Source organism: Citrus sinensis, chromosome 8 (assembly GCF_022201045.2).
Source record: "Citrus sinensis cultivar Valencia sweet orange chromosome 8, DVS_A1.0, whole genome shotgun sequence".
Lineage (NCBI taxonomy): Eukaryota > Viridiplantae > Streptophyta > Magnoliopsida > Sapindales > Rutaceae > Citrus > Citrus sinensis.
In genome coordinates, this window is record NC_068563.1 from 22940694 (window position 1) to 23012782 (window position 72089).

The window sequence follows — 72089 nt, forward strand, 5'->3', positions numbered from 1 at the left end:
TATTAAACTGTTATAAGAATATAAATAACTGAATTAAATATAATGTTAAATAAAATTTATTTAAATACACACACATACTAATTGATGACTAAACTAATTTTTTATATTATTAATTTCATTTTTTTTTGTTATCTCAATATAATTGGTAATAATAATAATCTATTTAAAGTTAATGATTTATCTCCTAATTAATGCAGATAATTTTAAACTTTTATAATATATATTAAAATATATATGGAATTACATTAAGTATAAAAATGGTTCTCAAAATTATATTTTTAAAAGTTACTCCTTCCCTAGTTTTCAAAACCTACTGTAGGATGAGGGTGATTTTACAAAAATTGATTTCTAAAAAAATTTATCAAACATTAAAATTAACTTTTAACTTTTTAAAATTACATTTAAACCTTCCAAAATAATCCCAAACAAGCCCATAGTATGTTAGGAGTAACTTAAAAGAAATTGCGTAACTTATGTTACTATAATTGATGTCTGATTGAGATTTTTTAGAGAGATTTTAGAGTATTTTTGTCATACCTACACCTACTTTATGCATATATGATATACGCGTGTGTATGAATTAAATATAACTTCTAATTGCATGATGATTTTTTAAAATAAATATATATATGTCATACATGTATTAAATAAGTATATTACAATACAAATATTCGATAATCTCTCAACTTTTTTATGCAACTTTGATAAATTGGTCAAATTTTCTCTGGCTATGGCTGTGGGGTCCATTGTATTTTCGCCTAATTCTGCTTCTTTAGGAACCAAAAAACGTTAGATGTTATTTCCTTAAACTACGCGAAAACTTGTTCTATTTTATACTTTTCTAGAAATCCGGCTTTAAGCTTTCGTTTTACATGTTTTATTTATTTTCATTTCATTATTTTATTAGGCAAATAATCAAAATCTAGCTAGAATTCCTTTATATGTGAGAAATTAATTTCATTTTGGGGGATTTAAAAATTAAGTAACATTAAGTTTTTCTATAATATAAAAAGGATTTAAAGCCCTCAATCTCGTGAACTTTTATCAATAACAGATTTTTATTTAGTACTTTATTCTTTCATGGCTTCATTAAATTAATATTTACTTGATTGTTGCACTGTCTACTCTGTTATATCCTCTATCATAATTAATGGTTGTTTGTATTATTAATTTAACTTGAATTTGATGTGTCTTATTTACTTCACACCATTTACTTTCAAAATTGGATCTCTGACGGTTCTACCGGATACTTTTAACTTATTTTTCGACTCATGCTAACATCAAATAATTAAATTACTAAAATTGGAAACAAAGACTGGAATTAAAAAATATAAAGATATTCTTCAAGTTTATTCTTCTTTAATCTTTAAATATGGTAACTAAAGTGATCGTTCAACTCTAGCTCCATGCATAGAAACTAAATATACCTTGTTGCCGGAAAACAATGTTTCTTGAAAGACTCACGATGATCATTTTAGAGATACTTAACACTTCAATATTCTTTGTACAGTTATTATCAATTAATCAACCGTGAGTTCCAAAGTCTTGATCATTCCCACTTGCTTACTTAGCTTGTGTTTATTATAAATTGATCCTGCAACATTTTCTTTGTGAAGATTAAATGAATCCGACTGTCTTGCCTGCTGTAATAAGATGATTGAATCGCCTATAATCCTTGCAGGTATAGCCATTTTGTGTTCATCCTTGGCCGGTTTTCTAATTTGGGTAGCTGCAAATTTGATGAAACGTGCTTATTCTGCTCACCATTCATTCGATGACCATGCTATGATAATTGCTATTCTTGAGGGTTTCTTAAGCATTATCACTGCATTTTGCTTCTTACTATTTGCAGTAATAGCCTGCTCCATGATGATATATCAGAACGGGACTGTTCCTCCATCAGCACCGGCTAATGGTAAGGTTGTGCCGTCTATGACTTTGCCAACTGATGAGGAAGGTCCATCCTTGGAATAAATGCAGATCAATAGAATTTCAGAATTCAGTTGTTTTTTTTAATGTAAATTTTCTTATTCTATTAAGGTGAATTTTAGGATTTGGATTCATTTCATATGAATTTTTGTTTTGAATTTTGTGATTAATATTTTTGGATAAGAATATGTTTGTGATTAAATTTTGATTACTTTAGAGGCATCGATTGGTTTTCTTGTAATTATTTTTAATTGGCCACGTGTATTCAAAACCTGGGAGATGAGGAACTACAAAATCAAATTGAGCTTCGCCCATTTCCTAGCTAGTCCCTATCTTTTTTTTTTTTTCTTTAAATAACCATACATTATTATTATATATGCACATGTTACTAAATCTTTAAGAAAGATTAGCACGACTTTCAGTTAAATTCAATTTTATGCGATGGAAACACAGATTTTGATTCAGAAATGTAATAATTTGTATTATTGGTTTTTCAACATTGTGGTTCGTAATAATTAATTGAATAAAAATGTAAATGTAATTAAATCTCAACCATCCATCGTTATAAATTAACGCACACATGGCACATGGGTGGCTTAATTTACTTCTAATTATTATTTTATGTCGATTCCCCTCTTGCGCTTCTACTTGAGTTTGAAACCACAACCTCACAAGTAGCAGGCTATTTTTTGTAGGTTTTTTAGCACCAAATGTTACTTAGAGAACAAATCTTTATTCCTCACTTCATATTTACATTTGGGGTGTAGTTAAGCTATTTTTTGTTTTTTTTTTATTTGAAGTCCGAATGAATTTGAATTTTTATGAAGTCTTAATGTATCTGAATACGAATATTTGATTGAGATATTTTTTTTTTCTTAAAATCTGAATATAAGTGGCATTTTATTTTTTATTTTATAAATAAAAAAATCTCAAACATGGTTATTTGACATTTATATCCTTATAAATCAAAACAAAAAAGGGAATTAGCTTTTATAGTTTCGGAAATAAGTATATTTTATAGAGATATTTTTTTAAATATAATATTTACTTTTCATTAAGATCTTTTTCCATTCATACAAAAGTCATAAAAATTCATTTTTTTTATTTAGATGTAAATGTCTAACAAAAAAATAAACAAACGTTTTTTAATTCAGATGTAAATATCTAACAAAAGAATAAACAAGCATATTTTAAAAAAAAGACTGAAATTAATAAAATTTTAAACTTTAAATATTTAACAAACAAATCCTATAATGTAACTTACATTAGAGTTGTGCTAATATCTAGTGAGTGATTCTATCTATTCAATAATGGTTGTAACGTTACATTGTACGTAACTTAGCCGTGCCCTTAAAGCATATTGTGCAACTACGTACCTCAATATAGAACATACCCTAAGTCTCTTCCATTTAAGCTTTAGTTCAATAATATATGTTTGTTATTATTAGTCAAACATACCCCGGTTTATGTGTATATTAATTCTACCTAAATTCTAGAATTACTAAACTAATTCTAAGAAAAATATTTATTATCCAAAATATTCATTTTGTTTAACTCCTTTTTAAGCAAAATATGTATTATTATTTATTATCCAAGTTACAAACAAAAGGGAGTGTTGCCACTTTATTGACTTCCAAAGACTTTACATATGTGTGATGCATATGATTGTTGTGAAAATAATAAGAATTGATTTTTTTTTATAATTTTATTAACAAGGTATTTAGTAATATTTATTAGGGGTGTTCATAATCCAATCTGATCGACTTAATCTGTTTGATCCGCAGAAATTCGATCCGTGGATTGGTGGATTGGATTGAATTGAAAATTTGAAATTCCACAATTGGTGGATTGGATATGGATTTACTTCTGTGAATCTGTAAAAATTCGCGAATCCAAAAATAAAAATAAAAAATATTATTTAATAAAAAATAAACTTGTAAATAAGGCATTATACTTACTAATAAATAAATAAGTTAAAATATAGTTACATTAACATCATATTATGTCTTATTCGATAATGATATAAAATAAAAATAATTAAATAAAAAAATATAACTTTCTAAGCAGTTAATTTTCATGTACTGATCTAAACAAATGAGTTTTTTTTTGTGTGTTATATTTTGAAACTTTGAATATTGTCTAGTTTTATTTAAACAATTAATTTATTAAATCTTATTTAATTTTGAAGTAAAATCATTTTAGATTAATTTTTTTATTTAGTTAGTTTGTGGATAGGATATGATTAAAAAAATTTAGGCTGCAAAATGGTGGATTGAATCAAATCCTCATCCTATCCATCGACGTATAGATTGGATTTGAATTGAATTTCACCAATTTGTGGATTAAAAATTTATAATATGTAAAATCATAGATTGGATATGGATTGATGTCCAATGCGCAAAATTCGATCCGCGAACACCCTAATATTTATAACTATCTCGTTAATAGACTCATCAGAAGCCAATTCTTATTATTTTCAAAATCATCATATACATCACACAAGTATATAGCCATGGAGGATGCTACATTTTCGACGTGGGATTTGAGCTTTACACTAAAGTGGTGGGGCAGTACTTCACAACAAGAAGGAGATAATCAATTAGATATGAGAGTATGATAGTTCCTATCAATAATTCCAAATAATATACCACAGCTAGCTTGTAAGTTCCAAGAAATTATTTCTTGTCCTTTCTAAAGAAACAAGCCGTGTAAAAATATCTTGCCGTATATACACATGTATAGAGCTTGTTCATCACACAAGGATACATATATATTCACTCACAGTTTCTTCTTGTTTTCACCTTTCTTCAACAGGCAACTCTCCTAAATACTCACAGATTGAGCAGCAACAATTACGATGAAAGCATCACCTATATACTTTGCACTGATATCTATTCTCTTTGTAGCCTTTGCCTGTTTGGTAAGTGCCTTAATTTTGAAAGAGATAGCCCATCCTCATTCTCATCAAGTGTTTTACATAATATCACTAAGCTTACGAGCCTTTTTGGCTACTATTGCTTCACTTGGTTTCCTTTTCTTTGCTCTTTTGGCTTGCTTCGAGGGCTTTGGAGAACGTAGTAGCGGCAACACTATTGAATCTGCATCACAACCAGCAGTAAAGCCTAGCAAGAACAAGATTGTGCCAACATCAACATTACCACCTGAATATAGTCTGCAGAGTCCAAATATTGTATAGATCAGTAATTATATATATATATATATATATAGAGAGAGAGAGAGAGAGAGAGAGAGAGAGAGTACTGATATATATGTATATAGGCAAGTTAGGTTTTGCTTTTCTTCTTTCTTTTCTTGTTCATTTTGAGTGATAATAAGAATTAATATCAGAACTTAATTTTTCATTAGGTCCTTTAACATGGAAATAAACATTAGTTAAGACTTTGTCTAGACTTCATCTTTGCCCACTTCTATATGAATATCATATATATAGGTTTCCCTTTTATATTATGTCTTCGATCCATTTATTTCTTTAAATTTTTTTATGGCAAACCTAGTAACCTATTTTTTTAAAAAATAAAAATTGTCACAAATAGATACATACAATTTGTAAATCTAATAGGAACTAAATAGTTATAATTTGTAGTCAAACTCAGAAGTTTACCGACCATAAACTCGAAAATACACTCCCACAAATAGACAAGGAGATAACTATCCCTATAAAATTTAGAGAAATCAAAACTCGAAACCTGATCTACTGCGCGATTTCAAGTGTGTCATGCTCCTATTGGGGGATTAAGGAGCCCACCCTAATAGAAGTTGCACACCATGGATCATAATTCTCTCCTGATCTGATCATGTCCTGAGCAAATAACTCAATTGCTAATTGATTGTTAATAAATAAATAAATAAAAGAAGTCAAATCTTACCCATACACTACCACTAAAAGACACATGACAGAAGATTTTTAAAAGCTCAGTAAAACTTAGATCATGAGAAAATCCTATTCCACGCACCATAAGTTGCACAACTATACGCACACGGTAATTTTTTATCGAAACCCCATGGCATGGCAGCTTGGACTCAACATATATTCAGGGATATGGATTACCGATATGGGCAACGGATCAGCGGCAGCTAGCAACCTTAATCTGTGATCGGAATTAGGAATAATGAAAAGACATAACCACGATATAATACACCCAGCTATATTTAGGTACAGAGAAGCATAAATGCCGGAAAATGTGAACAAGAAGGGGAAGCAACTTAATTAGCTAATTTTGATTAACTTCATGCAAATAATGTTATTTTCCAGTTCAGTGTGTGTGAGTGCGTTGAAATCGAAGTTTTAAAAGTCTCCATGGAAAAATAAAAAATAAAAAATTAAGGAGTCATTATTTGCAGCCTTGAAAATTAAGCGATATTTCCTTAGTTTTAACTCGGCTAAAATCACATGTTTAGATAATCAAGTTTTGTCACTTTTTTTTTCCTTCCCTTTCAAGAAATGAACCAAAAAAAAAAAAAGTTTGGTCACTCTTTTACAGTAAGCCCAACAAGGCAACAATCGACAAAGTAGGAGATTACCATACAATTCGTGAGTTCCAACTTCCAAGAAATAATTTGTGCCTAGTAAATACAATTTATTAATTGTGTTAGTATACCTATACATCTTCAGTAGCAATCCTTTGTTAGACACTTAGACTTAGACTAGTATTTTCAATAAGTTATTTAAATTATGCCTACATCAATTTATAAATATAAAAGTCATTAGATTAATAGTTGACGTAAAATTATGAAAATTGTTAAAAATTGTTAATTTTGAATTATTTTGTATAAATTAATTATTTTCAAATCACTCTCTTATTTTAAAAAAATTTCTTGTTTATCCTCCATTTTTATTAAGAGAACAAAAAAAAATTATCAACCCATCCCTATTGTCCCTTATCTTATGAATAAAAATATGAATAACTTAAAAGTTTTCAAAATAAGAATGTGATTTTTAAAAAAAATAATCAATTCACTCCAAATTAATCCTATTTTTTCACCGTCTCTAATCAACCCTTTGACATCTCTAATTTAAAGAATAATTTTTTTATTTAATTTAAGACAAGTAATAAAATAGATTAAATATTTGCCTTTGATGACCAGTTGCTCAGAACACCAAATATTTAAATCAAATACAACAAACTAGGGGTCCCATGTAGGTACCCTACCTGATTCCACCACCATAAAAGTCCTAATTTAACAGATTAAAAAAATCACATTCTCACATAATCAAGTTTTTTTTCAGCTTCTACAATAAGTCAACAATCGACAAAAATTTTAAATCGATAAACTCCAAGACATAATTCCAAGTTAGAAAGATTTATACAAGGCTACAGTAGAAAAATAATTGCCTAATATATAAATTAAGATAGCTTAGTTAATCAAAATAGTTATAATTTCTTCTTCTTGTCTAATAATCATAAATTCTTTTTTGAGTGTTACAATGGAAGCAGCAGCTGTTTGCTATGGGTTAATATCCATCATATTTGCAGTCTTTGCTGGCTTGACAATCGAGCTGACTTTGGAAGGCTTCATGTATACTAATCCTGATTTGCAGCATAAAGTGTTTTATATGATATCACTTGTTTTAAGAACTATTTCGGGCATGATAATTGCAGTCGGTTTTGTTTTCCTTTCTCTTGTGGCTTGTTTTGAGTGCCTGGCGAAACTCGATTGCAAGAACAACAGAGCTGACGATCATGATTCTGCATCGCAGATGCCGCCGCCTGCTAGCAAGAACAAGGATGTGCCTTCTTCAGTGCGTAAGCATCATGATCATGATCAGAAAACTTTAAACTTGGTATAGAACTTTTTTTTTTTCCTTTTTTTTTTTTTGTACTAAATCAGTAGTTATATATATATCGCCCTTCATGGCTATTTGAGTTTTGCCTTCTTTTTCTTTATCTTTTTTTTTTTTTGGGTAAAAAAATACCTGAGTCATGCATTCATGGCTTTACAAAATAGTTATGCAGAATCCCTTATTTTCATAAATGATCTTACAAACTTCTTTTTCTGAAATACAAATTTTTTTTTGCAGAAATGATCACATAGATGCTAAAATTTATCCAATTTATTATTTACTGTCATTTTTTCTTGTAATGCAAATATGTATATATCCGCTTGTATTTGGTGTTTGATATTAGGAAAAGAAAATAAAACTCACTTTTTTTTTTTTTTTGGAACTTTTAAACAGCATTCAAAATAAAGAATCATTTTTGGGTAAAGAAACTTTTGATGGACTTATGTTTTACGAGGGTCTCATATATTCCATTGTTAGCTAGATTCAGGAATTTGTTTTGGATGGGTAGTGTATTGTTAGAAATATATATATATGTAGCTTTTATTATACTTTTAAGCTTAATGAAGTTTATTTTTTAGTTATTTTTAATTAGCACATACAACTTGGGGTAACTTGCTAAAAAGTTTGTGGTACCATGAACGCAGATTTTGGTAGTTGGTAATGGTTTTTAATCCGTTAAGGCTGGTTGGTAATGAAAAATCAAACCCCATAATTAATGAATATTGGTAGAATTTATGTTTCTTATTTTCTAAGCAAAGTTTGGGTGCGGCTCAGACAAACCCGTACCAAATATTACTCACTGCCGTCCCTAAGAAATTACAATCATTTCAATTATATGGCTTTGATTGTGTACATGTGACAAGTAACAGTTATATATAAATTAAAAAAAAAAAAAACTTTAAGCTCTAAGACTACTCAGGCTTTTATGCCTTTGCAACAACAATTTGGTACATGAATGAGCTTTCCAACAAAGGGGTGTTTAATTAAAAATAAAGAAAAATCCAAAATGGCTCAGCAGATAGGTTCTAACTAGAAGGTCTTAAATCACTCTCGTTTCATGTCAACCGTTGGCCATTTCAACGATTGGACATTCAAAAATGATTTCTTTCACAACCTTTCAAAAAAAAAAAAAAAAAGTTTCCTTCATGGATTTTTAAATTGATAAAGAGGATTAGATTTTCCAACCAAGAGATTTGAAGACCCTATTCATTTCCCAATCATATCTGCCATCTAATTCATCAATCAAGATTTAGAATAGCCAACCCGAGCTTGATTTCAACGATTTTTATTTCTACAATCAGAGTCCTTTTGCCATTTTGACGAGTAAAATTGGGAAATATTCGTTTCTTATGTACAAAAAATAAATAGATAGATATATGATTAGTCGGCTGCATCAATTCAACATGTAAACAAGTGTTCATCGGTGTATGTTGTCTTGTTAAATAATACAATGATTAAAATTTTTTGTTTTCTGTCGTTAATTATTTAACAAGGAACACGGTTCACAATTTTTCTTCGGTGAAAAGGAAATCTACTCTAGTAAAATATGAAAAAATCTACCCACATTTTCTAATGGCGAGAACTAATAAATTGGTTCTTAAGTGAAAACCAATCAAAGGGCTGGTTCTCAATTTTGATGGATAAAGATGTTTATTTTCAAATTCAAGGAGAAACAGAGGAATCCACAACGAAACATTCGAAAGGAAAGTACAAAATTTAAATTGATGTTTTTGGAACATTTTAAAGTACCTATAATGGCATATGCCCTTTTGAACCTTTGTGTAGCTTCTCCTAGTAATGGTGAGAACGATAGTTTCTTAGATTTAAATGTTTTATTGTTGAATCATACCAAAACCTCTCGTCTTATATGTTTGTTCTGCTTGCTTCTTGTTGCTTCATTTTGAACATTTTTTAATATGCAGCTTTTCAATCTTTTGAAACAATAGATAGACCAATTGCATGTCGATTAATTACTAATTAAATCAAAATCGCCTTTAAAAGCTCCTTTAGTACTGATTATATTTTGAATCAATTTTCTACAATTAGCCTCTGTATTACTCGAAAAAAAATTCTTACTGTATTTTTGTTTCTGCCAATCAACTTAATTATCATATATTTTTCACCTATTACTTGTTGGATTTGTTTCAAATTTAAATTATATCATATAGAAATATTATTTTAATTGACACTTGCAAAGCTGGATCCAACAGTTATAAAAGTAACTAAAAATGTTAAAATATAAGGACTGAATGAACATCTATTATTTTAAAATAGGGTCCAGCTATGTTGCAACTGTGGTATGGTACCACAGTTGCTTTCAGCCATTAGATTCAGTTAATATAATTATGCAAGTGTAGATCCAACGGCAGAAAACAACTGTGATACCATACCACAGTTGCAACATAGTTTTACCCTTAAAGATAATACTTACTAAATACAAGAAGTAAAAACAAGAAATGCTTTCATCTCCTTTGAATTGTTCGGATTTATAAAATATGAAGCTTTAACAATCAAATGAAATGTTGTTGTTGTTGTTGTATATTTTTTATTATTTTTTTTATGAAGTATTATTGATGATTATTATGCAATCAAATCTAGAACATTAGACTATTCCTTTTATTATATTGACTTATTTCTTAGTCAACAATGTTACATTTCTCTTTTTTATTTTTAAATAACATTCATTTATATTTCAAATAAAATTGATTAAAGTTGAATATTTTTTTAATGAGAAATCTTCATTAAAATCGGTACCACAAATCTTAGAGGTAATAATATAGATGTGGTGGAAATTCTTCCATTCAAATATAAGAATCCAAACAACAGATAAAATATTTTTGTTAATACATATGTTGTTGTATTACAAACCATCAAGATATGGTTAACTTGAAAAGAATGCTTTGGCAATAGTAATTGCTTTACTTCAAAAATAAGCAAAATCTAAAACTAAAAAAACTACTATAAGTGAATCTGACTCAACTGTTACTGGAGATAAACTAACCTCCCTAGCAAACCATAAACCAAACCTTAAGACTTTGGCCTCAGCCACATCAACATCATAGGAAAAAAAAAAAAAAAAAAATTCCCTTGAGCAATTCTTGCAGCCACCTACATCAGCATTCAATTTCATCCAATTCACAGAAGATAACTCCCACTGTACACTGCCATGGCCGGCATTGCTCAAATTAAACTCAATAGTATTGACGTCACCGCGGGCACCGCTCCCAGGTGGCTCCATCAGCCCCTACACAGATGGCTTGTGACGCCACCAGCAAGTTAAAATTGTGATTTTTTTAAATAAATAAATAAATTAAATTAGATAACACGTGTTATTGTATTAACACAGTTTACTAGTTTTATTTTAAATTATCTCAAATTTAATATGATATCAATCAAAATATAAATCCACGTGACATCCAATAATCAAAAGTTGACGACCGAGCTTACGTAGGCTTCACCAGTCCGCGCTTCAAAGTCATCATGAGCCTGAGAAAAGGAGAAAAAGTCATCAACAAAACCGAAAACAAAAACAAAAACAAAAGAAATCATTTCACAGAAACAAAAACAACACCAACAGCAATAATAACAAAAAAGTACAAACAAAGCAAAGCACAGCAACTCTTGTTTTTTCTTATCATCATTCGTGTAATCTAGGGCTTCTTTCAGTCACAAGATTCAAATCGATCTCCACCGTTCATCTCACAAATCGCTTAGCACCCACCAACTGCTGATCACTTTTGTTGAGGTATGTGAAAAATTCCGATTTTTCTTTTATTAATAATAATAGTTCCTGTACTAGTTTGCTGAGTATGAGCTGCTTGTGAATGAATTGATTAAGTGGTACAAAAGGGTAGTGATATTTCTGGGGATTTATTTAAACATTTTGATGCTTTGAAACTTTCTTTCATTTTTTCTTTTTGAGATATGAAGTGGGTGTTTGTTTGTTTGGTGATTTGGTGTGGCTTGTTTGTAGGGGAATATGGAAGAGAACACGCAATCTGATGATGCCCATTTGACGTCGGCTGCTGCATTCGTAGAAGGGGGAATTCAGGATGCTTGTGATGATGCTTGCAGTATATGCCTTGAAGACTTCAGTGAGAGTGATCCTTCCACGGTATAATTACAGTTATTTGAAATTTTTTATGATCGTTTGCTTCGAGTTGTTGTTTTTACATAATTTTTGGAACTTCATTGTGTCTTGTTTTTCGCAGTTGACTAGTTGCAAGCACGAGTTCCATCTCCAGTGCATTCTCGAATGGTGTGTGTTAATTTCAGTTTGAATGAATTTGATTTCCCTTGCGCGTTAGAGAAGTTCCATCTTCTTAATCTTTTGTTGTAGGTGTCAGAGAAGTTCTCAGTGCCCGATGTGTTGGCAGCCTATCAGTCTTAAGGATCCTACCAGGTTTATCTCCCATTTCCTGTCCTTTATTTTATTTGTTGCATTTTATTCCTGTGTTCAGTGCAAATTTAAGCATTTTTCATATTTCTGCAGCCAGGAATTACTTGAGGCTGTGGAACGGGAGAGGAGCTTTAGGTTGAATCCATCTAGAAATGCTACCATATTTCGTCATCCGACTCTGGGAGATTTTGAGTTACAGCATGTTTGTAGTCTGCTTATGCTTTATTTTTTCAATAATCTCAAGTAATTTTGATTCCTAGATGCAGTTTCATTTTAGTGCTGTTTCCTTCAATGCAGTTGCCAGTGGGTGCGAATGATGCTGAACTTGAAGAACGCATTATCCAGCATTTAGCTGCAGCTGCTGCTATGGGGCGTGCACGCCACATTGCTCGAAGGGAAAGCCATAGGAGCAGAGCATCTTCTCAAGCTCGTCCACAGTTCTTGGTTTTCTCAACTCATCCCAATGCTGCTAATGATGATCCTGTGTCTTCATCTCCAACACATTTAGAAGGTGAAGCTTCTCCTATAACAACAGTAGCTACTCCATCATCACCTGCAACCGGTGGGGAAGAATCTACACAGCAGAGTACGCATTTACTGTCTGCACAAGCTGATCATGCTTCTGCTGATCATGCTTCTGCTTCAGCATCTGGATCAAGCGCTTTTGCTTCCGGTCAAGTTGGAAATACCTTAAATAATAGGTATTTACTATTCTTTGATCTGATTCTATATAATTCAATTAGTCAGCACCATGTGAAACCATTGTTTACTTAATTGTTATATTTTTGTTGCAATTATATGTTTATAATTTCCTTGCAGGAGGTCTCCTAATCAGCCTTCCCCAAACAGTCAGGATAGAGCAGGACCATCGGATTTCCAATCATTTTCAGAATCTCTTAAATCTCGATTTAATGCTGTCTCAATGAGGTGTCAATCCTATGAAGCATTCAGTATTTTCAACTAGGGTTATAAAATCATTTCAGAAAATTTTTTAATCCTCATTTTCTTTTCAGGTATAAAGAGTCTATTTCAAAGAGTACTAGAGGGTGGAAAGAGCGATTTTTTTCTCGCAACAATACCATGGCTGATCTTGGGACTGAAGTTAGAAGGGAGGTTAATGCTGGAATTTCAACAGTTTCACGTATGATGGAGCGTCTAGAAACCAGAGACAGCAACAGTAATAACACTACTTCTGTATCAAGCAGTTCAAATAATTCAGTTCCAGAATTGAACAACCAGCAAAAATCAGAGACTGCTGATACTAATCCTATGAATGATACTAATGTTCAAGCTTCATGTGCTGCAAGTTCTGGTTCAAATTAATTTGGTTCAACAATTGAATCAGCTCGAAGCATTTTATTCTCCAAGGTAAGTCAAGTTCTGTCTCCATTTAGATGAAAGATGCATTCCCTTTCTTTATATGTGATAATATAGAAACTAGTTTGCTTAATTTCATAGGATTATATGGTAGATCTTAGTTGTTTTGAATCTTTTTCTGTTGTGTAATAAGTATATTGCTTTTTTCCTTTTCTTGAGAGACCAAAAAAATTTATATATTTTCTGACACTTTTTGGTTACTTCCTCATTTTAAATGATAAGACTTGCTAATTTTTGTCTCACTTTTTTCGATAATAAACTAAAACAAATGCATTAACAATGAAGAATAAAATATGTTAACATCTGTGCCGTAGATTTGTTGTCAACAATGAAACAAAAATCTCTAGAGAGGAAAGCAAAAGCTATGCCGAAAACAATTGAAAACAGGAAAAAAATAGTGAAAATCTGTCTGTGATCCACCCTTATACGAAACTGAAGCAGTGTAAAGAACCTTTTGCCAAAACCCATCAGTTGATCTACCAGAAGTCTAAAATTTTGATAGAGAAGATGCAAAACATGGATTTTGCAGAAACTTGGAATATTATCTTCCAGGTTCAACATCTCTATCCTCTTGTAAATACTGCCTAGAGTTTTCTCTGGTTTGTATGTTATTATGGATGCTCCCTTTCACAAGACACGTCTAAGGTTATGATAGATGGCTAGAGTTGTAGGATGTTTAATACTCCTCAAATGGTGTGGTGAGTATAAAATGTGAAGTTTAGAAGTTTTATCTCCACATTATTCCCAATATGAGCAGCTTCCTCGAGAAATAGCTTTGATTTAGTTTAAAGTGTACGGTCAGTTTAAGACAGCATCAAATGAATTTCCTGCATCTTCCAACTAAGAACTTGATCTGGAAATAAGTTTGAATTTTATTCAAGTGGGGTAACACTGTTTATGGACAACTCAGTAACTGTATTTTCTTTTATGTCGATGTTTTAGCCATTACTGGAGTTACTTCTGCATGTAGTGTTTTCAGCTTAATTCATCTTATAGGGTTACTTCTGGGTAAATTTTGTTTCTGAAGGTTTGGACAATCTCCATGTTCATGTCATTTTATGTCAAGGGAAAAACTTCGCACTGAACGTGAAATTTGTAAATGTCTATCACCAAACTTCTAGCTATCAGCTGAGAATGCCGCCTGTTATTATTATTATTTTTTTTTGGGGGGAAGTGGGAAGAATTTGACGCTGCTCTTCTGGTCCGCTGACAACTGTATGCTAGAAACACGATTATGAACTAGATGCCTGGTCAACAAAAGGAATGAGCCTTGTTTTCATCTTGTGATATGATTCATCCATCCAAGTTCTTCCATCATTATTTGGAAATGGTAATGTCTTGTGTATATGAAAATAATGGAAAAGTATTTATTATGGAGGGTTGAGGAGAAGGCTACCTTATTGAGGATATTGATCGTGGAAAGCAAAGAGAGGGAGAGAGCCACATGTTAAGTGATAAGATTTATCACTTTAGTGAAATTTGCGAAGTTGAACTTACTGGAATGATTAGGCTAGTTGCTATAGACAGGCTTCTATTTAAGCATGCTGGAGCCTCTTTTTATGGAGGTATTTGGAAGTCATCTCAACACTTGTGTGCTTGTAATACATATAATGTGTTGCTGTCAAAACAAATATGCGCTAAATGATTTAGGTTTTTATAAGGTCAAAATATCATATTCCTATAACTTTGAAAAAGGCATGGGGCTCCAGGGTGACCACATTAAACAAATTATTTCTAATTACTAAGTGAGGGATATTTTTTATCTGTTTATAAGACTATTTGATATGATACACTCAAGACTGGAAAAGAGAGAAGCGGGAATGAGGGAGAGGGTGTGAGAGATTGCAAAACATAATTCTATTTGAAAGTTTGAGGAACAATCTCCATTAGTGTGCTTGACAGATAGTTGGCCTCCCTTTACCCAAACTCCTGCCCTCTCTTTCATACGAGACACGTGCTGCTTGGTATGACAGCCCAAGCCCGACAACCAAGTAGATATTGTTTGCTTTGGGCGTACAGCCGTTCACGGTTTTGTTTTTAGGCTTTGCAACCCAAAACACAACTACTTAATAAGGGGAGTCTTAAGGCTTATAAACTAATCCAAGACCGCTCTCGCTAACGATGTGGGATATTCCACTTGGCTTTGGTGGTATTGCTTGTGATGATTGCTTGAATTTCTCTGTTTTGACTAATGGCTATGGCTCCATTCTAGGTCATAGTTTACCAGTGTCCCAATGTCATTGACAGTCTTATCTGATGATGGTGAAATGATAAATGCTTTGCCTGATTTAACTGTTTATTTTAAGGGCTTTCTATTAATTGGAAATGGGGCTGACCCTTCTCTGCTCTGCAACAACTTAGGATGGCTAAACCATTCCATATTTTTCAATTGCTTGTCGCTTTTTGTCGATGCATAATGAATAAAAGTTCCCTGCAAAGATTTGAGAGCTTGAACAGAATTGAGAACGGTATAACATAACAGGTTTTGGATTGTAGCATACTAGGAACTGACATCTGCGTTATCAAATACAGTTCTGCAATCTATTAGTTCTTGTAACATAGATTTTTATTCTTTTTTTGCAGATATTGGGATACTGCAATTCATTGCTTCGCCTCGCCTTCAAGTCAATGGATGATCTTTTTAGATACAGAAAGCTTTGCCTTGACTCAAGTCAATGGATGATATCCTCTCAGGTACAGAAAACACGATTAGTGAATGAGTTTGATTCATAATGCAGAAAGCTTTTCTATTTGGGACCTGGGAACCAGTAGATGATTGTAAATCAGTTTATACTTAACAACTCTTTTTATGTATTTGATGGATCATATTGAGCCACTCATGTATGCGATGGATTAAATGGTACTAATAGATATTTTTTGCCCCCAACGTCTTTAAATGACATAAGCATATATATATGTTACACAATTTTTTAGTCCAGTATTTGTAACTAATTGGCATAAAATTTAGCGCACTCGCATTAGATGGTTAATTACCAAATGAAAAACTTCATTAATAATGATTAAACATAAAGATGGCCTCTATCTGACCACCAATTTTCAGTTAGGTGGTGATGATAGAGCCAAAATTTGCAATGCAAAAAGATTAGAAATAATTATGTCCATTTTGGAGGAAACTACCAAATTTCTAGCATCGTTTGCACTTATCAAGAAAAGTATTTTTACTTAGAAATTAGAGTCATTAAGAAGAAATGCTTTTGGTGGAAATATAATATGTATATATTAACTATATTTAACATGATAAAAATCCAAGATATAACAGAATATGGCTTCCGTTCATGGTCTCTAAATTCTAAACCAAACAAGTGAAGCATGTTATAGCAAATATGGGAAAATTAACTATTTGCTGCCACTAAAACCTCCCGAGGCTAGTAGTATTCCATCTCCATTAACGATCAAAATCAGTGTTAAAATTTTTCATAGAGTTATCACCTAATTGCTCTCCAAAAAAGTGTGTATCAAAATGTTTAACATTGTGACATTAGGAGAGTTGGGATGAATTTTAAAATATAGTTGATTCATAGATTCCAAACTTTCAATGAGATGAATGTTAAACAATTTCATACACTTTTTAAAGAGCAATTCGGTCTTTTTGTAATCGATAAATCTCACGGATAAAAAGCTTGACATTGATTTTGATAGTCAATGGAAATAGAATATTACTAACCTCGAAAGTTTTTACTAGTAGCAAATTATTCAGTTGTGCCCTATGTTGATTATAATAGAAAATTTTACCAAATAAAAAGAGATTTTCATGTTAATATAAATATTAGTATGAAATGTGTCGTAATAGAAATTATTTGTATTAGTCCTAATAGATTCATGATTAAGCACCGACATGCAAGTGCATGAATAAGAAGAAAGTTGACACGGAAAGATAAAAGAACGAACAGTATACCTAACCATAGAGATGTAGCACATAGAGATGTAGTAAGTTAAAGCATTTTCAAATAAACAAATTAAAACCCAAACCCATTAATAGCTCTTGGTTTAATATTTGATACCAGCAGCAGCACTCAGGATGGATATATGTTACGGTCACTATCAACCGCGGCTTTGCCAACTAATGCATTTTATTTTTTTTTACATTTTTCAGCTACACGATTGAGATATGATATATTTATTGTTGTTTTGGTAAATGGTAATTGAGTAATTTTAGTGTTGCTGCTTAATTAGTTTATTCTATTCACAAATATTACAATAGTTAATGATAAATATATATATAATTTTAAAAATAGAAATGAATAAAGCTTAAATCAATTTTTTAACCTTTACATATCTTGGAATACGAAATTGGATAGTCATAATGGCAAAGCTAACAACTTACTTTATTTGAGCTAAGAAAAATATAAATGGTTATAAATTATTATTTATTGAATTTTTTCTAAGGTCTAGTATCAACATGGTTTATTTTATTAGTGATTATGAAAAAAAAATGTTGGGGACCAATTTGAGAAATGTTTATCCTATTAAAGTTTGTGAAAAATATTTTAAAAATTAGTAGGCCTAATAGATATTCTCCAAAGAATAGCTCTCTTGAAATTAGGGGTGGCAAAATGAATAATCGAATCAAATTCAAGTCAAATCCTAAACAAATTATGTCAAAATTCTGTGGGTTCGGATTCGATTTGTTTATTCATTAAATTAATTGAAATCTCAAGATTCGGATTCGATTTGTTTATTAAATAAATATTCGGTTCGATTTATTTAATTCGTTTAATAGATGATACAGCCACAAACTCTTGTACAAATTTATTTTGTACAAACTGATGTGCCATTAATTTATTGGTTGAATGAATATATAAAATAATATAAATAAATCATGTGGGCCAAGAGATATTTAATTCAACCAATTAATTAATGTCACATCAGTTTGTACAAAATAAGTTTTGTACAAGAGTTTGTGACTATATCATTATTCAATTAATAAACAAATCGAACCAAATCAAAATTCGTTTATTATTCGTTTATCCTAATAATAAATGAATCCATAACAAATCGAATTGATATGAATTTGTTTACAAAAATTAAATAAATTACTATTTATATATTGTCTTATTATTATTTATAATTGCTATATTAACCTTCAAATTTTAAAATATTGCATAAATATTTAAGAATTAATAAGTAATTTAATTAAACGAATTTGTTTACAAAAATATTTAAGAATTATTTGGTTCGTTTATAACCCATTTATTAAACGAATTCTAAACAAATAAACAAATCAATGTCTTCAAACCCAGATTCTATTCGTTTAATTAACAAATTGAATTGAATCGAATTCATCCATTTATTAAACGAATTCAATTTTTCAAACCCAAATCTATTTAATTCGCTTCGAATCGAATCGAATAAACAAATCCTAACCCAAATTTCCACCCCTACTCTCGATCCTTTGCTTGAAAATAAATCAGTCAAATCCCAAGGGCATGTAGCTTACAAATTAGTATAAAAGCACTCTTGTACGGACTAAGTTAACAATTTACTTGGCATAAATTAATTAAAAAGTTAAAATATTTAATAAAATGAATCATACGGGTGTCGTGATTTTCATCTGCTCACTTAATTTATAAAAGGATGATTGTATAAGAGTTTAGAGTTGTATAATATAATAAAATGGCACTTAAAATTGACTTCATAAAAAGATAAAAATTTGATAAATTCCTAAAAGATAAAAAATATATATATTTCAAACAATTTTTTTTGGCATTAAACCACGTAATATTTTATATTTTAAACGAGTGATATGACTTTTGTTCTTCTTGTCGATAGCTTTGGATATAACCCTAAATAAATTAAAAGTTGTTGATTTTTTTTTAATATAAGGAAACAATTGTTAATATTGATAATTTCCCTAGTCGTATAATACTTTTTGAAAAATGAAAAATAAGAAGTTTGGCAACAGAAACCAACGGCTAGTCTTAACGAGAAAGCAACCAAATAAAACCACTGAACAGAAGCCTTCGCCTTCAGCTTCAGCTTCAGCACTGTTCACTTTTTACCGCGTGGACAAATCCATAGTTCTCACTGGAACCGACAGCCCTCCATATATAGAGAGAAAAGAAACCGTTACTCTTCTCTTCAATCAATAGAAAAAATTAACCGTTATTTACAATAATTGTAACAATGGCGATGGATTTTTACATCAACGCCGTGCTGACAACACACCTTCTTCTTATTCTTTTCACCGGAATATCCGTCGCGCTGCCGGAATATTCCAACCCCAGTTCGCAAATCAACTCGAACTCAGTCCTGCTCGCTCTCCTCGACTCACATTACACCGAGCTGGCCGAGTTGGTTGAGAAAGCTCTGCTTCTGCAAACGCTAGAACAAGCCGTTGCCACCCACAACGTCACCATTTTCGCGCCAAAAAACGAAGCTTTTGAGCGGGATCTTCTCGACCCGGAGTTTAAAAGATTCCTGCTTCAGCCGGCTAACATCAAATCTTTACAGAACCTCCTCTTGTTTCATATCATCCCCAGAAAGATTGCTTTTGGATCCGAGGAATGGTCGGCTCGGCACAAGACACTAGCCGGTGATGGTGTTGATGAGTTGTTTCCTTTGAATCTTGCAAAAGTTGTTCACCCGGATTCTATAACCCGACCCGATGGAACCATCCATGGTATTTCCCAGCTCATGGTTCCTCGGTCGGTTCAGAATGAATTCAACCGCCGGAGAAATTTAGATTCAATTGCAGCCGTAAAACCAGAGGCAGCACCAGAGATTGACCCCAGAGTTATTACCAAGAAGTTGAACAAACCGGTTTTTAATGTTAAACCATATTCGCCACCGGTTTTGCCGATTTCCGAAGCAATAGCTGCCGGCCCGGGTCAGGCTCCGGCGTCGGCTCCGGCACCCGGAGGGCCCCGCGATCACTTTGATGGACATATCCAGGTGAAAGACTTTATCAAAACTTTAGTACATTACGGTGGGTATAATGAAATGGCTGATATTTTGGTGAATTTGACTTCATTAGCTAGTGAAATTGGGAAATTAGTGTCTGAAGGTTATGTTTTGACAATCTTGGCGCCTAATGATGAGGCTATGGTTAAGTTGACGACGGACCAGTTGAGTGAGCCCGGAGCAGCTGAGCAGATAATGTACTATCATATGGTGGCTGAGTATCAGACTGAAGAGAGTATGTACAATGCTGTGAGGAGATTTGGGAAGGTTGAGTTTGATACTTTGCGAGTTCCACACAAGGTTGTTGCCGTAGAGGCTGATGGGAGTGTTGAGTTTGGGAGTGGTGGTGGCAATGGGGCGGCTTATTTGTTTGATCCTGATATTTATACGGATGGGAGGATTTCGGTGCAGGGCATTGATGGGGTTTTGTTTCCTGTCAAGGAGGGGACTAAGAACTCGAAGAAGACCAAGGCTGTTGCGAAGGTTGCTGCCAAGCCTGCTAGGAGAGGTAAGCTTGATTAACTTTTTGTTCAAGGCTATTGTTGTTGGTTGTGCTTGTTTCTTGGGTGGTTTTGTTGTGTGATGTTAAGTGCGATGTTGTTTATTCTGGGGTCTTGAATATGCATATTGTTGGATGAAATGAATTTGCGCGAGAGTTTTTTTTTGGTCCATAGATTGAATACAGATGGTTAAAATGAGCTAGAATATACTATGTGAGTCAAGCTGGAGCTTTACTGCATTCAAATTCGATGGCCTAGTCAGAGTTTCTATTCATTATTAGATTAAGATGAATATGGAGTTGTATTTTTGTAATAAATCACCAGCAAACTCAAAACTCAAATATGTGGAATTGAACAGGGAAATTGCTGGAAGCAGCCTGCTGGATGCTGGGAGCCTTTCGACAAGATTCTCGATTCATTACTTGCCATTGACAAATAACTCGTCATCATTTGGCTTACAGCCTGAAGATAAAACAAAGGTTCTATTCTTTTTCTGAGTCTTTAATGTCTCACTAGTATATTTCCTTCTGTGTTCTAATCCGACTAACTTGTACCGATAATTGCTTTGGCTTAGTTTCCGCTCTAACTATTGTTTGTTGATTTTAAAACCCTACCTGTTTCTCATAACATTACCTTGTTACATTTGATTTGGCACTCAAAACAGTCTACATGAAGCCAAGAAAAGAACTAGTTTATATTTGCTTCAAATGACCAATGTTGTAGAACAGTTTTATCTCAGGCTTCTAACGGAGTAAAAAGGCTTACGTGCACACTAGAGGTAGATAAGTTTGACAATTTGGATTGAATTGATTTTTTCACAAGCTGTTAGTTTTAGTCAAGTTTGAATATTAAAGAACTGATGGAACGATCCCACATTTGGATTTGTAGGTAACTTGGTATTGTAAATGATCTAACTCACTGCCAACCCCAAATATTTCCCAGCCCATTGAACTGAAAAAGCAGTCCTTTGATTCGGTTTTCTTTCCAGTTGTCCGTATCTTAGGGTGCAATCAACTCATGGAGTTGCATCATAGAACACTCGACCATTGAAGACACAAAATACGAGTTGATTATTCTCCGCTGATTCGTTATCAATATCCGTGGTCACCATATTTATCGAGTTCTCTGTTATGTGTGTAACAAATCAGTGATGAGAATCATTTCATTGATGCAGAAACATCCAGACTCAGGGAAACGCAAATATTGTGAAGAAAGTAATGGAAATGGGATGGGAGGAATGCTTGCTCATAGACACCATACTAGGGGTTAAGATCAAGTGGTCCTTGAATGATAGCTATATACAGTTCTGTAAGCACATAAATATGAAAAAAAATAGAAGAAGAAGCGCCTGCATACAATAAAGACTCTTCCTGTGCCCCGCCCTTGTATATTTAAATATAGAAATAATATATATATATATATATATATATTTCCCTATTATTAGTTTAGCACCAGAGACAAACAGTGTGGTTAAAATTAGGGACTTAAATGGTAGAAACAATATTAAAGGAAGGGCAGTGTCATTCTCCTTTTGCCAACCCATTTTCTTTTTAATAAATAAATGAATTATTATTGATTGAGCTTGGATATTTGAGACTCACAAAGCTCAGAGTAAGGAGCCTTTTTAATTTTCAAATTGATCAAAAGCAATCGTTTATTCTGTTAATGGTGCATTTACTTCATGGGAATAGGAATGAGGTGGAATGGGAATGGGCTAAAATGGAAATGAGATTTCAATGTTTACTCGATAAAAATAAATGAGAATGAGAATGTGTTGGAATGTCATTGATGTGTTTACTTAACAAAATAAATGGGAATGAGAATCAATTTACCAAAATACTCATAATATTAATAATTAATAAAAATAATTAACTTATCATTATTAACAATATTATCATTATTGTTTTTGTTATTGTTGTTGTTGTTGTTGTTGTTGTTATTATTATTATTATTAATATTTATTATTATTATTATTATTATTATTATTATTATTATTAAATTTTATTAACTTTATTATTTTAGTTATTATTAATTATTGTTAATATTATTTTATTAATATTATCATTATTAACATTTATTTTTATTATTATTAACTTTATTATTTTATTTATTATTAATTATTGTTATTACTATTTTTATTAATATTATCATTATTAACATTATTATTATTATTATTATTATTAACTTTATTATTTTAGTTATTATTAATTACTGTTAATATTATTTTTATTAATATTATCATTATTAAATTTATTATTGTAGTTACTATTAATTATTGTTAATATTATTTTTATTAATATTATCATTATTATTATTAAATTTATTATTTTATTTATTATTAATTATTGTTATTACTATTTTTATTAATATTATCATTATTAACATTTATTATTATTATTAAAACTAAATTTTATTAACTTTATTATTTTAGTTATTATTAATTATTATTATTATTATTTTTATTAATAATAATAATGATAAATGTTAATAATGATAATATTAATAAAAATAATAATAACAATAATTAATAATAACTAAAATAATAAAGTTAATAAAATTTAATAATAATAATAATAATAATAACAACAACAATAATGATAAATTAATTATTTTTATTAATTATTATTTTTATCATTATTTTTATTGTTAATAATGATAATATTAATGAAAATAATAATAATAATAATAAAGTTAATAAAATTTAATAATAATAATTATTATTATTATTATTAATGACATTTAAAATAATAAAATTATTTGTGATCTGAATAAGGGTAATTTAGGAAATATGAAAAAATTAGAAAGATAGAAAAGTAAATTTATGTTTTATTCGCATTCTCACATTTTCATTCCCAACCTCCCATGGGAATGAGATTTTTATTCCTTATTCCCAAATTGTGTGGGACCCACACATTTTATTTCTATTCTCAAATTACATTTTGCCAAATAAACATAAGTTTTATTTCCATTTTTTCATTCACATTCTCCAAACCCACATGTAAACACACCATAAAAGAGTTCCAACTTATAAAAAGCAGTACAAAGTACAAACAAGCTTCAAGACTCTTTTTCAAGTGTTTGTAAAACTCTTAAATTCCCATTGTAGCTCCTATCAAATTCATTTTTGCTACTTCCTCTCATTCATATATATGTACATATATAACCCATAATACAAAAATGGCTGACACCATTGGAGGTGTGTCGAGGTTCATGAACCAAAAAAAGCTTGTGTGGACATTAATAAGCTGCTTTGAAGATTTCAGAATCTGCAAACAATCCCGAACGACTGTCGTACTGCTGCGCAAAGTATGAGTGCTCATTCTACACGCGGTGGAGAGCAAAGCTTGAAGGGAGGAGATGAAGACCGAAGCATCTCATTAAGTCACTGCTAATGATGGTTTGAGACTCGTCATCCACCAAGACTTGATGATGGTGGTGACTCTACAGATTTAACCGTTAAGGGCTGGTCGATACCGTCACTATCCTTGTGATAATTTGTCTTCTTGTCTCAGTGTTACAACTGCATTCGTATGTAACAAGGCTGTGAAAATGCAGATTTTATTTATTTTTTTACTTCTGTAGTCTTACCGTTCCAATAACGGTAAGCTAACGATTGAACAGAAAGACGTTTCCCAAAACTATCATAAAAACAGGCATAAAATCTAACTTCATCACCCCACCATTGAATCCATTTATACAACATATCCCACAACATAAAAATAAGCACTGTGCCATGCCCGCTTGCTGGATAAAAATAAGCACTGTACCATGCCGGCTTGCCGGCGACCTATTTATTAAGTTTTCAATACAGTTGAAAATTGTTCCTTTTATCCCTATTCAATCTGAAAGAAATCTCATGCATGTTTAATTCAAGTTTGAGCGAAGCCATATTAGTAAAACCATTCATTTGTCCTTTGAAAACTGCTGCAAGTCAACAACACTCTTATCAATTTGATTCCAGTGAAAAAAGATTGAAAATTTCTCAAATTCATATACAAAAAATTCTAACATCAAGCAGAAAGAAGTAAATCAACCATTTCACTTTCAGCATGGAAGCATTTAATTTTTATTATAGAGAAGGAAACAAAGTTTCAGCCCTGCTTTCAAAAACCCCATCAAAGCTCAAGACCTTTCCGCACACTTGGCTTCCCACCACTCCATAAACTTTGACTGTGCAGCCAAGGTGTCCATCCTGTAAAGTTGCAGATAGTGATTGGCAAATTCCTGTCCAAAAGTCCACCCGAAAACAGCTCCTGCTGCTAAAGACAGCCCAGTACCTGGCAAATAAAAAATGGTTTGAGGAGGTAAATAGAATTTCTCTGATATTGCACCCATAACATAACTTTTGAAGAAACTTGATTCTGTTCTTTTCCATTTACCTGTATCTGACGTTACAACTGATGACATTATTGATTATTGGCCAGAAAGTGAACTACAATGCTTTAAAGATGACAGAATTTCTTTATTCAGTTATCCAGAAGAGTGACATGAGGGGTTTTCAACCCTTGACCACTTGGTTGAATCCAAGGCTCTTTAATGTATGAAGAATTATAATGTGCACAAATAAGTAGCTCATGTAATCCAAAATCTCTAATCAAGCAAGAGACCAGATGACACTAGTTGCCATGAGCAGGTACTTTAATGGACTGATCAAAACCAAATTGGTTTGGACATATGAACATCACTGCAACTAAGCACCAAGTAACACATAAATTGAAATGAAATTTTCTATCTAAACAAGCTTGGTCGCTATATTAGAAGACAACTCCAAAGCCACACCATCCTGTAAACCTGTCTCATACATATGTGGTTGATGACAAAATAGCATTTCATCAGAACCTACTTAGTTAGACACAGGTTCACTTTTTCAAAACAGACAGAGTTTTCAAATTCTGTCCAAAAATATTTTAACATTGTAGAAGGCCTATGCAGACCTGCAGACCTACAACCCACATAATCAAAGGAAAATGCTGAAAAATTTTCGCTGCATAACTGAGAAAGTACAGTACAATGTATAAAAAATCCTATCAACAACCAGCAAGTATCTATTTTACTATATATCCAAAATAACATTTACAATTCTTCACCATACTTTACTAATTGAATTCTTGTCTAAAAAAAGCAACTTAAACAAAATTACTAAACTAACATGGAAATTTATGCTTCATATCTTCCTAGGCATAAAAGATGTATTTTAATAGGCACAATATTCAGTATGGAAAGTGTAATAGCTGCCAAACAGAAGAGGCAGTAGATTACCATGTAAACTCCTTGAATACTTCCAAGCAACACCCGCAGTTGATACTGCTCCAATTAAACTTCCAGCGAGAGCAAAGTTCACAGCTTCCCTAGCACTCTTCAACTGAAGAAGTAAAAGACTTTAGCATTTGACAGCAAAAACACGTAACAGTGCATTTGCAATCAAATCATCAAAAAAATAAACAAATGCTACATGATTTATACCCACTTATAGATGCCTGCCAAGGAAAGCTTCTATCTTGATAGTTCAACAGGACAAAATTCCAACAATTTAAACAATACATTTATTACCCACTATTGCAAACAGAGTCAACATAAACAAAGGCTGAAAGACGAGGTTTTAATGAAGTTAGTATCAGTATGTTTCAATTAAAATTGGATTGCATAAATGTGAGCTCTCATCAGTATCAGTATGTCAATGAAAAGGAGCAGAATATCCCATGTTCTTACTTTACTAGTTATAATAAACAAACTTTGTTTCAATTCTAATAATGGAATGTAACAGACAGTACAGTCTACAACATCTAGAAGTTCACCAGTACTCAACTTTGATACATTCTTTGCGCTAATAGTTCAAGCAACAGTTTCAACTTTAGCATAAGATATTGGCAAAGCTAAGAGTCATACGATTTCTTTGGAGGGAAGGGAAATATCATTCCTTTACAAAAGCAAGCAATACTCATAAAATTTTCAAAGCATATAAGGATCCTGGCACACGCAGAGGGGGAAGAAATTTAGATCCTTGTCATCCAGCTTCCCCAACCCATAAGTTAAGTATTGTGTACTAACAATGGATTTATAATGTGTGAATTTTTTTTTTTTTTTTTTGGGGCACACTCTTACTAGTTTTATTTGTAAACAGAAGACACTCCCGTATATCCTCATAAATAAATAACCACATTCCCTGCTAGTTGTACTTTCTAGGAAGCCTAAAATGCTTAGTTCAATATGTATGTGACAACTACTGGCCATAGAAACAAACCATCATTCAGTCATTCTTTCAAACCACATAAGAAAAATAGCCACTATTGGTAGCCGTCACCATGCCAAAAAAACACAAATTTAACTGACTGATCACACAAAATGAACTGCCATGCAACATTTCATGCCGACAACAATCCCCTCTAATAAAACCCCAAGTCAATAAACAAGAAGCTAACAGCGGAACCGACTTGCTTCCACAGAATTACTGCTCCCCAATTGGACAGCGCATTTACAAATCAAGAATTCCAGTAGGTCCATTAGCACAAAGTTGTCACAATCACGATCAACAGAGAACAAAATATCCAATGTAGTTCACACTCATTAACAACCCAAAAGAATTTATACTCAATCCAATCCACAAGCAAATCATACAACCCTCCATTTGTGCTTTTTGTAATTGAAAGCTAAAGATTTAGCGCCTACCCACAAATCCACTTATTTTCGGTAAACAAAACGTACACCCTCCATCCTCAGATTTACATGAAAACAAAAAAATCTATGAGTAAAAACGATGCCGTTTCAAGATATAATAAATGGAATAAATAGAGGAACATACAGCGGGGCCATGGACGGGATCGGTAGCGATGAAAGCATCGACATCAGAGGGGGACCAAGAAGGAAGAGGCTTCTCACGCTTTGTGAATCTTGTGTAGTTTTCGAGAAACGAGAACCTCTCTCCCCAGAACTCCTTGTAACCTTCCCAGTGCTTCCTGAAGAATGACTGTTGTTCTGATGCCGATGCCGATGATGATGATTCTCCCATCTCTTCCTCCCTCTCTCTCTCAACCTCTCTTCTTCTTCTTCTTCTTCAAAGCTTCAATCAAAACTCAACAGCAGAATCCCAACTCAGTTATCTGGAGATTTCTTTTTTTAATTATTATTATTATTATTATTATTATTATATTGATGATGGATTGGCTGCTGCTGCTGTTACCGATTGAGTGAGGATGACTAAAGAAGGGAGAAACTGATTACGTGGGCGGACCGGGCCTGACATCATTTTTCAACCCAACCGGCCCACTTCGCAGTGTATTTTTTTTTTTTTTGAAAAACAATAATTATAGATTTACAAATAGTATGAGCACTAGCGCTGGCAAAATTTGACACGATCCGATTACCCGACACGAACACGACATAAATAAATGAGTATGAGTCGTCAAATTTAACACGATTATTAAATGGGTCGGGTCCGGGTCAATACGATTTTTTTCCGTGTCGGGTTAGAGTTAAAATTCTTGACCCATTTACCCGATCAATGACCCGATTATATTTTCTATTTAAAATAATTTACATATTTTTATAATTAAAACTCAAATATTAGAGATGATTTTTTTTAAATGGTGAATATAAATACAGTATTTTATTTATAAAATTTTACATACATTTAGAGCTTTAATAGTATAAATGTATAAAAATTAATAGACATGTATATTTTATAATATTGATATATAATATTATATATATATATAATTAAAACCTCAATAATGTAAATATGTAATATATTGGTAGATATGTATATTTTATAATATCGATAAATTATGTATGTATGTATGTATGTACGTACGTATGTATGATAGCGTGTAAATATTTGATGTAACTTTGGTTTAATATATTGATATTAAATGGGTTATTAGGTAACCCAATTATTTTTTCGTGTCGGGTTTGAGTCTCAATATTTTGACACGATTATTAAATGGGTCGGGTTTGGATCGACCTAAATTTGACACGACACGAACACGACCCGATGACTCGTTTTGCCAGCTCTAATGAGCACAGTGATTGTGACTTTTATCGGATTGGTTTGATAAAACTGAGCATTCATATTATTCAAATAATACAATAGACCCACGAAATAAAAGCGCTATAGACTTGTACAAAACAAGTTGTACGTATAAATTGTACGCACTCAAAATTTAAAACATTATGATTTAACAAACACTAATTCACTTAAAATTTATAGTTTCCTAATTTTTATCTGTTATATCTAGTCTAAAATATACATCATATATTGTAAACAAACCAGGATCAGTTGGCCCCTAAGCACCTTTCTTTTTAAATTAAATAATGCTTGCAGCTACTTGAACTAGTGATTTTCAAACAATTCTCTTAATCGAATTTAGATCCATCTTTTCGTTTTAGATTAAAAAAATTAAAAAAAAAAAGACATCAATGGAATGAAAAGTTGAAAGCACAGAAAACCAACATTGTTTATTATCAATTTAGTGTTTTTATTCAGTTAAATTCATATTTCTCAGTTATTGGTAGATTGATAGAGGAAAAGCCAAAAACAATCTCTCGAGATATATTCATCTTGGAAAATGTTCAAAATTATATCCTGATTTAACCTATAATCTTATAGCATGTGTTTTTTATTTTGTCTTTTTCTATTTATTAACAACCAATCAACACTTCAATTTTTTTCTCCGTACGAGATTCCTGATCCTTTGAACATAAGTATTGCGAAACTTAAATTCATTGATGAAACTATCAAATGCAGGTATCGACAACATGCGAAAAAGATACCCATTGATAATCCTGCCAGATGAGGGAAATGAACAAAAGCTATGATCCTAATCTGTCTGGAAAACGCAGGTTACGATCTGAGAAAATAAATGTCACGGGCAACACATTAGCTTCTATATATATATAATACTAGAAAGATCAATCTAAAACGCTTACATTGATCAGACCACTATTACAAAAAGAAGTTTCCTCCTCTGACATTCATCGACAAAACATTCAAAATGGTTGTACAGAGGCACTCTTACTTACACAACTAACACCGCCATAAACCACCACTTTCAGAGATTCATCTCCTCATCTCTTTCGCTTGGCTGCAGTCCCAGAACCACGGCCGCTTTTCTTCTCAGCAGATGCGGAACCACCTTTTCCTCTGCCCGCAGGCTTCCTCTTGGCACTTGAATTCCCTGCTCCCTTCAATTCCAGTTGTACTTCAATTCCTAGAAAAAAAATTAGGTCACAGATTAAAAAATCATTGGTTATATAGCAATTAGAAGTGGTTTCCATATTCTTCTTGATTGTCATTAGGTAAGATAATATCGCCAGACCTTCTGAATTCAGACTTTGCAATTCTGACTGCAACTTCTCACCATTCGTGGCATCTGCTGACACAATTTGAAACCAAAATTAGAAAAAGAAAAGATCAAGAAAATTTACAGAAAACGGTACTTGTGTTTCTGTAAAAATTGTTGCTTTCCTTTTTATAAAAACACTTGTGAATTTTGTAACTTAAGGCAGTACCTTGAAGTTTTAAGAATGCTCTATTTAACACAATGCCTGGTTAAGATATTTATATGGAACAAGAAACCTCATACTCCAGCATGAGCCTCAAAAACTAAAGCAACAGTAAAACCAATTGAAACAGGACTTTCAACAAGCTGTGCTTGTTCTTCTCATTCCTCCTGATCTATATGGTTGCCATTTCCTCCAATGTCAAGAGGATTTGCTCGACAAAACGAGATGAGAACGTACCAACCCTTCTATCTCAAAATGCTATATCCAACCAAACAAACAATTTACAGAGTCCATTCACCATTTTATTCTATCTAAGCTTAACCACTTGCATTTTGTTTGAGAACTGCAGGTGGGAGGCCTATGATGATAATGACCGTCTGTAGTGAGGATATAGGATGGTGGTAAAATTTTAGAGAATTTGATTGACTTGGTGCCAGCACCTTAACAAACTCGATTTACAACTTCTCAAGATCAGGAGACTTAAAAAGGATGCTGCAAAACAGTCGCCAATGTGATGGCAAACTGAATGAAACTTTTACTTGAGATAATTTTACCTGGCCCCTCTGTATCTGAAGAATTTTCTTCTTCATTCTCAGCCAAATTGTCCCCATTCTCTTCTCCAATTCCGTCATCAGGTGGTTCTAACATTGCCGCAATCCGCTTCTTAGGAGCCTTTTTCATTCCAGGAAGTGGAACCAAATCTGCAGCTTGTACCATTCGCGATTTGCTTTGTGCATTATAAGCTCTTGTTAGGGCTGATTTGACAGCTGGTGGAATGCCTTCCAATGGATTTGCATGACCCTGATACACAGTATAACCATAAATATGCTGAAAGTGAGATAGCCCTTGTAAAATCCAAGTATTATGTGATGTACGGTATATGTACCTGAAATTTTGACAGTTCCACAATACTATCAAAGTCCTCCTGGCTTATTGAGTAAGCATTCATGAACTCAACAACTTTCTTAACAGCTGCATCCTGGTCATTACATCACACACAAGAAAAATCACAACCAAATCCTCATGAACCGGTTTCAAGGTAAAAAAGCAAAATGATTCCATCCAAGTGCTAAGACCCAAAATCACCTGAGGTGAAAAGCTCTAGCCAGATACTTGCACATTAACATTAGGCACCAATATCTAGAAGTGGCCGACAGATATATGGATAAGATATGTTGGAAAATTTTACATCAGGGCTTGTAGAAATGTCAGTTTTCAATCATCCATTTAATCCCTTAGAAATTGTGCACAAAGACTGAGACTCTTAAGAACTGTAGACACTCAGTGGAGTGAAAGAAGCTTCATATGAAAACAAAAATGTTTTTAAAGTAAGCTGTAAGTACAACGGGAAACAAATGAAGCAGAGCGTTGGATACGACAAATAATAAGTGCCAACTGCCATAATCGAGAAAAATAAATGAAAAGACATGGTTTCTTAAAGTGCATGTACAAATGGCTACACCTTAATTAAAGGGAAACAGGAAAAGGAAACAGAAGAGAAGAGAAGAAAAGAGAAAGAGACGGAGAGGGAGAGGGAGGGAGAAAGCAGCCTAAACCACGATATAAGAGCTCAAACATAAAAATAGTAGTCCCTGAACTATAAGCTTTATCAAATCCCCCTATCATAGTAGTCAATCTACAATCAGATGTCTTTCAGGTGGAAACAAAAGGGAAAAAAGAATCAACAGAAAGGTGTGTTTGTATTCGATGCTAAATTTGAGGCTATGATTATGGTGGTCCCCGTGCCTTTGACACGAGGCATGCTAGCACTAGAATACTAATGTTGTTTCTTCACATATAAGCTTAAGCTTTTGAGTTAAGTAATTAGTCAGCACAAACTTAGAAGAGAACGAAGTTCTAACATGCTTTAGTTCACCCTTTAAATTTATCATTATTGCTCTTCTTAATCTCATTCATCAGATTGTGAGGGCGTCTTGAATCTGGCTTGCACAGAACCACTACAAAGCAAGGAATTGGTGGACTAGTATCTTACATTTGACTTAGAAACAATTATACCAGCAAACTCACTATAGACCAAAGGTATATCTGGTGTACAGCCATTTCAATGACTCAACTAACAGTGACAGTTAATTCAAGTGGGCCCTTCCCTTGAGTCCTGACCACTTTAAGATAGGCACAACACCCTGCAGCCACCAGCAGTCTTTGCCTGAGAAAGGCATTGTTGAACACCTCTTGGTGCTTAAGAAAATGCCTTTGAAACACTAACCATTCAAAATATTCATAATACACTATCAGTCAAAGTTTCAACGATTAAAGTAAAATAAAAAAAATGACATCTAACCTTAGGCAGCACTCGAAGTGGCTCTGTTAATTGTTTTAAAAGAAGAGAAAAATAATCAAGTCGAAGAGTATCCCTGTACCATAAGCCACACAAGAATAATTAAAAATTTTGAAAAAGAGATGCCGATCCAAGAATAATTGACAGACTACATATTTTCAAACTTAGAACAGAAGGAAAGACCATAATATATACATAAACTGTCAAATACCCAGAGAGCAAGGACAGAGTCCTCTTAATTATATATTCTCCTCCTCCAGCTCCCCATAGGAAAAAACAATATACTTTAATGTGCTTGCAAATGATCTCTCTCTCTCTCTCTCTCTCCACAACCAGACACACAGACATACACATTTTAGTTAAATTTGGTTAACATGTAAATTTAATTTGTACTATCTAGCATAAGTTTTTAGCTATATCCGTATCTATAAGGTCAACTCATCTCCCAATCTTGTGTGATTATATCTAAGAGTAGTGCTACACCTCCCAAATTTCTATCCCAAATAATGTGGCATTCATCAATTGGATGGTCAAATAATAAAATTAATCCACTTAGATCTTGCAAAGAATTAACAACATGACACATCACATGCCACATCATTTGAGATGAAATTTAGGACATTAATCATTACTCTATATCTAATTTCTATTATCTCATACACACACAAACAAGAGCTTCTCGTCAACTTTGAATGACAACAATATAATACTTCTAGTTATTTTGGCACTGAATCTCCATGTATAAGAATCTAGAAGAATCTTAATTTAAATCAACACCGTTTAGGTCAACACATGAGGCATACCTACAATGTAACTATATACAGTTATGGCCTAAGTGCAAGTGTATACCAAGTCTACATTTCAGGACATTAACACAAGGAACACTCAACACATGAGTCTGCACGTCTTAGCTTGTTCAGCAGCTACAACAAAAACTCAACTAAAACAGACATATTTGTCAACTCATTTGGTCGGTTTAGAGGTGAATTTAGCATAATATCTATCAGACACTAAGAGATTAAAAATAAATTCACCACTTAAAAGCAGGTGATTTTGTAATCAATTCTTCTACCAATCAATAAGTGACCAAAATCATAGAAAAAGCACATCAAATAACAACCGACCAAGTGGTTTAGTACTGTCTGCCTCCACAAGAGATTGAACTTCAAACCAGAATTAACCAACAAATTTAAAATAGGGAAAAAGAATTTACCTTCCCAATTTAGATTTACGAGAAGCAAGATGATGAAAATGCAGATCTTCTAAAAGCCTCAAATTTTTGCCCATTGTCGAATTCTTTCCCAGCCATCCACCAAACCTGTTAAAATTCCTTTCCCCCTGCAGACATGAGGCCCCGTTCTGATGTTAAGAATACATCTAATCCAGATAGGTTACTGTCACCGTCTCTCCAAAAAAATTGCGAGACAATAAAACAAAAATAAACATCTTATGTTACATCTTTTTGGAAATTATGAGATTTACATCTTGCATTTTCGTTTAAATCTATTGGCGTAAGCAGAATAAATTTTACCAAAACTTGTGGCACTGAAAACATGCCTTCTATGCAGAGAGGTATTATTAAATTAAAAAATTGGATCTCCAATTTCCATGCTGGTAATAAAAACAAATCATTTTGCAAAGCTTAGCATAGTCCTCAAGTGTACTTAATCTCATGTATTAGTCATGACACTTGGAATAAAGAAGAGATAACAAACCCATCGAAAAAGGCCTGGGGAGAAGAAAGTCCACCACTAAGCTGTGCGACAAAAGAATGAGTACAAGAAAGAAAACACAACTAATTCATGAAGTCCTAAAATTCATAGTGCTAAGAAATCTTGAAAAATAGGAAATCTCAAGTCATTACTGAACAACCACAAAATAAGCACTCAAAAAATCCCTAACATGAAAATTTTCACCTGGTCCTCTATTCTCTCAACTGCTTTACTCCACTCCATTTACAAAATTAACCGGTAAGCTAGTTGGTAAAAACCCCAAGCGATAAGAGAGACCAATACCTCTTATGTGATATACCCTAATAAATGAGGATCGGTCATCATAGCAAAGAGAGAATTACACTGACACCCTCCAAGGTTCGTCAACCTGTAGGTCAGATGGGGAAAGATCAGAAAACTATCAGCCAGATTCCTTGCCAACGACAACTGTTAACAATAGGGAGTCTGACTGATAGGTTTTTGATCTTTCCCTACTTTTCGGACGCTGACAAACCTCATGGGGTCTGGGTGGATTCTCACATTTATCAATTATATTGACATGACAAACCACATTTACATAAGCAAGAAAGCCACAAATATATCCCTAAATATATAATGGCATTTTCTACATAATATTACTCTTCTTCAATCAATACTATGACTTAGATAGAATAAATAACCTCCACGACTGACATCATTTACCTGCTCAAGTGTCTCCCTTTGTCCATGCATCAGTGCAGCACTGATTAAAAAGAATTAAATATGGTCATTTAGCCAAGTGAAAGTCATGCAAAGAATTCTGGACATATTTCACAACTGGTACATACGGAATAATACAAGATGCAAGCGAACTGCTTTGAGAGAGTTGCCACTGTTGATTCCTTCGGATCTGGACATTGAATATATCGCCATCACTGATAGACTCAGCAGCACGGGCAATCAAGCTCAATCGCTTCACTTCATCTCTACCAGCTGAACTTGGCCTATAATTAATATAATTTTCCTGCAATGTAATAAAAAAAAATTACCATGTGGGGCATTCATTAAAAGCAAACGCAAGAGGTTCCCATTATGGTAGATCATTCAACATACAATTAATTCTATAGTAATTATAATTCAATATTTAATACAGTAATATATTGAACTGAAAAAAGTTGACCGCCTAAAAAGGGATGATCACATGGATTAACCATAAGAAAATAAATGCTATCTAATAATATAATATGATTTAACCTAAGAAAATATAATAATAATCTTTCAATGAAAACGTTATCTTTTATAATATAATTATGAATATGCTTATCTTTTCGATAAAAAAATAATTTTTAATGGAAAATAATAAAGAAAACTTTACTTCATTTGGGATATGGTAAGAATCTGGTTACTTTTCCAGACAATTTTTGGGTTCTTAAACAATTGCTTCTAGGGATTAGTTGTCCGCTCTTTAGGCTACGGAACAGTATACCCTATCTGTTTGTATAATCTATTTTGCCAGAAGCAATAGGCTCAGCGTCTGCTGATCAAATTGTCTCGGGCCAAGGCTGCCAAGAATAATAATTTCGGGGTCATACAATTTATAAAAAATACTGATAGTACCCAAATTAGATTTGCCTCAATTTAGGGTGTGGGCAGAATACGAATCTTGAACCACAGTCATTCTGAGGGGTCATCCAACATAGTAAATCAAATCCTAAACAAAAGTAACTTTCACTTGAACATGCCTTTTGACATAAACTTAAGCAGAATTTGATTCTTAACTATGAATCATCCAAACTTTAAAAAACTTTACTCTCAAATAAGCTGATAAAGATAAAACGGTTTAATCAATTAATAGGGTCAAACTTAGATGTCTGGATTACTAGGTGGGTTAGATGATGTCCATGCCTGATAACATAGAGAAGTTGTCGCCATCTTAGAGAATATTATTACGGTGTCCGCAGAAAAGTTCGGGACTTGAATTTTTTAAAAACTGCAGAGATAAAGTAATCTCCAACCATGATCTAAATTGTCTTGATAATTAGTAATTGCTAATCAAACAAACGAGCACTAATTGAGGAAGAACCTGAATAAGTAGCGGGACAAGATCCGGATCACTCATGCTTAGATCAATCCGCTCATCCATTCTCAACTTCCCACCATTAAAGCCAAAAAGCCTACAGCCGCAAATGTGTGTTAGCATGACAAAATTCAATCAAATACACTTAATTTGTAAACACGTTGGCTATACCATTTTCTTTTTTGTAGCCTCAATAAAGAAGGGGGGGAAAGAAGCAGCTTACTGACTGATCTTAACCATCATAAGCCTTAGAATAGAGAAGCATAGGAGCTAAGTTAACATCCATGTAAAATCAATTTACAGATGAGAAGTTGAGACAATTCAGAATTTCATGATTATGGACATGATTGTCCCATAATTGTGATATAAATGATCCATTATACGTCTACATAGTAATAAGAGTCAGAATTATGGTCCATGATGCAGCTCGATAGCACAGGCACGATGTTTCATATAATCAAAAAGGTAATTGAACCTTTCACTCCAAGCACTTTCAAGAAGATATAGATCTTATATTACATGAGAACAAAAGTTCGCAAAGAGCGGAGAGGAGACAAGGATTAAAGTTCAGATTACAACTAATAGCCTCAAATATCAGCAGATGAACTGTTCTGAGCAATTTAATGAAATAGATAAGATCCAAGTGCCTTACTTATCAACAGCTGTGAATGGTGAAATATCTTCATCCTTTGCACTGCTTAGAAGGCGCTGTCTTATGTCATCGTACTTGATAACTGACATGGAGAGACTCATATACTGCAGCTGGTTTATAGCCATGCGAATATCTCCATTCACTCTGTCTGCAAGCTCCTCTAATGCAATCTGAAGGTCATAAATAAAAAATAAGTGATTCCATGCTTATATGTCTTCAAATCTAACCAATAGAAAAAAAAATGTGAAAACAAAATAACAGACACTAAATGTTTTGGATATACTTGATTGACTCTGAATTCTCCAATCCTTAAATTTAACACAGAGACCCAAAAATACGAAAATAAAGAAAGACAAAAGAAATTGACAGAGAGTTGATGAATTTCAATTTGAACTTTAATGATAGTAAAGATAATCTACTCAACATTAAATATGGTACCAAAATTAAAATCTCTTCAAGTACCCTGAACTTTAATGATAGTAAAGATAATCTACTCAACATCAAATATGGTACCAAAATCAAAATCTCTTCAACTACCCTAACAACTACCACGTCATGCTCTTTCGGACACCAACTCATTGTACATCCTGGAGATAATACAAGGCTTAAAGAGCCATCAAAAGGGCATGAAATGAATAGATAATCAAGGAACATCCACAGACACACACACATATATAAACAAATTCCAAGGAAACAAACAAAATAATATCATTAAAGGATCATGTACCTCATTAACCTCAAGACCTTCAGCATTTGCAATTTGCATTAACCTTTTTGCAATCTACCACACCAAAAAAAAAAAAAAAAAAAAGGGCGTTAGAAGCTCCATACTAAGAACAAATTGTCTCATGATGCAAAGTGAACTTTAACACCTGGCATATACACGTGCTGCATAAAATTATGAATGTGTAAGGGAAAATGGAGGTCTTAGACTCTCTATTCAGTGGGCTACACATAAGCAACCAGGTTGCACATACTTGGAAGCATAAAGTAAAAGGTAGGCTTTAGTCTATGTTCAAGGGAAATAAGTTTAACAGCCCATTTTTAATAAACATCTTTCAAACTCAGTATTCATAAAAATGCGATAACAAAAGCAGAAACACTAAGAAATATGCCCCTTCTTGTTTGCTTAAAATCTTTCATAGAATGAATCTAGGCTTTACATTTACCTCAATGTTTTCAGAGAACAGGCATAATAACCTGACTTCAAGTCTAAAGGACAGGAATAAACAAGCATGATAACAGAACGAACCCAAGGTTATCATTAAAGCAAAAGGCATTTAGATTCACCTGCTACAGAGCTCAAGAAATCTTAACAGCTTCTAACATAAGTAAGACAAATCTCTTTCATAACAACTGTGTGAATGTCATAATAGAAGACGTGGAAGCCGCATCACAATGAATTACTTGGCAGATATTCAAGCTATTCAAGGTAATTTTTATGCAAACCAGTTACTTTCGTATATCTAAAAACTACAAAAGATCAGTTTTCTTTTCATAACATCTATCTCAAAACTAAGAACAAGAGTCCAATGCTCATCCCATATTTTCTGAGGTAGCTAACACAGGAAAATCAAAGCTAAGCAATAACAAATCTTCTTAACATCACTAGATTAACAAAAATCCAAATAGTATAAATGTGAAGTGTTCAGAAGTTCTTTTAAAGAAGAGAAACACTGGACTGAAAAAGATTAAATAAGACAAAAAAGGGAAATACCTCCTGTTTTCTAGGTTTCCGGAATCTGAGATCCGAGCAGTAGTTCACAAGACTCTTCAATTTCTGACTATAGCGGTCATTACAGATACAGATAATAGGAATTTTAGAAATCTTTATGCTGGCAATGAGATCAGCAATTCCACCTCTATCTCCAGCAGACATCCCATCTACCTCATCCATAATCAGGACAGTTTTTGGATGTTTTGAACTGAAATTTAAATCAACAAATTAGTGAAGTGAGGAAAAAAATAAAAAGAAGAACCAAAGGAGTTTTAGGTACATCCTAGATCCTACGAACTAATTCAAGACACAATGAGAAAGCAGAACAAACCGATCCATATTAGCACTGAGGGCCTCATTGCTGACAAGTTCCTTTATGGAATTTGCATTGCTCCCACCAATTCCTTTGGAAATCTTGGCATCAGCTTTCCCTCGGCTATCACTAGCATTTACCTTGATATGGTAAGGGATACACATGAAGGGAAGATAGCGAAAGTTAATAACATCGAGTGATACAACATGACAATGAGCTAATAAGAAAGATATTCTAATAATAAAAGGAAAAGAATAATAAGCGATACAATACACCATTGACCTCACAAGAACTATGCTGATGCTCTAATGATCACCAAAGCCTTTCTCAAAAGTATGTTACCTCAATAGCCTGGAAACCCAGCATCTGACAAACCAACTTTGCTGCTGTAGTTTTCCCCATACCAGGTGATCCACTTAAAAGCGCAGCTTTTTCAGCACTGGCATCATTTTGTTTCTTTCCATTTCGTTTAGTTCCAGTGTCAAGAAACTTCTCATTCCAGTGCGCCAACCATGCATGAAGCTGCTTAACCTGCATATTAGTACAATGAAAAATCATAACTCCAATACTTCACCATGTTAAAATAAATATTAAGATTAAACCTCTGATGGCAGACACAGCTGCTAGAAAAAAACACATACCAGTTGCTGATTCCCAACAATCTCATTGGGAGTTTTTGGCCTATACTTCTCTGTCCATGTAAGCAAAGATTGCTGGATATTTTGCCCTTTCCTTTTGGCAGGAGAAGCAACTGTTTTCATTCTTTCACTGGGTGCTTTTGGAGCCGAAGTGCCTGCACAATGAACCAATTTTTCAAAATTTGGAAGACACTAAAAAAAAAAAAGAAAAAAAATGCAACCAACCAACTAAAAGGAGAAGCGAGAACAAGTTCAAAACATTCAAGTCAACTGTCATCCACTTCAAGCATTGCAAACCACATGGCCTCCGCTTAGACTTACGATTATTAACATGATGTTTCATATAAATACATGTGATAGCACAACTGAAAACGAAAGAATAATCAAAATGGAAGAAAATCAGAAAATACATTTAGGTATTGCTAATTGATACATTTATGTAAATCATCATCTTCTACTAACCAGTCGAATAGGTAAAATCATGTATAATTTGACAGCACAACTGAAAACCACAAAACAATAAAATTGGAATTTCAGCATTGCTCCGTGTTCACCAGTTAATAACACAATTAGAGATTCAATAAGTACTTCAATATCATAACAGGTTCACATCGACCAGGTCCCCCAGTCTTCCCTAACAAAATAAATTATCCCTCTTCAAATTTCCATCAGACATATGCAATTATAAAACAATCTTCTCCAGCTAATCGCTAACATAACATTAAATACTAAAAAATACAACTAAATAATTCTTCACATAAAGAGAAAACATGAAACAATACTGCTGCATGGGCACAACAAAATTGTTAATGACCGAGAATCAAAAGGCCATGTGTTTCAAGGTAACTTGGAAACTTTCTTCTTTTGCAAACAAAGGCTACCAGATTTTGATCCCTGGTAGCATAAAAAACCCAGCATAGGCATAGGAAGACCTGATAGCAGAAAATGACATAGTGGCCTTAAACAACACCTTAATAAGCAATTCAACAGCTACTTGTGTTTATTATCTACAATCTTTTTCCATAAACAACTTGACAATACTTTCTCAAGAGACAACAAATGCCCAATTAGTGTACAGCTACTAAAACAAAGTCAAAAATAAGACCACCAACCAATCTAAAAACCCAGCATTATTGATACTGAACAACAGTCAGATGATACCAGATGGTAGACTTAACATGCAATTCATTTCAAGGCAGCACTGTGAACCACATACAAAATCACAAAGTTGGATGACAATGTTAGAAAATCAAACCAACAAAACAGATCACAAGCTAGGAATCAGATGTTAAATTGATATAAGTAAACACAAGGCAGTTTGCTCCTACTCTTCGCTTCTATATTTTGAGGACTTTTCTTAGGCAAAGATGCTGCAACTTTCTCAACAGATTTCTTTGATTCTGCTTGTGCAAGTGCCTTCATAGGCTTTGAAGCACGGATCATGTCAAACAATCCATCCTCTGTAAGGAAGGGAGTGCTACAAACGAAAAATTTGAGCCAGTCATTAGAGAGGATATATAGGACTCAAATACAATTGTTTGTGGGCATGGATCAAAGATGGCAAACCCCAGCTCTTTGGCTTTAGTTGATTTGGCTCCCCCAATGTCTTCATCACATAAAAGATAATTCTGCAAAAAAGATAATGTTATCAAACGTCAATACAGCTATGAAACCAATGAAATTTAAGATTGAAGTTCGGAACTACCGTTTTCTTGCTGACAGATCCAGTAACACGACCCCCATGGCGTTTAATTAAATCTTCAGCTTCTTCTCTCTCCAAACTGTCAATTCAGTCAAAGTTCATTATAAATCTCAAGTTGAAGGAATAATATTAACCAGAAACAGTGCTGAAATGCAATCCAATAAATCATGGCAACCACAATATCATTACACACGTCAGATAGAGTCCAGGTAAAACATTGTATGGATCACAGAGAAAGCAGAATACCAAGGATTTCTACACACAATTCCGAGGACAAACAAGCACATGTAAAACCACGGAGATATAAGGTTCACTACCTGTCAAGTGTTCCACTAATTACAAAAGTTAAACCAGCTAAGCAATCAGGAGCACCTTCAGGGACTTCCTGATAGAGAGGAAAAATAAAAGCATTCATGTTAACATCAAGAGCAACAGAACCATTATAATTAATTAAGGAATATGTTCCTAGAACCATCCACCTTTTCTCCTTTGTGTGGAGGATCTTTCCTTTCTCCAAAATTCATAAATCCACCCCGCCCACCACCTCTGCCCCTTCCAACAGCAGGTGCCCCAGATGCTCCTCTACCGCCACGACCCCTTCCACTGGACTTAAGAGGAGATTCTGTCTTTTTAACATCCTCCTCCTCATCATCATCAATATCTACAGATTTCTGTGCAACTGCTCTGCCTGAACCAGACTTCAATTTCTTACTGGGAGTGGCACCAACAGAATTCTTCTTCACACTAGGTGGCACAAAGTCGTCATCATCATCATCAGCTTTGTGAAATTTTTTCAATGGGGAGGATCTAACTGATTTGCCATCATCTTTCTCTGCTTTCCTCTTGGCCGGAAGTTCCTCCTTCTCTCCTCCATCTTCTGGTTTTTGTTTGTCTGTAGCAAAATACTTGCTCGTTTTTCTTCTCCCCATACTTTCATGGCCTCCACACCCCTATTTATATCAAATGAAAAATATTAAGCCAAGTCAGACTATAAATATGCACATCAGCATCCTCAGTTTTCCATCCACTTAATGGAGTACAGTTATCCAAGAAGAAAACCATTTTAAGGAGTCAAAGTGGAGAATATGAATCCAAGTGCTGAAGTCAAAACATACCAACAAGGATCATAAATGAGAAACATTAGGTGTATGACAGAAGGCTCATCTCTTATCACCATTACGAGATTGACAGCTGTTGAAGAATTCTCATCACCATTAAGAGACTGACAGTTGTTGAATAAGCTGTGGAAGCATATTAAGAAGAATCTGAATTTGATAGAATGGATGAACACAATGCTGATAAAGTCCTTCCCTCGTGCCTAGACAATCTGAATACATCTGTGCATCAGGATGTAAACTTGGCCAAAGACAAATTGCATCAAGACTCTGACATGGTACAAAACAAGGGGATTGAAATTGACGATGTACAAGTTGCCTGTGATGATAATTTGTCAAAATCATGTGATAGTCGTCAAGGAGATTGAAACTGACAAGGGAAAAAAATGAAGAGAGAGTGAGAAAATAACTCCGCCAGGTTATCATCACGAGCAGCACGTATGTTGTCAATTTCAATCTCCTTATTTTGTACCATCTCAGAGTCTTGATGCACAACTTGTCTTTAACCAAATTTACATCTTGGTGCAAAGATGTACTTAGATGGTCTGGGTATGAGGGAAGAACTTAATCATCATTGTTCTACTCCATTCTATCAAGTTCAGATTCTTCGTAATATACTTCCACAGCTTGTCCAACAACTGTCTATCCCTTAATGGTGATAAGAATAAGCCTTTTGTAAAACACCGAATTTTGTTCATTGATGATGATCCCCATTGGTACATAATCCCTCAACACTTGAATTCCTATCCTCTACAAAAGAGCTAGTGCCCATTGACATTTTTCAAAGACGAATTCATCAGAAATCAGCTCCCAGACTCACCAAAAGATAGAAACAGCAGGTTTTAAATTTCTGGTAATTTATCCAATCTTTAAACTTTATACAATAACACAAACATAAACGACGTATATAAATATATATCATGTATATAACAGAAAACAGACTCACGGGCTCAGAATTTGTTGTCTCCAAATTGCTCAGTGCAGTATTTGCAGGAATTGTAGCATTGTCTTTGTCTTTGCTATGTGGTTTCAAAAACCACTTCCTAATATCTTGCGGCTGTAAGTCAAACCAAAAGCCGAATAAATCAACTATAATTTTTCAGTCATAAGACAACTAAACCCTCTACTTAATTCTCACTTAAAAAAACACAATAAAATAAAGAAAATGTACAAAATTAGAAAGCCTACTCATTCTCAAAGCACATAAGTATTACTCTTTTTTCTCTCATTTTCCCAGAAACCAAACAGAAAAGCATCAAGAAATTCATAACGTACAAAAATAAAAAGCCTAAATTACCATATTCAAACTTCACACACGGAAGAGGTACTGCAATTGGTTGACTGTTTTCACAGAGTTCGCCTTGAAAGCACAATCTGTAAGACAAAAATTAACGTCATTAAAAAAAATATAAAACAAAATTTATTAACACTAACAATGTGTTTCGAATCAATGAGGTAAACATTTTATTATAAATAATAATAATAATAATAACAACAACAACAACAACCATGCAAAATAAAGAAATAAGGAAACTAAACCTCAAAAATAATATAGGGGAAAGGAAGAACAAAAGAAACCATTCAGAATAAAAGGTTTTGTAACTTTTTTGAGTAAAGAGCAGCAAAGGGAAAGTGAAGGAAAAAGACGTTAGCAGTACCAATCTCGCACTCTCTCTCCCTCTACTATGGGTCGGCAAACTCGGGCTCGGATCCGGTTCTGATCAACCCGATCCGAACCGGGTTGGGAAAAAGATAATCCAAAATCAACCCCATGATCCGAGCCGATAAAAAATTTAATCATTTTCAATACATATTGGGTAAATTGGGTTTCGATTGGAATTGTTCGGATTGTGGTTTGGGTTACAACCGGTTCGGATTGGAGAATTCAAAGTAACTGGTTCGAAACGCAAACCCGAACCGAACCGAACAGAAAATCTAAAATGAAATACGTACATAACATATTAATAACCCATCAGTGAAAATTACGAACAGCCATTGTACAAGAGAAGACTGAACAGTTTCAGAGCCTGTGACGCCTCTTACCATGCCCAAATGAAGATTGAATTACAAACAGCTTTTCATGCACAATGTGGAAGCGCATGTACAACCCTACCTTGCTGACGACGGCGAACGAAGCCGGAGGAAGCGACAGCGGAAACGACAGCAGCTGGAACGAGGAAGCAAATCGAGAACGGCTAGAAGCTGCAGCTTCGGCACACTTGAACGGAAGTGAGCGGCGGCAGCGTGGGCGTGAGGGAGCGCGTTTGTAAGTTTAGGGTTAGAGAAAGTAGACCGCAAGCGCTGGCGCGGGCGTGTGCGTGAGCGGTTGTTTGCGGCGGCAGCGGTTTCAGTGAGTGAATGCGTCGCTCTGTCGAGGAGAAGTCAAGAAAAAGACGGGAATTTTTACGATTAGTTCAGGTTTCGCCGTCTTGGTGTCTAAGTTAGACGGTCGGCTCAGACGGATTGGATCGGTTCAAATTCGGATCACAACGATTTGAACTACACTTTTTTTTATAGAGAAATTGAATTACATATTAAAAATAGGGATGACAAAAATTCCCACGGGAACGGGTATCCTCGAAAATTTTTCTCATTTGAAAAGGGTATGGAGATAATTTTATACCCAATTTTTTATTCGGAGAAAGGACAGAGAAATTTTTTTACCCAATTTCTTATTCGGGGAGGGGACGGGAATGAGGTGGAATCCTCATCCCCTACTCATTTTCCCATTTTAATTTTTAATTTTATTTTAATTTTTTAAAATTATTAGTAAATAAATTATAAAATTATAAATATTGGTAAAAATAAAAAATATCAAAATATTTATATTATTAAACTTTTAGGCCTAATTAGCTAATTAAAGTTTTAAATTTTTATTTAGGACATTAAAAAGACCGAGTAAATTCTATTAGCCAAATATTTTTTTTAATTTTAATATTCTTTAAATATTTTAAACTTAAATCTATTTTTTATTTAATTTTAGATGTTATAATTGCCCACAGCGAATCACAATTTTAATATCTAATCTAATATTTACTTTTGATTTGCTCCGATTTAACTATTGTGTTGTAAAGGGAATAGTCCACATTTATAAAGTGCCCACGCCACCATTGAAAAAGTTAATTTTGAATCTAAATTCGATTTTATTTGTAACAATTTTGTATTAGATTATTAATTTGTTAATGATAGTTTGTAAAAGAAGTTTGTATCCCTTGCATGTTGCATTACTTACTAATTTAATGTATGTGGCTTTTGTAATAGATATTAATGTAAGATATATTTCGAACTTTACTTTTATTTGAATTTTTTATTTTAATTTGATTAACTCAAAATCGAAAAAAAAATGTATTAGTTATTCGGGGATCGGGAACCCTTGGGGATCCCCTGTTATTATTCGGGGAGGGGATGAAGATTCTCTCAAGTAATTCTGACAGGGACGAGGAGGGGATGGAGACATACGCAAAATATCGGGGATGGATACGGGGAGATCGGTCCCCTCCCCTCCCCTCCCCTCCCCGTTGCCATCCCTAATTAAAAACCAAAGAATCCAAAGAAATAGAATAAGGCGCTGTTTGTTTTTATTTATTTATTTAATAATTTAATTTTAATTAGTTAAATCATTAAATTTATTTTTTAAAACTTAAAGAAAATTTTAGCTATTAAATCATTAAGTTATTAAATTATTATTTTTTTTTAATTTTTTGTTAAATTTAAAAGATCTTAATGATATCATTAAAAGATATTCTTTGAAATATTCTTCTCTAATTAATTAATTTACATCCTCGCCTAAATAAAATTTAACAATTAGCATTATTACCAATATTTATCTTCATAATTTTTTATGAATGAAAAAATAATAAACTATAATAAAATTGATTAACATATATTATATAAAACATTAAAGAGTTGTATTCAATTAAATATGATTTATGTTATAATAATTTATTATCTTATTTATATTTTTTGAGATGTTTATTATTTGTTTAACATTTATAATTTGTAAAGGCATAAATGTAAAAATATTATTTTTTAGATTTCTTAAGTTAAAAAAACTTAATATTTATTTTCAGCGATTCAGACAAAAAAAAACATATTATTTAAATTTACCTCAATTCAAAATTTAAACTAATTCAGACCTATTTATATTTCAAACAAAAAAAATAAACGCCACCTAAAAGGTAATTTTTTTTAATATGAAATTGGAATAAATCTAAATTTGTATAAATTTTTAATAGTGCCTTAAGTCTGAATCTTAATTACATGTTTATTTTTTGTTTGAATTTTTGAAAATAAGCACCAAAAATTTTTTTAAACTTAAAAAATTTGAAATCAAGTAATTTTACATTTACATCCTTATCTAATCATAATGTTAAACAAATAATAAGTATTTCAAAGAACATAAATAGTATAGTATTTTATTATAATGTACATTATGTTCAAATAAATACAATCTTTTAATATTTTGAATTAGAATATGTTGATCAATTTTATTATACTTTATGATGTTTTATATTAAAAATATTCATAAAAAATTATAAAGATAAATAATGTTAATTTGAATAAAATGAAAAAGATAAAAATAAAAATAATCTCACACGGGTAAAAGCTTATTTAATCTCTATATTTTGAGATTAATGTTCATTTAATTCCTAGATTTTTAAAAGTGTCTCAAAATATCTCTGACGTTAAATTATTGACACCCCTACTATTGCTTTTTTGTTTTTTAGCTTGCATTTACAATATTACCTTCTTATAATAATATTTAATTTTTTAGATATTAATAAAAAATAAATTACCAATATGAAATACAAACAAATATATATTAATTTTTATCAAACACTCTGTTAAGGAGTTAATATATTAATTTTTTTGTTAATGTCCAAAAAAACTAGTAATTAATTTTTAATATTAATTTTTTTAGACATACGTGAGCTTCGACAAAAATGATTATATTTTTTTTGTTTTTATTTTATTTTCCAAGTCAAATTGATAATTTAATTTTGTTTCTTTTTTATTAATGTGACCCCCCCCCCCCCCCCCCCCCCCCACAAAACCCCAAAAAAAAGAAACATTATTCTAGGAGGGTAATAGTGTAAAAATACATTAAAAATAACAAAAAATAATAACATTATGTCAATAGTTTAACAACGGTGTAGGAGTACCAAAGACCTTTTCGTTAATAAATGCAGTATATTCATATACTAAAGCCTTTATGGCACCACACTGTCATCGTGTTTGTTATTGGCTTGGTGACTTTTGTAGTAGTGGTCGGGCTAGAGGAAGAACTTTATGCTAGCAATTCATTATTCTACAAGCAGTGGAGATCAAAATTTGATGTGACAATTTTGAAATCAAATGATAAATCGACTATATTAAGCATCTTGTTAGTTTTTTTTATATTTTTCTCTATTAATCTATTATTGTGAATTCATGATAAACCTTGAAACTTACAGTATTTTTTTATAATATAAGATAATTATCATTATCTATTTAACGTTCAAAATTAATTAGGATAGAAAATGTGAAAAAATTGACGAGCATTTTTTAATGGTTTTCCAGCATTTTTCTCTCATCAATCACTTAAGAGTTTTTTAATGGTTTTCCAGCATTCAAATACATATATCTATTCTTATTTAAAAAATAAATAATTCTTGTGGGACTCAAATTATTAAGGACATAGATACTGCTAGACTTACAAACGCAGGTAATGACTCTTTTAATTTCATATCATTCACTTGGCCTTTTCTTCCTTTTAAATATATAAAGAAAACAAATGCATGATTGAGTTTCATACACGTTACACTTCAATCCCAAAGAACTAAAATTTTCAAGCTATTTTGGCTCCATTGATGCAACCAATGAACCAACAGCCGTTTTCCTTTACACCACCTAACACTACGGAAAGCACTGAACACCTACCTACTACTCTTCCTCTTCTTGTGAGAGACCCTGAAAAAAATAAAATTTCGTTCACAGTAGAAAGGACGGGTTTCAACAAAACTGAACCAGTTTTCAACAAACTGTACACTTATAACAACAACATATAAAACAAAAGAAACACTCAGTCCGTTATTGTTACAATGCATTAATCTTTTATGAGTCTTTTTGTTTTATTTAGCAATGACGCCTAGAGGATTTTTGGGGTTGGTGATTTTGCTTCTGGCCATGTACTGTGGCCTCGACCCTTTGAAGCACAGTGCGATTTCTGAGTTCCCTGACTTTGTGTCTCACAAAGTTGACATGCCGCCGTGGTCACTGATTCCTACAGTGAAAGATGACAAGAACTTGCTTCAGAATTCGGAAATCAAGTTCTTGAACCAAATTCAGGGCCCCGAGAGCATGGCTTTTGACCCTCTTGGCCGTGGACCTTATACTGGTGTTGCTGATGGCAGAATTCTCTTCTGGGATGGCCTTAAATGGACTGATTTTGCTTTTACTTCCAACAACAGGTCAGTTTATGATCCTGGGTTGTGCCTTTTTTTACTGGTTTTTTGGACTTTTTTTGGGTGATCCATGTGATTTTTATGGTCACCGATACAGTACAATTTAGAAAATTTAATTTTGTGTTTTCTTTAAGGGATCAAGATCCAAGCCAAACCATGGTTTAATTTTCGCTTCATTGATATTTTGGATGCATTTGATTTTAGTTATACATGATATAAATCATTAGTTTGTCTTCTTAGAAAGCGTTGCAGGGGTTTACTTTTGACAGTATATTTGATATCGTTCAAGAAAACTTATTTAGTGTCAATCTGATTCTTGAAAATTAAGTTTATCTTAATACAATTAAGCTTCAAGTTTCTTGGTCTGCCGAACGGTGAATTGAGCTATTAATTAAGTTCACATGTAACTTGGCACCATCTGATTTAATTCCTCAAGTGAAGAGTGGGTTGAATTTAGCTATGTAACTGTCCTTGTTTCTTCTAAACCATCTGATTTCCATTGACAATTCTGAGATACAGGTCGGAACTATGTAATCCGAAACCAATTGCCATGAGTTATCTGAAGAATGAGCACATCTGTGGCAGGCCTTTGGGGCTCCGATTTGACAAGAAAACTGGTGATTTATACATTGCAGATGCATATTTTGGTCTGATGAAGGTCGGTCCGGAAGGTGGATTGGCAACATCACTTGCAACTGAAGCAGAAGGTGTGCCACTGAGGTTCACTAATGATCTAGACATTGATGATGAAGGGAATGTTTACTTTACTGACAGCAGCACCAATTATCAGAGGCGGTAAGTAAATTACTACTCCTTAGCAAGATTCTGATAGTTATAATTTTTTAATTGCCACTATTATATTATAACAAGCATCAAAATATTTTTTCAAATGGACATCACTTATAGGTTATTGCAAACGTGGAAAAGGGAAAAGAAATGATGCAGTCAGAAAGACCATTGTTTTAGACTTTTAGCTAGAGCGTGCCTAACTCTATAAGTTTATTAAATAATTTAAGTCCCTTTTCAGTTCGTTGCCATTTGTCCGGTTATTTGCTTAAATCACTCATAATATGAAGCAAGAGGACTTCCTAACTTTTGGTATGCATCTTTGTATGGTGCACAAAGTTCACAACTTTTTCTGTTATTCAACCTGTTCTCCTTCACATAAAACCATAGGCATTATGATGCTATTCTTTTGCCAAAAAATGTCATGTTTTAAAATCTTTATCCAACCCTCAATTGTACCTTAACTTTATTAGGTCCCAACTTTGTTGCTTTATAAGATTCTGAAAGCATGAAATGACCAGAAGTTGAAAGATGAGACATAATAATTAACTTCATAGCATCCAATTCTGTAACTCTTCCTCTGTAATTTATGGCAGACATAAGGAACCAGTTCTTGAAAGAGATTCCCTTGTTATCATTGATGCCTGTCTGCTTTTACTTGTGATACTGATAAGATTTGAAAGGCTTGCTAAGGTCTATGAGGAGTTATATGTGGAAATTGATCTGTTCATGTCTTCCATTACACATCCAGGCAAATGCAAAAGGAGAACATACCTTTGCAGCTTTGCTCTTCCCTCAATGATCCAAGTCCTATAAAGATCTCAAGTTAGCTAATATCTTTCCAATTTCTTGCAATTTTAAAATTAATCATGATTAATGTATAAAAGATGAATTACTTTGAATAGGAAACAGAGGAAGTGAAGGTGGCATTTTCTTGAATCCTAGTTCTTGACAAAGTCATTTTGTTACAGTTTCTTTGGGTCCGAAATATTGATGAAGTTATTTCTTTCCTCCAAGTGTTTTCTATGACCAGAAAATCTCTGAACTTCTTATAATTTTTTGCATAACTCTAAATACAATCTAAGTCCAAAGAAATTACTTCAAAGTAGATAAATTATCTGATTTTTTTTTAAGGTCTCAACATTTGTAATTGACAAGTTATCATGGGTTGCGCTGCACAAAAGTTAAACCATGGTCTGTTCTTCATGTTGATTCATGTGAGATTATATGATGTGGACATATGGTTGTAACGACTTCCTATTCTTTTCCTTTTTTGCTTATTTTGTTCCCATGCACGATTGCGGTGCATTATTTCTGACATCGTATTATCTCTCAGGAATTTCATGCAGTTGGTTTTCTCTGCAGAAGATACTGGTAGGGTTCTAAAGTATGATCCAACTACAAAACAGACCACTGTCCTTTTGAGGAATCTTCAATTCCCTAATGGGCTTTCCCTGAGCAAGGACAAATCCTTCTTTGTCTTTTGTGAAGGATCTGTTGGCAGGTAATGCTTCTAGCCTTCATATCTGAAATACATGCAACCATTGCATTGTTCAGACTTTTCCAATGATAGTTCCTTGTACAGTGATAAGACCATATTATGATGTGGTCTACAATTGCTAGTTCATGCACTAATGCTGTAACCAGCAAGCTGATTTAAATTCGAATCTAAAAGTGAATGGTAATGTAGCTTCTTTGGAGGCCATAAAATCTGGTGACTTAGAAAAGGAATTTGCCCGAGTTGGGAGATTGTACAGAAACGTTTTTTTTTTAATTTTTTGATGAGAAATACAGAAACATATGTTTGATCACTTTAGAAAAGAGGTATTGTTGATTGCTACTTTCACAAGAATGCTCTTCAGCACAATTGTTAGGTTGTCAACGAATACTTGGCAGACACCAGTAGTTATATTGAATCATTTCAGGAGCCACCCAAACTTTGCTTTACTTTTACTTATCAATGTTCATTTCATCTGTTGATGCAGATTACACAAGTACTGGTTGATAGGTGAGAAAGCGGGTAATTTAGAGGCATTTGCCATCTTACCAGGATATCCTGACAACGTCCGCACAAATGAAAAGGGTGAGTTTTGGGTGGCAATCCACTGTCGGCGGAGCTTGTACTCTCATCTGATGGCTTTATACCCTAAAATTAGGCATTTCGTGCTCAAGCTCCCAATTTCAGCCAAGACTCATTACCTGATTCACATTGGGGGAAGGCTTCATGCTATGGCTGTCAAATACAGCCCAGAGGGAAAGATTTTGCAGGTATTGGAGGACAGTAAGGGGAAGGTTGTTAAAGCAATCAGTGAAGTTGAAGAGAAGGACGGGAAGCTGTGGATGGGCAGTGTGTTGATGCCTTTTGTTGCAGTTTATGACTTGTCTTGAGGTAGAAGCACGTCTATTTATGATTAAAAGCTGTTGTTCTTTACGCTGGAGGTAGATAGATCGTTTTAACTGACTTTCTTTATTTCCTGAAAGTATCGAAAATGTTACGCACAGGGCAAGAATTTCTTCTTAAAGATCCCATAGATGGTTGTTCATCTTTTCGCCCTTTGCTTGGCACAATGTTTTTAATTATTAATCCAATTACCGGCTTTATTGATGAAATAGTTGCATGCAGCATTTCAAACCCTTAGAACTCTCGATTACCAAAATGCAATTGTTTATTCAGTTTGCAGTGGACTATAAAGCGCATTATTGAGAAGGATATAATCCGTGCAATATTATAGGGAGACGTTTTCTTTAATTGGTCCTATACCATCATCAGTGATTAGCCTATATCTTTGAAATTGTCTATGCCCGTGCGAGTTGTGCTAGATAAGCCAGAAATTGCATCCACTAGTTTGAAAACTCGAATTGTTTTCTCGTCAAGATTCAGCTTGTATGTAGCTATACAACTGTATATTTAGCTTTGCTACTAATATATGCCCACTTCGCTCTATCTATTTGTTTCAATACATTTGTATTCTATAAGAATACGAGTGATTTTCATGCTTCAGAATTTCCCATTGGACGCCTGGACGGTGGATTGTTGAATGGTGAGATTTTGGCGCGCTTGAAATTTTGGTACATGCCATTAAGAAAACAAAAAGAGAGAGAAAAAAGGAGACTTGTTTATGGTAAGGACAATGCATTCAATGCAACATTAAAAAGATTGGCATTATGTGCTGCCATATGCAATTTGTAGCACCATTTTAGTTTAATATTTTTGGATCCATTATTAATCCATTATTAAAGTTTCATATTTCTTCTATTAACACCTAATCAATTTCCACAAATAACCCCCATCACATTTGCCCAAAACCCCATCTCCATCTGTCTCTTTCTTGAGCTTGTTTCAGTTCTCAAATCTCAAATGTCACATGAATAAAACAAATTCGTCTCCTTTCTTTAGTAGCTAACTTTGTTGGAATTTGTCAGTTGCTCAAACTTCTCATCTAAGCTTTGACAATTTTGAAATTCACGGCGATAAAGAAGAAAGATCAACATAATGTAGCGGCAGAAATATTTGGGTGGTCTAATAAATAAACTGCAATTTGTTAAATTAATTATATTTTAAATTTTCCGGTTCCCAAATTTAATATATTTTTTTTCTAATTGTACTGGAATTTTTTTATAGATACAAACAAGTTTTTATTAACTTCTTGAGAAGTAACAATTGTAAGGGGTGTTGATGGCAGATCCTGACCATAGTGGGAAATGCTTCAATAATAAAAAAGATTAAACTGCTAACAATATAATTAAAATAGTCTCATGATTAATTCAGAAACTGCTTTGAAAATCTTTTACCAGTTTTTTTTTGTTGATTTCAAAATCGATGGGCGGTGTACGGTGGTGTAAAAAGAACTTTTTTTGCGGATGAAAATGACGTACAGAAGGTGAAAAGTAGATGATACATATGTGGATTTTGACGGAAGCAGACATACAATGCCAAGAACTTTTTGAATTTTTAAAAAATATAAAAGTTGGTTAAATAATTAACTTAAACTATGGAGACAAAATAAATATTTACTCCAAAAAAATTATTTACACTCACAAGTCAAAAGAACTTGGATTACATTTACAGCCTTTACAGCTACAAGCTTCCTTTGCAGTGGTGGCTAAGAACGTGGACTTGGCCTACTGGGGTCTTGGGCTCAACTTGCTTTGAACCATTAAATCATAAACCATTGTATTTTAAAAAGGTTGTGATCTTTTATCACTATTAACACAATGCAATTAATAAATAATAATTATAAAAAAAAGGCAGGGCCATGAGCTCCTGTTTTTAAATACAAATTTTTACATAAATTTCAATCTGTAAATAATAATTAATTCAATAGTTAAAATTACTATTCATTTAAATTTCTTTAAAAAAGGAAAATAAATAAAAATTAAGTCCCACCAAATTAATAATATTATTCTTTTCATTTTATTTTCCTTTTTTTTCTGGCTTATTATTTTTTTACGCTCCTTATTTTTCTTTTCTTTCCTATGCAATCTTCTGCACAAGTACTTCTTCTTTCTGAATAAGTTTTATTTCTTTTTTCTTTGTAACATGTAATTTGTGTTGGACCAAAAATAAGATAGATATAGGTAGTGTTTACTTTTTGGAGTGGGAGTGTGGAGTGTGGATTCCTCCCACTCCAGTGTTTACTTACTTTAAAAAAGGGGGAGTGGGAGTGGGAATCCGTGGGTCCTACCTAATTTTGGAGTGGGGAGTGGGATTCCCACTCCCATGGGGGGAGGTGGGAGTGGGAATCCACTCCCCCCTCTTCCCATTTTATCCCTATAATAAAATAAATAAATAATATTTAATAAAATAAATAATATCATATTTATTAAAAATAATAATTATATCATATTTATTTTATTAAATTTAATAAAATAAAAATAAATAAATATTATATTTAAATTAATAATATTAAAAATTAATTTTAATAAATATTAATTTTGTACTATATTATCAATAATAATATTTTATTTGTGTTGCTATTATTAATAATTTTTATTCACATAATTTAAATTAAAATTAATAAAAAATTATGATTAACATAATTAAGAATATTAGTAATTATTATTAATTTAGAAATATAATAAAATATTTATTTTATTTTCCAAATATTTTTTATTAATTTTTTAATTACAAATTATAATTCTGTACATAAAGATAAAATTGTAATTTAAAACAATTTACTCCCAATCCAAGACAAAGTAAACAAATAATTAGGATTCTGATTGACAATCCATACTTTCATTTAGTCTAAGTAAACACCCTACTCCAACTCTCACTCCACACTCCTAATCTAAGGATTCCCACTCCTCAGGATTCTCACTCAAATCCAAAAAGTAAACGCAGCATATAAAGCCCATGAAAAGGTGGGCAGACCTCCTAGGCGACAAAGTTCAAAGCCCAAAAGATTCTAAAGTCCTCGAATAGATTTTATCCTAAGACAAACCATACTTCTAGGTGGTAAGACCTCAAGGTCCAAAAGGTTCTAAGGTCTTAGAATCCTATTATAAGACAAATCATCTAGGTGACAAGGCTTTAAAATGCAAAAGGTTCCGAGGTCATAGGTTCTTATTCAAAAACAAACCTCTTAAATTCCAAGAATCATACGATCGCAGAGTCTTACTAAAAACAACATAAAGTTAAAACACTTCTTCTTTTAAGCCATAGAAAAGCTTGCATATTCATGTGTCAATCAACATAGACACAAGAAAACAAGGATCGCTAGATGTCACAAGAACAATGACATTTGTCATCAAAGTAATTAGAACTCAAGTTAAATCAATTTTGCCTATAAATGTGCCCTCCATTCTCACTAAAAGATGTAAAAAAATGGACTTAAGAGGGGAAATGCTGAATTTTTCTCTCTCTAGTTTTTCTCTCTAAATTCGTATCTCTAAAAATTACGTGATTGACTTGATTGTCGAAGACTTTACACTAGCAAAGTCGGCCCTCTAACCCTTTTTTTTGTATTTGTAGAGTATCATTGAACAAAGATATATTTATCTCTTAGAAAAGTGGGCTAAGAGGAAGAGATCCAAAGGCCCATTAAGAACAAGCCAAAGGGTAAATTCATCATCGTCAGATTCAACAAAGAGGAACCCAATCGTAAGGGGGTCATCCTTGGTGAAATTACAATGTAAGAAGTTATGATAAACTTGCACCAGCAGATTTAAGTGGTTTGTCTTATGATAGAATCTTAAAACTTTGGAACCTTTTGGGCTTTGAAATATTGCCACCCAAGTGGTTTATCCTAAGTAGTTTTACCTCTTCATGAGCTTTATAAGGATTAAATTTATATGGGTCCTAACTACGCCTATCTTATTTTTGGTCCAACAATTTTTATATAATAGATATAACAAATATAACTCACACTTTAGTAAGAGGGTTTTTGACCTTTTCTTAAAATCAATAGGCACAATTAGGGATGGCAAACAGTGGGTCTGGGTTGGGCTTTTTCAAGCCCAAGTCCAGGCCCACTGTCAGTTAAACGTGCAGGCATGGGCCGAGCTCGGGCCGAATTTGGGTTTATTTGTTTATTTTAAAAATTAAAAATTATTGTAAAATTGAAATAAATTAATAATCAACAAGTTATTACAATCATAGATAAATTAAAGAAAATGAATATTTCAAATTAAAATAATGAATAAAGTAAATAAAAGCTCATAACTTTAATTTTCTTTAATACTGAATTTTCTAATTCAAACGCTCTTTTAATTAATTAACACAAAAGAGAGAATTTAGTATTATAATTTTAGCTTTTTTGAATCATAATTGATTTATAAGTTGAGAATTTAAGTTTTCTTTTTTTATTTTTAAAGTCCTTTTCAATTTTAATTATATTATTCTAATTTATAAAATTATTTTTTCAAAAAAGTTGTGGGCTTGGGCTTTGTCCGGACTTTTTTGCCACCCCTAGGCACAATATGAAATTAGATTAATCACTTCCAATTACCAATCCAGTTATACATTGTAATTTTTTATGGATTGGCATAAGAAATACAAAGAAAATTATTAGAGTATATAGGGACAGAATTTAATCTTTATTCAGCTTTTATCATGTGCACATCATTTTTTTCCTACTATGTACTTTAAATTCCTTTATCATTTCCTATATAAAAAAATCTTTATTATTTGTTTATGATATAGCGCTGTCCATTTCTTCTTTTATACTTGCTGTCACTGAAAACTCCTATGAGGAAATATGTGGAGAGAATTAAGAAGATGTTACTAGGAATAGACAAGTAAAGAATTTAAAAACGTTAATTATAATTAGAAAGAATAATATTATTTATTTTGTAGGGCCCGATTTTTATTAATTTTTCATTGAAAAAGAAATTCAAATCAGTATTAATTTTAGCCATTTCATTAATTATGATTAAAAATTTATGTTAAAAAAAGGAACTCTCAATCCTGGCCCATAACAAATAATAATAATAATGAAGATAACATGCTAAATCCTTTATCCATTAAGCTTAATTGGGAGCGAATTGACATAAAAGCGAAAACACAATTTGACTTTGTATTCCCTCTTTCCATTTTTAGTAAATTCTTTTAGTTGTTAAGCAAATCATTAGTCCTCAACGACTACCTCTTAAAGGTTTTTTTTTTTTGACTGTTACGTTTGAGAATTTATCATTTAAAATTTTTAATTATTGTTATTATTATTATTAAATAGAGATAGGATAAATTAAAAGTTCCCACAGATTTTCAATCATTTATTAGAGTGATTTATGCTTCCAAAGTTGAGATACAAAGTTTACATCTTAAATAATATGTCACAATTCAATAATTTTCGTGTGTTTGATAATTTTTTTATAAAAATTGATTTTTCAATACCAACACCAATAAATAAATGACACATCACGTATTTATCTACTTTAAAACTTCGTGATCAATGTTAAAATATCGAACTAAACTTATTAATTGATAAATTAAAGGGGAAAAAAATAGAAGCGTTTAACAAATGAACGAAAAGAACAATATAAGTTGTTAACGTTAGAAATTTCAGATGAAAGAAACTAATGATACCTTATATAAATAAAACGTGCAAAATGAAATTTAGGGGATGGGGTCATTGAGATGATTAATTTTAATCAAATCAAGTATATCTAAGCAAAATGTAAACAACCGGTAACGATCACATCATTGTCTAATACGAATTTTAAACAAAATGATTAGAAAGAATGTGAAGAAATTTAATCATTAATTTTGTGTAAAGATGGGGACGAATCGAAGCTGATCAGCTAGTACGAGTCAATGCTGAATTCAACCGCACAAGTAAATTGATTGATTGATGGAACTTGATGTGTTCGCGGAAAAAAAAAATAAAAATCCATCAGTTTTTCAATGGCTAAAAAGGTTGGGTGAACTTTTGCTGTGCTTTCGAATTAAGTTCCATTAATATGTAGCAAATAAGTTTGTAGTACATGTTTACAAATTACACTAAAAACATCTCCAATAGGTGTTGATTATGGTGTATAAACTATTGGATTTTAATGATTTTTTTTTTTACATTTTAATAGAATTAATGAGTAATAATGTCTCAATCTTTTCATTTGCGATCTATCTCAAAATGTACATGTAATTTGAACATCAAATGACATATACATTCTCACAAGATTTTTTTTTAATTCATAGTATTTATAAAATATCGAAACGTTAGATCTATCATCTGTGCACAATAACAAAAAATCAAAGCACATGCGTGGTTGCGTACTCTCTAAAAAACGTCGATTGTAACCTTTAAGAAGAAGGGAGTCAAATTTTACGTCGCTTCATTAAAAATGTATATAAGTATGTATTTATATATATATATCACTTTTCTCAAACAGTATGACATCTTTTAGGTGAATTTAAAAATAAAAACTGCAAATATAGATTAAAGTGGATAATTTTAATCTGTGTGAAATCAAATAATTTCAAATAGTATTAGAACTAGACTTCCCTCAAATAATTTAAAATATTATTAGAGCTAGACTTGCCTCGAATTGCGGGCTAAAAATCTCATAGTTTGGCTAGAGATAGCGTACATCTAAGACTTTTTCAAGTGACTCAAAAGAAAATATATTTTGACATACTCTAAGAGTTTGTGTGGAGCTGATTGATTCAATTGGTAAAACTTATTTGAAGATTATACTATGGGTTTGGAGTAAAAATTCTAATAGTGCAATTTTTTTTTAATCTGATGAAATATTTTTATAGTTATAGGATAAATAATTTCATTGGTTTTAAACTTTAAATCTTTATACTTAAGTTATCTATAAATTACTCCTAAAAAGTTGAATATTTAAAATGATCTCAGACCGTTTAAAATTATATTAGAATGTAAATTAATGAGATAAACTAATAATAATTGAAGCCATTAATAGGATTAACACGAGGTTAAAAAGAAAAGATTGTGCGACTAATCCACTGCCTTAGTTACTGCAATCTATTAATTTCACCAAATAAATTTGGAATAACACTAAATTTTTTTTACAAAAACTTAAATAATTGGCTTTACGAAATGAATTTGTGGAAATGGTGGACGTATAATATCCTGAAATGCTACTTTTCACATTCAATATGTAATTTGAATTTATAATATGCAATGACTCAAAAATTGAGTCAAAAAATTATTAAAGAGTTTGAAGGTCAAGAGACCACCCATGTCTTGGAAATTAAACACCTTAATTAAATTTTAATTACTACAAAGTTTCAATAATTAATTCAATTGTTACTCACTAAACCACACAACTAATGAAAGTAATTGACAAATAACTAAAGTATTTGTACGGCAACTGTCGGTAGATTTTAGGATGTTAAGATGTTTTAATCAAGATAAAAAAAAAAATCACGTTGAGAAAGAAGGGAAGAACGAGCAAAAAGTAAACTAGAGAGAAAATAAAACTACCCCAGGTGTTATTCTTTCGAACCCCACTCTATTTCTCACATTCAAGAAAAGATGGGATTGCTTAATTATAACAGAGGCCTGTGAAAGAAATTATTGATAAAATTTGAAAGTTTAACGGAAAATGTTTTGGGGTTTGCTGGGTAAAATGTCGCAGTTAATTAGTTCAACATAAACATTTTTCATTTTTGTTTTAATATAATTTATTTATCACAAACCCAATCTATAGATACTAACCCTACAAATACTACAAGCAGAGAACAAACTAATTCTCATCAAATGCTACTCGTGAGGAGAATTCAAAAGTTCTCTTTTTATTTTACTTACGATCGATCTAACCAAATGAATTGTCTTAAGAATTGCAAAATCTAGCATAGGGGTTTAATTGTTTTATTGTCTTTTATTTTGTTTAATATTTTGTTGGTCAATAAAGTAACTGAATTTTAAATCTGAGTTTCTCTATTCAATCTTAAATTGCAGTGATACTGTGGGTGAGGCTATTTGCTTAATTTTTTCTTTTTCAGAATATTCATTTTCTCAGAACACTCATTATTTAAATTTAAAGAACTAAATTTTTGCTCTGAATACTCTAACATTTTCAATATTAATTGCCTTAATTTGAATCATGCGTGCCTTTTACTTTAATTAATTGTTTACGGGTAAATAAAATGTTTCAGCATAGATTTCAATTAATATTCTTCCAAGACATGCTTGTTTATGCATTTTAGATTAATCTTTTGGGCTTTAATATCTACATAATAGATTAAAAAATAATATTAATAATTAGTATTCATAACTGCTGCCAATTAATGGAAAAACTAAATTAAAAAAATTGAATCTATATTATCAGGTTTATATTTTTAAAGATCTGACTTTTAATTTTCATTCTTATGAGTTTCATGTCTGGCAAACCACACATGGGAAGAAAAATAAAATAATCTTCTTTGTTTTGTATAATAGAGCTTCTAATTAGCTATAAGAGATCAATTATATAAAAAGTTCATGCAATTTACGCAGGAGATTCATACAAAACTAAAGCGAAACATTTATTTCGGAGATGTTATTACATGCCACATTCCAAGACAACAAGATTATATGTATGATCTTAAATTTTATAATCTAAAACCAGTGCTTACCACTTATAGGCAAAAAAAAAAGGAATTGTTCTTTTTTTAAAAAAAAAATTATGTTCATTTAAGTAAAGGACACTTGGGTAATAAAATTTTTTATTTTGAAAATAAGGGTAAGGTTATTCAAACCCACTATAATACTCAATAAACCCTTTTGCTCAATAAACCCATAAACAAAATTTAAAAATTTATCTTTTACTCAATAAACTCACCTACATGCCAAATATACTCTTTATATATACTTGAAAGTGAAAACCCTTTATTGGTTAAGGGACTATAAATTTTCAATGGTTCATAAAAAAAATATAAAACACCAATTTCTTTTACTGCAAATTCATGGTATAAAAATATTTTTTTCCCATTAATTTTCATACTTGCAACAATAAGCAACTAAAACAATTTGAAATAATTGGTCATTTGGGCCACTAATTTTCAACAGCAAAGCACAATTAGAATATGCAACAAATGAAAATTGGTAATTATTCATGAAAATTTTTAGCAAGAAGATATTTTTGTGGGTTTGTAGAAACTAAAAAGGTGGGTCCAAAGATAATGTTTATTTTTTATTTTTTAAAGTTATCTAATCCTTTTAGGCAATTTTACATTGGGGTATTTTGAAAAAAAAAATTTACTTAAAATTTAGGTTTATAAAGTAGTTTTAAAGGTTCAAATAGCCTCACCTTTAAAATAAATGGGTAAAGTAAGGTTTAGAGTGTAAATGACCTCGCCCTATGATGAATTTCTTTTTACCATTTGAATATATCTTCAACTACGGCCGATAAAATGGTAGTCTAGGCTATCAAACATTTAATGTTGAAGTTTCAAATTTGGATTTGAGTTAAGTATTAAGATGACATTTTTGCTAACCTTTCTTAAAATGCAATTAGTAATTATCGGATAAAACTATAAAATTAATTAAATCTTAAACATATATTGTTTTACCTGCATGTATGACAAAAGATTATGAAGAGTTGAGTACAAATTAGTTCAGTGCTGGATCCAAATCCTTCAAATAGAATGACATAAATATAATTCTCAATCAATGTAATTGTGCAGGACCAAGATTCTCTCTTTATTTGACTTTAAGTTTCTTAAGCAAAATACACGTGGATGATAGTGATTAGTCGATAAGAATATTAATATATTTAAATCTCAATCTCAGTACTCTTCATAATAAACATGTGACACGGCATCTTTAAAAAGGGTAAAACGATCAAACTCCCTGTAGTTTGTCAAAATATCTGATTTTCTCCCTCACATTTCAAAACCCTCTATTGTTAAAAAAATTGATTTTTATTATCTTTTACTATTTTACATTAAATATGGTAAAATTCACAATTAATCAATAAAAATTTTAGAGGAAAAATAGGATTCCTCACAAGTCATAAACAAATGAATTTTGATGGATTTCTAAAAATGGAAGGGGAAAAATAATGATATATATTTTTATATATAATAGCTAATTTTGATCATTTATCTAAGCATTATGGCAATAGCAAAGAACTCATATTAGGAGAAAATACTAAGCATTATGGCAATAGGGGTTTATAACATGCATCCACGCTATACTTTATCAACATATAGCAATGATCAAGACCATTATAATAACATACACTTATGGCAAAGATCAAGTGCACTATGTGATTAAATTAGAACATTTGGCAAGAATCAAGAACATTATAAAAATGAATTCCAAATTATAAATCCCAATTAGTATTTTTCAAATCGGACAATGTAGCCATTTTGAGTTAACTAATAAGAGATTTTTCTATATTGTCAACTTGGATCTAGTTTCGATTGGTTAAGAATGTATAGCATTTAAATTTTAGCCTCTCAAGCTCAGATTTTTCCACCTATTTTTGCTATTGAGCTTGCATACAATAAGGGTTAGAGAACTTTGTGACTAAAATCTGATTCGATGTTGGTTTTACATTTTGTTTTAAGACAATAAGTCACACTTCAATAAAGTTGCCTCGTTAGCGGAGGTTTAAAAACAAAAGGCAATTAAATTTTAATTGTACATTACTATAATTGGATGCATGGCACAGGATTATAAAAATATAAGTGTAAAAAATCTGAATGCTAGATCCAAATCAAGAAATATAGACATTACAGAGAAATCTCTTATTAATTAGTTCAAAATGGTTACAATATCCAATTTAAAAAATATCTACTAACTAATTGCTATGATTGAAAAAATTAATAATACATGTATAGAAATTGAACTCCTCACTCATGTGAGTAAATTCATCTCTGGTGACAAACATTAATCCCCTTATGTCCATAGTTGTTTTTTTCCTCTGAATTGTAAACGTTAAAAAGGGGCCAGGGCATTAATATCATCGCCCCCCTCGTACGCTACAGAAAGCCAAGATGGTTTATTGAGATTTAAGCGTTAGAGATAGAGAGATTTCACTCCCACCCACTCATTTTCTCAATCATAGCAACCAAATTTAATGTACACATACACACAAAACACAACACAACATACACACAATCTCTCTCTCTTTCTCTCATAATAATAACAATAATGAACCACACATTACAAACAAAAAATAAAAGAAAAGAAAACCCACTACTATACATATACTCTCCCCTACACTTCACTCCCGATCAGACTTGTCCTTTCAGATTTTTTTCTTCTCTTTTTATCACCATTTTCTCTCTCTCTCTCTCTCCAAATAATTATTATTTATACATGAAATCAAACCATTTTGTTTTGTTTTCTTCTTCTTCTTCTTCTTCTTCTTCTTCGTCTTTGTCTTTCTTTTAATTTGTTCAAGATTTGATTGATTAATAATAGAACTCTTTGCGTTTCTATTGTTTGTCGGTACATTTCTTGATCTCCACTGAAACTATGTCACTGGACTTGGCATCTGAACGTGTTTGTTATGTTCACTGCAACTACTGCAACACCATTTTAGCGGTATAGTAATTCCACTGAGTTCTCTTTCTTCCTCTTTCTTTTCATATGTTTCTATAGCTGAATTCGGCATCAAACCATGTGAATGGTGAGTGGTAACTTGCTTGTGGGGGAGAATATATAAAGTGGAATATAATTCAGCTGAAAAAGTTGAAAATATTTACTCTCAAGAATGATTTGGTTTCTTGCAAAGATTTTTCTGGAGCCATCGTGTTTCATATGGTTTCTTGAATTTTTCTTGAAAAATTTTCCCTCCTTGTTGATATTTTATGAGAAATTTACAAATGGTTTTTTTGCTTCCGAAACATGGATAAAAAAACCCATTTGCAAAAGTTTATACATATGTATATGAACCGGAAATAAAGTCATCCAGTAATCCTTTTGAAGCCCTTTGAAGTTTGATGATTGATCTCTCATACTAGCTAGCAAAGCAACTTTTACAGATAAGGTCATGAGGTGTTGTGGCTGTAAGTCAATAGATAGATGTTAGGGTTCTTGCAGAAGTCAATGTATAGGTGAAGGTAAAGCTTCTTTTTACTTTTTCTTAGTTTTGCAGAAGCAATTGAATCATCTTTTAGGTCACAGCTAGCTAGCTAGCTGCAGCTTGTGCTCATGATTTTTTGACGGTGGATGCTTCTGTTGCTGCAAATATAGACACTGTGAGCCACTGGAAGCACCAAAATGATCATGATCATCAAGTTGTTTTCTTTTCCTTCTCTTTAATTCTTGCATCGATTTGGCTATCTTTTAAGTACATCAAGGATTGTGTTACTTTCTTTATAAGCAAATTGTGGTAATTGCTTTTTGCTTTTTAAAATCTGCTTTCATCATAGCATTTGCTAAACAACAATCCTTTTGAAAAATCAATGATTTTCTTTATTTTTTTTTTTATTAAAAATGGTGATCGATCTTGAACACTGTACAAATTAAAGGGTCAGTGAATCAGTCTTCTCTGGTTATGGTCTTTATGGTTTCTGTTCCAGTCACGTCCCTTTCATCTCTCTCTGGGTTTATTTTTTTTTTTCCTTGCTTTTATCATCTTCCTTGCAGTGTCAGTCACAAAAGTCATAAGAGAATTTAATTAATTCAAATATATATATATATAAATGGTGAAATATCGATCCTTATACATAATTGTAATTACCCAAAAGAGCTAGCCCAAAAATTATCATAAATAACAAATATATCGAGGAGAGCAAGCTAGAGCCTAGAGAGATCTATGCATGCATGATACATATATGGCAACAAATGTTCTTGTCTTTTTTTTTTTTTGGGTAAATTTGTTGAGTTGATATGTTAACGCAACATAATTAATAACCCTTTTCTATTTTCAAGTTCAATTCCTGGTGTGTGTGTATTTTGTTAAATTTACTGAGTTGATAAGGTTACTTCTACTGGATCTCATTGTTTTGAGAATATATTAAGCCAGATCTAGGGACAAAAGTAATTCATCTTCTGAATAAACCATTTTTGCTTCATTTATATGTTCGATTAATTTATAAAATGCATGATACATATATGGCAGGTGAGTGTTCCTTGCTCAAGTTTGTTCAACATTGTGACTGTAAGATGTGGGCATTGTGCCAATTTGCTAAATGTAAACATGGTATCTGCACTTCAAGCAGTTCCTCTTCAAGACCCTCAGGTATATATTTAATTAATTAACATTCTTATTATGCCTGGCTAACTGAATTCTATATTGTACATGTATACAAGAATAAAGAGAAATAATAATGAAAATTCTTTCTTTCTTTCTTTCTTTTTAAACGAGCAATAAAGAAAGATTTATTAAGACAGGAGGAATGCATTTTTTTCAGTGATTGATCAGATTTCCTTTTTATAATTTTCATTGCAAGAGATAACATATGCTAGATTTTTCACAAAATAATAACAAACAATTATATATATATATATATATATATATTCAACTTTTCCTTGTTGGGTTCCTTAGGCCAATTAAATTACAGAAATGCTTAAAACATTAAAACATTTTTTCCCGTTTTTCTTTATTTATTTATTTATTTACTTGTCTGCTGGAATGAAGTTGCAGAAACAACACATAAACCTAGAAGATTCCATTACTAAGGATTGTGGATCATCTTCAAAATGCAATAAGTTTTCTTCAGCATTTGAGATTGCAGAGCATGAAACTCCTCGAATGCCTCCTATTCGTCGTTAGTAATCGATCTCTGATCTTTAATTATCTCCATTAATTTCTTAAATTAATAGCTAGGCCTATACTCACATGGTAAAGTTAATTTATGGATATTTTTATGTGCATGCGTATTATTTGATCTTATAGTTTGTAGTACTATTAGCAAAGTGCAGTACGTGGAACAAAAAGTTTAAATGCGTAACCAACAAACATAGGCTTAATTTATGAAAGGCATGGCAACTCTGGCAAAAGTAAATAAATAAGCAAAAGCTGAATCATTTCCAGAACTCAAATCTCCAATATTTGTTAGATGAGCATTTGATTTTTCTCTCCGTTCATATATGCATGGTCCCATTTGAGATGGTGACTTTACATTACAAATTTGAGTACTCATTATTAACTATATTGACAGTGCCATCAAACATCATAAACACAAGATATTAATTAAACCACATTATTAATTACCCCAGAGCATGTAAATGTAAAGTCATAATTTTAGAACGAGAAATGATATTTAGACAGAAAAATTAGATAGAACGCTAACAAAAATAATTGTACACCAGGCCCGTCAATACGACTGGTGTACTATTATTTTTATCTGTATTTTGTTAACTTTTAGTTTCTTTAATATTTGTCTTTTTCAGCTAATTATTTTTTAACATATTTTTCTAATGGACATGGCATGACGTCTTTGTACACTCTGAAGAATGCAGAATAGCACAAAGACTAAACATGGCTGTCAACATAAAAAACACTAGGCTTCCCTTTTGATAATTTGGGTTTTTGGGCTTGATGTGGCTCATCATTCGTACAAATAATACTGTGGTATGTGGAATCCGATAAGGAACCGCAAATTAAAGCAAATCATGGACCGCTAGGTTTTTGACAGAAGAAATATTACTGACTCTTATGTTATTTAGTTGATGCTATAAAAATAGCATATGGTCATTATGAAGGTTAAGTCTCCACTTCAAATTTACTTCATTTGTTTTCCAAAATTCTAGGCCTAGCTATAGGTCATCAAAATATTGCATTTGCAGTATTTGGTCTTCTATTATAAGTAAGCTCACTTGAGATTCTGAACTGCGTGATGAATGATGTAGCCCCAGAGAAGAGACAGCGAGTTCCTTCTGCATACAATAGGTTTATCAAGTAAGCTTCAAATCTTAATGTTATATATATATTGCTTTGCTCCTTACTCTTTTTCCCCCTTATTTATTTATTTATTTTTTTGCAACAGGCTAATTAATGAATAACTTAGACTGTTCAATTAAATCTTGCCATGTGTTCCCTTTTTTTTTTATAACTCTATTACATATTGGGTCAAATTAAAATAAGTGTATGCATCAAAATGTTTTTGGACAGTTCTACAGGCAAATAACGTGGCGTGTTCATCTCATCTATATAAATTTTTGTGGCGTGATTAAAAGTGTTTTGAAAACATTAAACATAAAATGTAGTAGGATTATCTTAATCTTTTACTTTGAAACATTATATACTACATTAGATATATATAAGAAATTATTAGGATCCTGAGTAGATAATTTTATTATGTTGTGATCTGGATCCATGTCACAAACAAGTTGAATCTGCTTTCAAATATTTGAAAAAAAGTCTTCCCCCATTTTTGCATAAAGGGGAACTTTAATTTCTTCACCACAGTGGTTTATCGTCCTTATAATGGATAGTTCCCATGGTAGATTTTAATAGTTGTTTCTTATTACTTTGCAGGGAGGAAATCCAAAGGATTAAGGCTAGTAACCCTGACATCAGCCACAGAGAAGCTTTCAGCACAGCAGCAAAAAATGTAAGCTTGTGTTAATTTAATGTTGCAAATAATCAATAACTATCCACTGCCTTATCTGATCTTTACACGTTTTATATGGTTTTTTGGTCGAGTTTTTCTTTCTAGAGTTATTTACAATTATAGTTTATAAGTAATCATATCTCCTTTATGTTATCAGCATCAATGTTGAAGTCATACAACTAGATTTAATAGAATGGATGGATCGTTGTAAGGATGGGAATTCTTTCTTAATATGAGCAAAATATTAAAAAATATAATCTTGTGATTGGTGGTTAAACTCAGAGAATTCTAACTCATTATTGTAAACCCAAGACCGAAAACTCTTATTATTTTAAAAAAGTACAGACTTATGGATCACCAAAGCTATAACCAGTGAGAGATGAGGTGTTAGGAACGTTACATATACCCCAGTTTAGGATCAATTAATTATGCTTTCTATCTATCTATATATATATATATATATCTTCATTCTTTCCCCTCAACGGCTCTCTTAGCTGGGTGCTTAATCTTCATGTAGCACCTTGATTTTTTTTTTTCCAAGGGAAAATCAATCTTGATCTTTTAAACTTGACATTGTCATTTTTTTTCCTTTTAATTTGTTAATTGGAAGCAAGTATACTTTACATGTATACTTCCAATTCTTGTATCTGTCTCTTGACCAGAAAAAGAACAAGAAACTAATATTGAAGAATTATATCGAATTTCTCCATTCCTATATTTTCATTATTAAAAACATCTAAGCTTGAAATTTCAAGCAAAAACTGTGTAAATAATTTTTCCTGTGTTTTTGGAGTCAGGAACTTAACTAGCGTGAATACTTGAAAGGGGTTACAGTTTTGTGGCTGGTTTTATTATGACAGAAGACATTGATTAATTAATGAGTAATGAGTGTGAGATTTACATACCCATAGTCTGATTTAGAATCTGACATGTAAATATGAAAGTTAATGTGAAGAAGTATGCATCTGGAATAAAATTGCATTAAGTCTTGGATTTTGTGTTGAAAATAGACTGGCTCTCTTTCAATCTTGTTTCTTTGACTGAATCTTTGTTTGTGTTTAATTAAGTCAAATTTGTTATGCAGTGGGCACATTTTCCTCACATTCACTTTGGATTAAAGCTGGATGGCAACAAGCAAGCAAAACTAGACAAGGCTGCAGCCTACGCAGAGGGCACTCAAAAGTCCAATGGATTCTACTAAAAACATCTATATAATAAGTATATGATGTGAGTAGATGCATGCAGCTCGAAGCAGAAGTCATATAAATAGTGTAGAAGCATGCAGAAGCACAAGTCATATATAGAGATATCTATCCATTGTCTATATATATATATATATGCGGTTCCGTACAATTATTGAAGAACTGAATGAGAGGTTGATTAAGTCTCCCAATAACCAAATTGGGGGATGGCCTCTTGAAAAATTGTCAACTTAATTATTATGTGTTGTAATGAGTGTATGTGGTTCTCTGTCTTAACTATTCGAGAAGCGGTTTTCTATTCTAGTGATTATTGCATTCATAAGTGTTCGACTTTTGTCATTTTATGTTACAGCTTTAGTGAATAACATTCCACTGAACAATGTGCATTTGTTTTGATCACAGTTACATAAATTAGATAGCCACGTTTTATACGGTAGATGTAGAGAGGACCACTTAGCCAATATGAATTTTCCACGATTTGGTGCTCCACTTTAAAGGGATTCACAACCCCTCCATTTTGAGAGTGGATTTTTGTTATATGCCATTGCTATTTTCAATTTTTTTTTTTAAAGTAAAAAAAAAGCATAAACCCTTAAAAAGAGGAGGTAAAAAGAGAAAGTCAAGAAGATCTTTAAGCAAAACAATAGTAGTATTAAGCTCTAAAAAGCTCCATCACGTGCAGGCTCTTGGGAAAAAGAAAAAAGAAATCCAAGCACAAATAACATGGAGTGATTTGAAAACAACGACATAATTATTCTGATACTCTTTTCTATAATCCTTGTTACCAGTGGCCGTGCGAGAAATACAACACAAGGGGGATTAAATTTTATAGCATTACAATTTAATTTTTTTTATTGTAAAAGATTAAAATTTTAAATTTCAGTAATATTGTTTAAATTCAATAATGGCTTATTTACAACTTTTAATGGTTTACTAGTTTATCTATTAATAATGATACTTAGTCATTGGTTAAGATTTTCTAAATATCATGTTATTTATCCTATGATGTAGATTGAACTCATTAGTTCGTTAGTATTTAAAATCTTGAAATTACTTTGAATTTCATCATTAATTGTCTTAATTTGATAAGGAAATTAACAATGAAGGGAAAGATAAGCGAAAATATTTAATACACAAATAACAAATCCTAACGTTTTAGAGAAGAAAATAGGCTTTTAAGACAATTGATGATAAATGAATTATTAAAATAAAAATAATTTTAATTTTTTTTAATCAACTCCCTTACAGCACCACGTGGCATGAAAAAGATGACGTGAATTAATCTCGCTCATATATGAGTTTGTCTTTGATACTATATAAAAACACGTGAAGTTAAATCATTCTAAAATAAACTTGTTTATGATATGAGAATCGTCTCAATTCCATCATTATTTTTATCTAAAAATTATTCTTAACCAATGTAAAATAATCTGTTTAACGTCAATAATAAGATTAGTTAGATGATGGGACTACAACATATGTGTTTAAATTTTTTAAAAACAGATAACAAATATTTGATACAAGACATAAAAATCATGCAGACAATAAATAACTTTGATACACCATACATTGCATTGGGATGCACAAAACAACTTTTATAATGCATAGGTTGGCCTGTGTAATCATTCAAATATTCTTCACAGATCACTGACTACACAAATCCTTCCTTACTTATTATATATTATTATTGTGTCTTTCTTTTTCTTTTTCTTCAAATTTTAGCAGCCTTAGACCTGAAAATCCTAAAGTTTCTCCTGATTTTGTGCCCTTTTCATTTTAAGGAGGGCACTTCCTTGAAATAATACACAAACAACATTGAAACTCTTTAAATGGCCAAGCAAAATTATTCAAATAACTAGTTATCTTTACTGTGTTTGTCCGACGGCTAGACATACGACCCAGCTCAAGAAACAAGCAAAAAGATCCCAATTAGTTTATTCGTTAATAGTTCACTTAACTCACTGCATATTTCATCCTCAAAGAGAAAGTCCCCCCCCCAAAAAGAAAAAAAAAAAAAACTCATTGCATATTTCAGAATTTTAAAGCATTATTTTTTTTGAACGTGGTACTATTTATACCAAGACCTGTCGATATGGCAATGAATGATAATGCTTCAGTCACGCTGACGTGCTGATACAACCCTAGCGATGATAAGTTTACTGTTTGTGTTGTGCTGGCACTGTAGAACATAAACAATAATGTTGTTCGTGCTGTGATATCTTCTTAGTGGCACAGTGTCATAAACGACGACATGTTCGATTTTTACTTTCTTAATTGGAAAAAAAACAAAAAAAAAAAATCAATTAAACCATTGTTTCGTCCTGCCAGCTAGGTTTTAGTCTGTTTTAACATTTTCCTTTGCCTGTTTCTTCAACAAGTTGATGGTTGTCATATTTCTCCAACATGCATGAATACATTCATTCATTTGAACTTCAAATCTTTTTATGTATGCTTTGGTTAATAAAATTTTCAGTCTGAAACAAGATTCGTTACAGCAATGCGTTCAGTAACTTCTTTTGACTGGATACAAAGAAATTTCGATAAATTAATAATCTTGATTAAATAATAAAATATGTGTTAAATCAATAATTTTACTAAATGCATAAGATAAATTATTTTTTCAAACCCTTTAGAGTCCAACGAATTAATCAAATACACAAAATTAGTAGTGAATAAAATATAAAATTCATAACATTAAAGAGGTTTTTTTTTTCACAACTTTAATTATATGAATTATACTTTATGCAAAATATGCACCTAAAATTCCTTATTTTTTCTTTGTTCCTAAATTGAACTCAACATCATCCTTAATTTTGTGTGAGTATGCAGTACGTTTGGTGTGCTTGTGCATGTTTGTGTGTGTGTGTTAATGTAGATTTTTTTGTGAATACTTTTTTATTTATATTTCTCATTATCAAAAACTTCTACAATAGTGATATACAAATTGAATAAAGAAAGAAAGATATTTTATAATTAAAGATTCCCAATTAAGTTATTCTATTACGATTTCTATATATATATATATATATATATATATGCCAACAAAATTCTTTTTAAAATAAAAAAATATCTTTCTAAGTTAATAATAAATATTAATTAATTAATTAATTAAAACTATTCGTTTATTA

General features: G+C 32.1%; 6 protein-coding genes across 8 annotated transcripts; 4 read left to right on the forward strand and 2 right to left on the reverse strand.

Moving 5' to 3' along the window:
• The first annotated feature begins 11213 nt into the window (after positions 1 to 11213).
• On the forward strand, positions 11214 to 16395 carry LOC102622402 (E3 ubiquitin-protein ligase RHF2A). The gene is made up of 9 exons (XM_006487762.4): positions 11214 to 11477; positions 11706 to 11846; positions 11944 to 11990; positions 12072 to 12134; positions 12225 to 12333; positions 12429 to 12832; positions 12951 to 13058; positions 13145 to 13499; positions 16092 to 16395. Exons 2-8 carry the CDS (start codon positions 11712 to 11714, stop codon positions 13452 to 13454), a joined length of 1176 nt encoding a protein of 391 aa, XP_006487825.2. The 5' UTR covers positions 11214 to 11477; positions 11706 to 11711; the 3' UTR covers positions 13455 to 13499; positions 16092 to 16395.
• A 3120-nt stretch (positions 16396 to 19515) lies between these two features.
• LOC102622703 (fasciclin-like arabinogalactan protein 15) lies at positions 19516 to 22516 on the forward strand. Its single transcript, XM_006487763.4, has 3 exons — positions 19516 to 20937; positions 21288 to 21408; positions 22104 to 22516. The coding sequence occupies exons 1-2, from the start codon at positions 19653 to 19655 to the stop codon at positions 21359 to 21361; spliced, it is 1359 nt and encodes a 452-aa protein (XP_006487826.2). The 5' UTR covers positions 19516 to 19652; the 3' UTR covers positions 21362 to 21408; positions 22104 to 22516.
• Positions 22517 to 24858: 2342 nt separating this feature from the next.
• On the reverse strand, positions 24859 to 28088 carry LOC102623284 (hypothetical protein). Its single transcript, XM_006487765.4, has 3 exons — positions 27729 to 28088; positions 26189 to 26291; positions 24859 to 25206 (listed from the first exon to the last, which is right to left on the reverse strand). The coding sequence occupies exons 1-3, from the start codon at positions 27933 to 27935 to the stop codon at positions 25052 to 25054; spliced, it is 465 nt and encodes a 154-aa protein (XP_006487828.1). The 5' UTR covers positions 27936 to 28088; the 3' UTR covers positions 24859 to 25051.
• A 1685-nt stretch (positions 28089 to 29773) lies between these two features.
• On the reverse strand, positions 29774 to 45139 carry LOC102623585 (replication factor C subunit 1). Of its 2 annotated transcripts, none has more exons than XM_006487767.4 (23): positions 44745 to 45139; positions 43929 to 44005; positions 43578 to 43688; positions 41996 to 42466; positions 41834 to 41901; positions 41520 to 41595; positions 41381 to 41442; positions 41143 to 41291; positions 39818 to 39969; positions 39519 to 39707; positions 39195 to 39316; positions 38864 to 39071; positions 37874 to 37927; positions 37147 to 37316; positions 36501 to 36591; positions 35266 to 35441; positions 35141 to 35180; positions 33940 to 34064; positions 32730 to 32802; positions 31314 to 31406; positions 30982 to 31228; positions 30241 to 30294; positions 29774 to 30132 (listed from the first exon to the last, which is right to left on the reverse strand). In XM_006487767.4, exons 2-23 carry the CDS (start codon positions 43929 to 43931, stop codon positions 29990 to 29992), a joined length of 2877 nt encoding a protein of 958 aa, XP_006487830.2. In that variant the 5' UTR covers positions 43932 to 44005; positions 44745 to 45139; the 3' UTR covers positions 29774 to 29989. The 2 variants fall into 2 exon arrangements, with proteins under 2 accessions (XP_006487830.2, XP_006487829.2); XM_006487766.4 differs by lacking the exon at positions 44745 to 45139 and adding an exon at positions 44171 to 44319.
• A 3313-nt stretch (positions 45140 to 48452) lies between these two features.
• LOC102624069 (protein STRICTOSIDINE SYNTHASE-LIKE 3-like) lies at positions 48453 to 52470 on the forward strand. Its single transcript, XM_006487768.4, has 4 exons — positions 48453 to 49080; positions 49594 to 49869; positions 51197 to 51364; positions 51846 to 52470. The coding sequence occupies exons 1-4, from the start codon at positions 48752 to 48754 to the stop codon at positions 52246 to 52248; spliced, it is 1176 nt and encodes a 391-aa protein (XP_006487831.2). The 5' UTR covers positions 48453 to 48751; the 3' UTR covers positions 52249 to 52470.
• A 10879-nt stretch (positions 52471 to 63349) lies between these two features.
• On the forward strand, positions 63350 to 69283 carry LOC102624359 (putative axial regulator YABBY 2). Of its 2 annotated transcripts, none has more exons than XM_006487770.3 (6): positions 63350 to 63800; positions 65323 to 65442; positions 65848 to 65971; positions 67056 to 67104; positions 67684 to 67759; positions 68844 to 69283. In XM_006487770.3, exons 1-6 carry the CDS (start codon positions 63732 to 63734, stop codon positions 68958 to 68960), a joined length of 555 nt encoding a protein of 184 aa, XP_006487833.2. In that variant the 5' UTR covers positions 63350 to 63731; the 3' UTR covers positions 68961 to 69283. The 2 variants fall into 2 exon arrangements, with proteins under 2 accessions (XP_006487833.2, XP_006487832.2); XM_006487769.4 differs by having other exon boundaries at positions 63356 to 63800; positions 65842 to 65971.
• Positions 69284 to 72089: the final 2806 nt, after the last annotated feature.

Excerpts from the sequence above, each read along its gene's own strand:
- LOC102624359 (XM_006487769.4), top strand. The coding sequence starts at position 63,732 with ATGTCACTGGACTTGGCATCTGAACGTGTTTGTTATGTTCACTGCAAC. Across the intron at positions 65,443-65,841 it reads TTCCTCTTCAAGACCCTCAG|TTGCAGAAACAACACATAAA; the intron begins GTATATATTTAA and ends GCTGGAATGAAG. Across the intron at positions 67,760-68,843 it reads TCAGCACAGCAGCAAAAAAT|TGGGCACATTTTCCTCACAT; the intron begins GTAAGCTTGTGT and ends TTTGTTATGCAG.
- LOC102624069 (XM_006487768.4), top strand. The coding sequence starts at position 48,752 with ATGACGCCTAGAGGATTTTTGGGGTTGGTGATTTTGCTTCTGGCCATG. Across the intron at positions 49,081-49,593 it reads GCTTTTACTTCCAACAACAG|GTCGGAACTATGTAATCCGA; the intron begins GTCAGTTTATGA and ends TCTGAGATACAG. Across the intron at positions 49,870-51,196 it reads AGCACCAATTATCAGAGGCG|GAATTTCATGCAGTTGGTTT; the intron begins GTAAGTAAATTA and ends ATTATCTCTCAG.
- LOC102623284 (XM_006487765.4), bottom strand. The coding sequence starts at position 27,935 with ATGGGAGAATCATCATCATCGGCATCGGCATCAGAACAACAGTCATTC. Across the intron at positions 26,292-27,728 it reads ATCCCGTCCATGGCCCCGCT|TTGAAGAGTGCTAGGGAAGC; the intron begins GTATGTTCCTCT and ends TTACTTCTTCAG. Across the intron at positions 25,207-26,188 it reads GTATTCAAGGAGTTTACATG|GTACTGGGCTGTCTTTAGCA; the intron begins GTAATCTACTGC and ends TTTATTTGCCAG.
- LOC102622703 (XM_006487763.4), top strand. The coding sequence starts at position 19,653 with ATGGCGATGGATTTTTACATCAACGCCGTGCTGACAACACACCTTCTT. Across the intron at positions 20,938-21,287 it reads TGCCAAGCCTGCTAGGAGAG|GGAAATTGCTGGAAGCAGCC; the intron begins GTAAGCTTGATT and ends GGAATTGAACAG.
- LOC102623585 (XM_006487767.4), bottom strand. Across the intron at positions 39,970-41,142 it reads TCAAAATATAGAAGCGAAGA|GCACTTCGGCTCCAAAAGCA; the intron begins GTAGGAGCAAAC and ends TTCATTGTGCAG. Across the intron at positions 39,072-39,194 it reads CTCAGTGCTAATATGGATCG|TTCAAAACATCCAAAAACTG; the intron begins GTTTGTTCTGCT and ends TTTAAATTTCAG.
- LOC102622402 (XM_006487762.4), top strand. The coding sequence starts at position 11,712 with ATGGAAGAGAACACGCAATCTGATGATGCCCATTTGACGTCGGCTGCT. Across the intron at positions 11,991-12,071 it reads CTCCAGTGCATTCTCGAATG|GTGTCAGAGAAGTTCTCAGT; the intron begins GTGTGTGTTAAT and ends CTTTTGTTGTAG. Across the intron at positions 12,833-12,950 it reads GGAAATACCTTAAATAATAG|GAGGTCTCCTAATCAGCCTT; the intron begins GTATTTACTATT and ends ATTTCCTTGCAG.